Source organism: Eptatretus burgeri, chromosome 14 (genome assembly GCF_056783735.1).
Source record: "Eptatretus burgeri isolate ZD-2024b chromosome 14, Ebu_testis_v1, whole genome shotgun sequence".
NCBI lineage: Eukaryota > Metazoa > Chordata > Myxini > Myxiniformes > Myxinidae > Eptatretus > Eptatretus burgeri.
The window spans coordinates 72,052,470-72,124,558 of NC_140974.1; the positions used below are offsets into that span (position 1 = coordinate 72,052,470).

General features: G+C 45.4%; 2 protein-coding genes and 1 long non-coding RNA gene across 4 annotated transcripts in view; 2 read left to right on the plus strand and 1 right to left on the minus strand.

Annotated features, from left to right (window-relative positions):
* The window catches only part of LOC147013585 (interleukin-8-like), a 50,173-nt gene extending 45,193 nt beyond the window's left edge, over window positions 1-4,980 (minus strand). Inside the window, exon 1 of one of the 2 annotated variants that reach the window (XM_085855519.1) lies at window positions 4,842-4,980. In XM_085855519.1, coding sequence (XP_085711645.1) covers window positions 4,842-4,965 — 124 coding nt within the window. In that variant the 5' untranslated portion in view covers window positions 4,966-4,980. Of the gene's footprint in view, window positions 1-1,963; window positions 2,058-4,841 lie in introns of those variants that run through there. The other variant, XM_085855520.1, reaches the window with a different exon arrangement.
* Window positions 4,981-9,501: 4,521 nt separating this feature from the next.
* Window positions 9,502-34,096, plus strand: LOC147013586 (uncharacterized). The gene is made up of 3 exons (XR_015051379.1): window positions 9,502-9,746; window positions 15,868-16,130; window positions 33,724-34,096. It is a non-coding gene; the product is annotated as an uncharacterized LOC147013586 (long non-coding RNA).
* Window positions 34,097-45,386: 11,290 nt separating this feature from the next.
* LOC147013587 (ubiquitin-conjugating enzyme E2 D2) lies at window positions 45,387-55,701 on the plus strand. The gene is made up of 7 exons (XM_085855518.1): window positions 45,387-45,610; window positions 46,127-46,190; window positions 46,500-46,531; window positions 51,046-51,123; window positions 51,368-51,473; window positions 51,609-51,702; window positions 51,800-55,701. The coding sequence occupies exons 1-7, from the start codon at window positions 45,587-45,589 to the stop codon at window positions 51,843-51,845; spliced, it is 444 nt and encodes a 147-aa protein (XP_085711644.1). The 5' UTR covers window positions 45,387-45,586; the 3' UTR covers window positions 51,846-55,701.
* Window positions 55,702-72,089: the final 16,388 nt, after the last annotated feature.

Below are 72,089 nucleotides of genomic sequence, written 5' to 3' on the forward strand. Positions count from 1 at the left end.
ATTTTTTCAGTGATGGGGCCAAAATTATATATCGCAGGATATCTCAAAAAGTTGTTGATGGATTCGGATAAAACTTGGTGAATTAGTTGGTTCGGTGACAAGAACAAGGTGATTAAATTTTAGTTCAGGTCCGAATCGAGATCCGGCCTATCAATGGGTTACAAAACGTGAACTCATCAGCCTGGCGGAGGTATGCACTCTCCCGAGTTCCCTTCTAGTTTTAAACCAGATTTGGTGGCGTAATGAATGGTTAGACTGTTGGAACGTCCGCTCCGAGTGTGGGATGTCGACGGTTTGAGCCCAATTCGAGTCACACCATAATCTTTTAAAATGGTACGTCCTGCTTACTTGCTTGATGCACAGCGTTTAAAAAGGATAGGGTGCAGAAAAAACAACCATAGGTTGGTAATACTAGCACATGCCCTGATGTGCCGAATGGTCTCCTGCGCTGAAGCTCCTCATTGGGGAACTTGTATTATTATTATTATACTATTATGTTAATACATCTGCAGTGAGATGGGCACACCGAGCTTTCTCTTCATATCATGATTGAGGCACCAACACGTTAATTGAAGGTTATTTGTTGTCTGTGCTCAAGCAAGGCAAATGTTTCCTGAAACAAAAATAATAACCTTTGGTCTTGCTCGAGTCGAGACTTGTCTGGAGGAACACGGCAGGTTCATCCAAACACTGTACACCATAAATAACTGAATTACTATGCACTGTGATTACTCGGAAAGCCTCATTGTACCTGCAGTTTCCTCGAAACCATTCCATGCTGTTCCTTTCTGGAAAGTGCACCATTCAATAATAATAATTTATCCGTTTTGTATTCCTTCAAATGCAGCACCTGCCTGCAGATAGCATCATTGCTGGAGCTGGGGGGGGGGGGTACCCCCAGCAGGTTAAAGCAACAATTTGTAATGCCGGCGATAGCTCTCCTACTATTCACGAGGGACACGTTGGGATCTTCAATGTCCGCCAAGTCATGCCGGGAGATGGGATGTCCGGTTTAACGTCCATCTGAGGGATGGGGACAAACATTGATGAATCACCCCGCCTATGTAACACCAATGTGACATTTTATAGCTGAGTCGAGATTCGAACCCAAGCAAGACAGGTTAAAGGTGAGTGTGCGTACCTCTCCACCATGCAAATGCAAATTACCTATGATATTTTTAAGATGAGTGCAGTAGGAGAATACTGTGGATTGGGGAGGCGTCTACTTAATAAGTGTGCACTTTGAAGGAGTGGGGGGGGGGGTTAAATTTAGTCAAGTATTTAAGGGAAGATGATAGGACAGAGAAACAGAAGAAAAGGGAAATAAGTCTGGGAGGAGGAAAAATAGGAGTTCTACCATACATGGTAATAAATGAACGTGTGGTTGTCTCAGTGATTAGAGGAAAACGCACCATCCTTCTCCACGGGGTGGTTGAGCCGATCAAGCCCTTTTATGTTCACAGGTGTGCGTTTGATTCCCCCCATTGTTGTGCATAACTGGTGTACACACTGGAGTTTTAGACAAGATCACTGAAAATCCAAATATCCTCTGTTATTTCTCCGATACCCACTCCCTGTAACCCCTTTTACTCCCCTGTCACTCCCATTCTCAATTGCCAATCTGTTTGTGCGTTCATTGTCAGCTTGTTCCCATCTGCCCTCTGTTCATTCCGTCAACCTGCCAGCCTCGGAAGCATTGTTACCTCGTCCATGAGCCTCGACTTCTGTACAAAATAGTTATGATTCTTATAGCAACCTAAAGGCAGGAGAAACCAACAAAAGCGTTATAGCACCTCGCTGTGGTCATAATGAAGTGGGAGCTGACAAGTGAAATTATCCCAAAAGTTGAAGAACATCTTCTAAATGTATTGTTATGATGAGCAGGGTGGACAGGAGGTCAAATCTTACACCTGTACAGACACTAATTTAGTGGTGCTTAGTCCACAAGGTAAATTGCAGTCACCAGGAGAGACGAACAAATATTTTCTTCGGCTTCCCACGTCCAGAAATCCAACGAGTCTTGTCACCTGCAGTGCGTCCATCTGACTGTAAGGTTGAGCCGAGCAAGAACCCGGGACGAACCACTGTGTCTTTGATCACTCCTGCCAAGGGACTTTCGTGCCAATTTCCTCATGGCCGCAGCCTTACAAGCACCTTTAATCACCGTTTCAAACCCGAACCACACGCCACACCGAAACTCAGTAGTGGAAGCAGAGGGTTTATACGAATGGAAGGGGAAGGAAAAACAAGAAGCGGATTTATTAGTATCTCGACGACCCGTGAACCCGTCGGGTTCCCGTTGTGACAGGGGTTGATAAAAATTAAATATCATTTCAAAAGAAAAAGATAGCTCCATCGAACCATACCGCTGAGGTTGTTTGCATTGATCAAATTCTCCCGAAGAGTACTTGACTGAATCGGGAATTGATTTTTTAAAATAATTTTTTCGTTGCCCGATTTGAACGAAACTTCATACTGCACACCGCAGGAGAATGGTGAGGAAGGTGGGCCAAAATTTTTTGCGCTATCGTGTACCGTTTTGGCTGTATTTCGGGAACATACATACATACATACATACATACATACATACATACATATATATATATATATATATATATATATATATATATGTATATATATATATATGTATATATATATATATACACAAGATGAGAGTTTTAGTTATACTTAGAAGATAGAGAGATAGATTGTATCCCCTGTATCCCCACCCACCCACCCACGATATTTCATCGGCCTACGACGACACGTAAAGACCTGTTCACACTCACACACCGACACAGGATTATAGGATACAAGACTGAAAGGAACCTTTTCCCACGTGCAATGTTTGCGCTGGGCGGTGATGGAATGGCAACGATGACTTTGGCAGTCGAGAGTGAGATGACTCTCTCCATCACCCGCCTGGAACTCCCCATGGTTCTGCTCCACATTCATTTTGGTTCTCTCTCTCTCTCTCTCTCTGTCTGTCTGTCTGTCTGTCTGTCTCTCTCTCTCTGTCTGTCTGTCTGTCTGTCTCTCTCTCTCTCTCTCTGTCTGTCTGTCTCTCTCCTCTCTCTCTCTCTGTCTGTCTGTCTCTCTCCTCTCTCTCTCTGTCTGTCTGTCTGTCTGTCTGTCTCTCTCCTCTCTCTCTCTCTCTGTCTGTCTGTCTGTCTGTCTGTCTCTCTCCTCTCTCTCTGTCTGTCTGTCTGTCTCTCTCTCTCTCTGTCTGTCTGTCTGTCTCTCTCTCTCTCTGTCTGTCTGTCTGTCTCTCTCCTCTCTCTCTGTCTGTCTGTCTCTCTCCTCTCTCTCTGTCTGTCTGTCTGTCCCTCTCTTCTCTCTCTCTGTCTCTGTGTCTGACTCTCTCTCTTTGTCTGTCTGTCTGTCTCTCTCTCTCTCTCCCTCTCGATCTCTCTCTCTCTCCCTCTCGATCTCTCTCTCTCTCCCTCTCGATCTCTTTCTCTCCCTCTCGATCTCTCTCTCTCTCTCGATCTCTCTCTCGATCTCTCTCTCGATCTCTCTCTCGATCTCTATCTCTCTCTCTCGATCTCTATCTCTCTCTCTCTCGATCTCTATCTCTCGATCTCTATCTCTCTCTCTCGATCTCTATCTCTCTCTCGATCTCTATCTCTCTCTCGATCTCTCTCTCTCTCGATCTCTCTCTCTGTCTTTGTCTTTCTGTCTCTGTCTCCCCCTCCTACTGACCTAGCTGGTACTGCAACTGACCTAGCTCCTGGTTTTATGTAAACTTGTGAACGTGTACGGCCACATACTCATTGGCTTGCAATCGAGCTTCTTACAGCTTATATGGCTTTGAGTCCTTAGAGGAATTGTCATTCTCCAGGCTTGTCTCTTTTATCCACACTTGCTCACAAGGTATTGTGTTCACCTTCCTGGGAGGAGGAGGGGTTTTCTGTTTTGCAAAGCTGCAAACAATTCATGTAAAGAAACATATCGACAGATGACAAAGTGAACCAATTCAAAGGATTAATAAGGGAGCAATGGTGGGAGAGCTTTGGACACGTAACGGAAGGGAGGGAACCACGTTTATTGCTTTCTGAACAAACTTTGACATGTCCTATCATTCCACATAGAAAACACACGCACACTTATGCTAGATGTTTATTCATGAAATAACTAATCTATCTTACTCCCTTTCCCACTATGGTCGTTCCTGGAACAGTATCATTCCATGGAAATGTTCTGATTCAAGGCAAGTGACCCTTCATCAGAATGGCCACCATCTCAGATCATCCCCAATCCAAAACCATGATCTTTTCTACCCCTCATTGACCCCATCCAAATCCCACCGCCTTCCAATTTGCCAGTTTTCCCTCCTTGGAGTTTACTTCTGTGTCCATCTTGTCCACCCCATGCAGGCGTGTGTTGCGTCCTGCTTTTGTCTGTTACATCCTGATCTGTTCAGTGTATTACCTCTTCCATGAGTCTTGGCTGTGTCTACAAAAATAAAATGGCTTTCGGTTTTCAAATGGCACCACAGGAATATCTTCCTCCCCTAAGTTTCTCGACATTTGCCGAATATTTGCTGATTAACATTTTACTTTCTCATCAATCCCCCAAAGTGTTTCCGCAAATGTACTTGTGCCCACACGTCTATTAGCATCTCAGTTTACTAATTCGTGTATGCAGGCTATCAGGCTCTAAATTTGTATCCTTGCCAAACAAGGGAATGAGACACAAGAATAAAGGAATGAACCAATCGGAAAAGAGGAGGGAAGTAAACACAGTCACTGATAAGTAATCAGGTTAGGTTATGTATGGTTAATGGGAATATAAAAGATAGTGGGTAAGGATGGGGATGACATGAGATGGTTGTGCACCACCTGTTTGATGCCCTGGAGTGAAGAGTGTCTCCTCCTCCTCTTGCTCCTCCTCCTCCACCACAGGAACCTCCTCTGGAAGGCAGTTCCACAAATGGTTGAAAAAAGCCAAGTCATTCCACCTCATATCACCAGAGCCCTCCCAGTTGACCCCCTCAGATTTACTTTAAACTTTCATAAAATAGTTCCCAGGTATCAAAATGAAGCTGCGTAAACTTTTAGGTCCATAGATGCGGTCAATTCCGAGATATTGAGGGTTGAAAATGTGGTTGTGGCCCTATTTTTATGGTCATTGCGAGCATCAATCACAAAATGAACGGTTACTTTTAAACTCCCACAACTTTTTAAATATTAATGCTCGAGCCCTTAAATTTTCAGCGATTATTCTTCTATAACTGCTCTGTAAGAAACAATCATAAAACTGAGTATACCTCTCTTAAATTTTATGACCTAATCAGTTGAAATCCAGAAAAAAAATGTTGGTTTTGTATGAAGACCCAACTTTGAGACCCCATATATTTTTGTTGACCCATCCCAGAAGCTTGAAATTTTTTCATGTAATAACTGTATGGTAGTCGTATTCAAATACATGTTTACTTTTCTTAATCAGTCATATATAATACAGTCATGATCCCTCAAAAATTGAAAATTTTCATTTTCCCCCAAAATTCAGGTGAGGATTGCAAATATATGACAAGGTATACCACTTCAAATTGTTCACCATTGGAAAGAGCATATTCAAATTTACAAAAGTGTCAAATATCAAAGTGACATAATGTTTCTATCAATATTTTAAAAATATTTGAATAAATGATGTTCTGCCAGTGCTGTGCACGTTGTGTGTGCTATTTAATGAACAGTCCTTTTACATGTAGTACATATGTGTAGTACATGTATATACAATGTGCATACATATCATCTGCTATTAGGATACCATGAACACAATACTTTGAAATTTGAATTTGTAATTCTTTCTTTCTTATTTGTAAATAGCAAGAGCTTAACTCATCTGGCTGGGGCTAAAAATAGAACTCAGGAATAGTGGCTGATCTGCTGATGTCAGCCGTGTCTATAGTTACATTCAAGGGAGGGCATTTGTTGGGTTCCTTTGGTCCATGTGATGAAAGTTATTGATGCTCCCTTAACGTCAACTGGGAGGCAGTACAAGCTCGCACCTGACTTTGGAAAAGCAGATCAATGACCGATTCAAATCATTTTTGTGAAATGTTTTATTACATTGTTATTGCAGTTTGTGATATATTTTTGTATTATTAATTTGAATCATAGAACTAATCATTCATGATTACCATGGTGCCCACACCATGCACACACTTCATGTATTCATGACTGTGTTCACAACAGTTTAAAAAAAAGAAAATATATATATTTCAAATATACCACTTTGATATTTGACACTTTCGTAAACTTGAATATGCTCTTTCCAATGGTGAACAATTTGAAGTGGTATACCTTGTCATATATTTGCAATCCTCACCTGAATTTCAGGGAAAAATGAAAATTTTCAATTTTTGAGGGATCATGACTGTATTATATATGACTGATTAAGAAAAGTAAACATTTATTTGAGTACTACTACTATACCATACAGTTATTACATGAAAAAATTTCAAGCTTCTGGGATGGGTCAATAAAAATATATGGGGTCTCAAAGTTGGGTCTTCATACAAAACCAACTTTTTTTCTGGATTTCAACTGATCAGGTCATAAAATTTAAGAGAGGTATACTCAGTTTTATGTTTGTTTCTTACAGAGCAGTTATAGAAGAATAATCGCTGAAAATTTAAGGGCTCTAGCATTAATATTTAAAAAGTTGTGGGAGTTTAAAAGTAGCCGTTCATTTTGTGATGCTCGCAACAACCATAAAAATAGGGCTACAACCACATTTTCAACCCTCAATATCTCGGAGTTGACCGCATCTATGGACCTAAAATTTTAGGCAGCTTCATTTTGATACCTGGGAACTATTTTATGAAAGTTGAAAGTAAATCTGAGGGGGTCAACTGGGAACATTTTCTTAAATTTGATGATTTCAGATGGAATGACTCCGTTAGGTTTCAATGTCCCCTTTAGCAAGATGTCAATTTTACTTTATTAGTTACAGGATATATTTTTGGCATTTGAATGGATGGACTACACGACCTGACAACGAAGATGATCCCAGCCATGGTAGGTCAGCGATGAATTTTCAGCTCGCTTGTTCAAAACAGTCAGTCTCTCGCATGTAAACAATCGATCGATATACTCTGGAAGTGCACACTCCTCCATTTAAACACATTGTGGTCCATATGTCTCGTTACCCCCAGTGTATTCCACATCGTGGTCCATATGTCTCGTTACCCCCAGTGTATTATTTTACACCCCATTGAATGTAATGCAGTAACACAGTATTTGCATGTGATTATGTTCACAACACAAAACAACCGACAAGAGACATAAACTGACGAGAGAATGTTATTTTCTCACAGGCGTCATTGAGATGTGTGGACCACCTTGTTTCCAATTATTAAATTATTTTCATCCATTTTGTTGTCTTCATTGTCATTTATGTGTTTGGGCTGTCCTTCCTTACCTTCGGAAGTTCCTGTGCTCAACACTACCGTATTTACCTTGTTTCAATCATGGCGTCAGAGTTTCATCAGTAATCCACAAAAGATATTGTTACTCACTCTGAGAACTTGCTAACAGTTGATGAGTTGATGAGGAGTTTCATCAGTAATCCACAAAATATCTTGTTACTCACTCCAAGAACTTGCTTACAGTTGATGAGTTGATGAGGAGTTTCATCAGTAATCCACAAAATATCTTGTTACTCACTCCAAGAACTTGCTTACAGTTGATGAGTTGATGAGGAGTTTCATCAGTAATCCACAAAAGATCTTGTTACTCACTCCGAGAACTTGCTAACAGTTGATAAGTTGATGAGTTTCATCAGTAATCCACAAAATATCTTGTTACTCACTCCGTGAACTTGCTTACAGTTGATGAGGAGTTTCATCAGTAATCCACAAAAGATCTTGTTACTCACTCCGCAAACTTGCTAACAGTTGATGAGTTGATGAGTTTCATCAGTAATCCACAAAAGATCTTGTTACTCACTCCGAGAACTTGCTTACACAGTTGATGAGTTGATGAGGAATTCCATTTGAAGAATGTAAGTCAGGGTACAGCATTTGTGGTGCTGTTGTTTGTGATTTCTATCAAGGATTTGAATGGTGAGGTCTTCAAGGGTAGACTCCGAATTCACAAATTTTCCAAATGTCCCAAATGGGGGTGATGAGGTTCGGGGAAGCCGAGACTCTCGTTACTTGGGGAAAAGGTGAGCAGATGTGATTGAATGTTTGAGAATGTAGATGTTGAGCATGGGCAGGAATAACATCATGTGTAAGGGGAAGCTTCACGGCGTGTCCACACAGGAGGAAGATCTCAAGGTGATCTGGGGGTCTTCAGCTGTCAGGTGGATTTGAGAAAAGTTAAGAGGTTTCGAGGTTGTATTACAAGGCGGATAGTTTACAGGTCGAAGGAGGTCGTGTTGGCGTTTTAAAGGAAGTTCGTGAGACCTCATCTCGTTTATTACCTCCACCACCGAAGGTGTGGACGGAGGTTGTGTTTTCACCACTGCCTGTCTGTCTGTCTGTATGTCTGTGAGCAGGATATCTCAAAAGGTCGTGGACGGATTTGGACAAAACTTGATCGACGAGTTGGGTAGGTGACAAGAACAAGCCCATTCGATTTTGGTTTGTCCGTGACAAGGACGACTGGTTCTAGTTGTTGTTGTTGTTGTTGTTGTTGTTGTTGTTGTTGTTGTTGTTGTTGTTGTTGTTGTTGTTGTTGCCTTTCGGAGGGACAATGAAGGGCATCACCATGGTTACCAGATTGATTCCAGGTCCAGGCAGACGAAGTTAATATCAGCAGTAGCTAAGTCTCCACTAGTTAATGATAAAATCGCTGAGCACGAGGCGCATCAAATGATTTTCGGGTTGGAGCCAAAAGTCACGGGACACAGCATTTTATTCCTGAATTTGGGAAATTGAAATTAATTACGGGAGAGAACAGTACTGTACTGTACTGTACTGTACTGTATATTATTTTGGGGAACATTATTTATTTATGCATCACACGTATTGTCACGTGATTGTAGTGTCGGTCGGGGGGGGGGGAGTTTTTCACCAACTGTCTGACTTAGCGTCATTGTCGACGAAGTCGCGCGGGCACGCATTTTGTGACGTGTTCAGGGTGCCGGCGATAGCTCGCCTCTTCTTCATGAAGGACCCCGTGGGATCTTTAACGTCCATCCGAGGGGGACGGCGCACTCATTGATGAATCACCGTGCCTGTGAAGCACCTGGGTCGGGATTCGAACCCAGGGTAGATAGCTTGGCAAGCGGGGAATGTTTTCAACAGGTATGAACATCGGATCGACCGATGTATCACGAAACATGGCGGCTGTTACGTTGAAGGCGAGAACATTTGAACCGTGTCGGCTAAAAACTCGATGAATTCCGCTTCGATGCTCAATTTACAGATTCTTCCGATGATGTGCGCGTCAAAAGTTATAAACGTTCAAAGTTGCACAAGGAATTTAAGGACACCTTGCGCGCGGCAACGTTGCAACACGCGGGTTTATTCCGGTGACGGATTCGTGACGTCATTTCCGCTGCGTCATCACGATTCACGCAGCAGTTCCTCTCGGTTTGATATATATATATTCCCCTTGTCCGGGTTGTCGGGTTTTCCCCCGCGGTGAACCACCGATCGAACCGTTCCAGAGGTCTCAGTGACTCGGGGAACGTTCGTCTTCTTCCTCATTCTTGTCTCCTCTTCCATTTCGTGGCGCCATCATTCCCGGCATCACTTCACGCTTTCATTCTGTGTTTACCTCAGTATTAAGGTGGGTAACACTAACAATCGACGATTGGTATTATTATGGTTATTGTTATGATTATTATTATTATTGTTATGATTGTGATTACTATCGCGTTCCTTGGACCGTTTTCACCGTCGTCCGATCTGTTTTCCCTGTGGCGAATGCTCTCCTTGAATTTCCTTCCCCCCCATTTAATTATTTGTTTTATCGTCGTGTCCACAGCTCGACGTAGATTGTTTTTCTTTCTTCCCGGTTTATCGTCGTCATTGTTTCCTATTTCCCGTTTCGTGTCCGTGTTGCTGTGGCTGTGACTGCGCGCACGTTCTTTGGCCACTTGAGGGAAACCAAAGGGGTCACGTGATTGTGGCCGAGTGAAGGGGGCGCGGGCAGCAATATGATGGGCGAGGGGCGGGGGCAGCAATATGATGGGCGGGGGCAGCAATATGATGGGCGAGGGGCACGGGCAGCAATATGATGGGCGAGGGGCACGGGCAGCAATATGATGGGCAGGGGGCGGGGGCAGCAATATGATGGGCGGGGGCAGCAATATGATGGGCGAGGGGCAAGGGCAGCAATATGATGGGCGGGGGCAGCAATATGATGGGCGAGGGGCACGGGCAGCAATATGATGGGCGGGGGCGGGGGCAGCAATATGATGGGTGGGGCGGGGGCAGCAATATGATGGGTGGGGGCGGGGGCAGCAATATGATGGGCGGGGGCAGCAATATGATGGGTGGGGGCGGGGGCAGCAATATGATGGGCGGGGGCGGGGGCAGCAATATTACGGGCGAGGGGCGGGGGCAGCAATATGATGGGCGAGGGGCAAGGGCAGCAATATGATGGGCGGGGGCGAGGGCAGCAATATGATGGGCGGGGGCGGGGCAGCAATATGATGGGCGGGGGGCGGGGGCAGCAATATGATGGGCGGGGGACGGGGCAGCAATATGATGGGCGGGGGTGCGGGGGCAGAAATATGATGGGCGGGGGTGCGGGCAGAAATATGATGGGCGGGGGTGCGGGCAGCAATATGATGGGCGGGGGTGCGGGCAGCAATATGATGGGCGGGGGGTGCGGGCAGCAATATGATGGGCGAGGGGCAAGGGCAGCAAAATGATGGGCGAGGGGCAAGGGCAGCAATATGATGGGTGAGGGGCAAGGGCAGCAATATGATGGGTGGGGGCGGGGGCAGCAATATTATGGGCGAGGGGCAAGGGCAGCAATATGATGGGCGGGGGCGGGGGCAGCAATATGATGGGTGGGGGCGGGGAAGCAATATGATGGGCGGGGGCAGGGGCAGCAATATGATGGGCGGGGGCGGGGTAGCAATATGATGGGCGCGGGGCGGGGGCAGCAATATTATGGGCGAGGGGCAAGGGCAGCAATATGATGGGCGGGGGCAGCAATATGATGGGCGAGGGGCAAGGGCAGCAATATGATGGGCGAGGGGCAAGGGCAGCAATATGATGGGCGAGGGGCAGCAATATGATGGGCGAGGGGCAAGGGCAGCAATATGATGGGCGAGGGGCAAGGGCAGCAATATTATGGACGGGGGCGGGGGCAGCAATATGATGAGCAAGCTGTGTAATTAGTTCAAGTTGGTAAAAACGACCGTTTTGCTTGATTGTTTTGAGTTCGATCGTCATTGCTGCTCGGTGTGTTCGTTGACCTCACTGTGCTCGGTTTCCATGTGTAGCTTGCCAATCTCTCCTTTTATTAGTGGTTTTTTTTTCTGGTTTGTCAACTAAATTATTGGTCCCGTGACCATTATTCATACTAGCAGAAGAGTCGCCTCTCCGGGGCGATCTTGTTCCAGACACAGAGCACGTTCTTCTGATGCATACCTTTTATTTGGGTGGTGTATAGGTAAAACAAAACACCTCACTGCACGAGAAAACAGGGAGACAGGAATACTGCACTGTAAATGGTGGTGACTTGTAATACCCTCTCCTACCTGGAGGCGGCGCTGCACGATACACATTTGCATTCCTGGCCCCCCCCCCCCCAAGGCCATCGGTAAAGATAAAAACACCCCGATACATTAATTGGGGTCATGCTGATCCTATGTAGCAGGTCTGCATGTAATCAGGCCAGAACTGTCGGAGTATCAGCGAAACAAACACGAACACTGATGCATGAATTATCGTAAAGATCTACAAGCCGGGAGGCGACGATGGTTCGCGGGCATTATTGAACAATTCCACGATAGGTACAATTGAGTTAGTGGAAGCTTTTGAGGAAGCCCTACCGTAAAAACCTATCTCTTCGGTCAAAATTGACCAAATCAAATTGGATTTTTATATGTTTTACTTGTGGACATTACGCACAGCTTCCAGGAAATGAAATTGCGAGAAAAAAATAAAAATAAATTAAAAAAGTTCAAGTGGGCGTGGCTCCGCCCACAAGGGGCGTGGGATGCCCCTCATACAAAAAGACACAACTAGACCATGATATCTAACTTGTGTCCAAGTTTCTTCAAGATCGCATCAAACGTCACGGAGCTATGCTCTGGAGAGAGTCACAAACAGACAGACAGACATAACGAAAATAGTGGTCACTGCTGGTGCCCGCGAACCACTTGCATCAATGATTTCGATGGTGGGGTTCAGAGTGTGTTCTCTAAATTTACAGATGACTCAAAAGTTGGGTGCAGGCAAGGTAGATATCAGAGATGGTGGTGATGGGCTGTGATTGATCTCATGGATTGGGAGATGTAGTTTAACATAAAGGAATGTAAGGTGCTGGGATGGGGAAGAATAATGAAGATAGATTTACATGATACAAGGGGCAACGTTGGAGCATGTCAGGCAGGAGAAGGATCTGGGGGTGGTAATAAGGTATAGGAGGTAAGCCGACAGGACAATGCCAGGTAACTCGAGGTAAAACAGGGTTTTAGGTTGTATTTATGGGAGGATAAGTAGTGCATGAAAAGGTAGTTGTTTACACTGTACAGGAATGTGGAGAAATTCCACATCTGCAATATGGTGCACAGTTTTGGTCACCACGTTTGAAGGACAAAGCTGCCATAGGGATGCTTCAGTGTAGGGATACTTAGATCGAGTCCTGGCTTTGATGGACTCAGCTATGTGAAACGATTGTGCGAGACAGGACTTTATACATTAGGAGGCGATGACAAAGGACGTTTGATGGAGATGTTTACCCTCACCGAAGGATTCGGAGAGGGTGTTGCATTTGGGTTCGTCCGTCTGTGTTTGTCCACACAGAATTTTTGTGTTTTTTTTTCTCCGCAACCGCTTGTCCGATTGAGACGAAATTTTCACCTTTGGTGCGACGACTCGTGTCAAATGTTTCAATGATAATTATGACGTCATAAGTCGCGTGGTGTGGCAGTCATATTGGAAAAACTTTGGACCTCTGTATCTCTGAAACCACACCAAGGAAAAAATTGAAACTTGGCATATAGCAAATACTCCTCGTTGAGAAGAAGTGATTTTTAAAAGAAATAAGGTCATAGGTGCCCTCGTTATGACGTCATCATTGCATACGTAGAACGCCACATCCAATCAGTATGAAAAAGTTTAAGGGTCATCTCGGGATGAAATGGTCCACAGAAAAAAAAATCATGCCGTCGTCGGTCACATGATTCGGCAGCCATATTGTTTTTTTTTTTTTTAAACCTTCTCCGAAATGGCTGAACAGATCGAGGCGAAACTTTACACGTATGACAGCCTGCCTGTCCATGAGGAACAAAAGGTTCACACATATGTTGTCATTGGTCACATGGTTTGGCAGCCATATCGGATTTACCCTAAAACCTACAAAAATACACCACTCAAAAGAAGTCCTGGCGAGGGTTTGCAATCTCTGATTGCTCTTTTCATTGTTATTGTTTCTATTGGAATGAAATGGGCACCGAGAGGCATTGGGGATAGACAGGTACATAGATAATCGCAAGACTATTGGTTGTGTCTTACACATGGATGAGTTGTTGTATACGTGTGCAGTCATTATGATATTTGTGAGACGATCATGTCCAAAGGTCCCTGTACCTACCTGCCCCATTGTTCTCCCCCACACTACCCCACCTCTCCCATTTTCCTTTAAGTAGATAATCTGATGGATTGAATTGAGGTTGCCGATATCCTATGTTGATCTCTGTAAAGCGTTCGATTCAGTGAATCGGGATGTCCTCTGGAGGATTCTTGGTCTTCGTGGGGTGCCACCGAAACTGATCGATCTGATGTCTGAACTCTACTCTGGTACTGAGAGTGCTGTGAAGTGTGGTGGTACCGCCTCTGACTTATTTCCAGTTGTTACTGGAGTTCGTCAGGGATGTGTACTTGCCCCCACACTTTTCAGCACTTGTATGGACTGGATTTTTGGGAGGATGTCGGAGAGATCAAGTTGCGGTGCATCGTTTGGCAATGTCAAGATCTCGGACCTTGATTTTGCAGATGATGCAGTCATCTTTGCGGAGACTTTAGACATCCTCTTGGGGGCCCTCGAGGTGCTGAATGAGGAGTCGGAGCCGTTGGGATTACGGATTTCTTGGGTCAAAACAAAGATCCAGGCTTTCGGTGACATCTTGGATGCTGCTGTCCTGTCTGTGTCTGTTTGTGGTGAGGATGTTGAGGTCGTGGATAGATTCACTTACCTTGGCAGTGATATTCATGTCTCCGCAGGTTGTGAGCCGGAGGTCAATAGACGTCTGGGTCGGGCCTGGGGAGTCATGGATTCACTGGATCATGGGGTGTGGCGCTGCCGGTACCTGTGCGGGAGGACGAAAGTCCGAGTCTTCAGGTCCTTGGTACTTCCAGTCTTGCTCTATGGGTGCGAGACTTGGACTTTGACCAAGGATCTGAGACGGAGACTTAATTCCTTTGGTACCAGGTCTCTTCGGAGAATCCTTGGCTATCGCTGGTCGGATTTTGTGTCCAACGAGCGGTTGCTGAGAGAGACTCGGATGAGATTTGTTACCTGCATAGTCCGTGAGCGTCAGCTGCGGCTGTATGGACATGTGGCTCGTTTTCCTGACGCTGATCCTGCTCACCAGATTCTCTCAGCGAGGGAGTCTCATGAGTGGAGGAGGCCAGTGGGCCGACCACGTGCCTCATGGTTGCAGCAGGTTGACCATCATCTCAAGGAGATGGGGATGGGCCTGGCATCTGCCTGGGGGATGGCCAGACGGAGGCCCCTGGAGTACCGGCGGAAAGTGGACGCAGCGACGCGCTGTTCTGGCACATGCTCCCATACCTGACCTGACCTGCCGAATGGCCTCCTCCTATGTCCAAGTCACTTGTATACCTTTGTGATGCTTTATTAAGCTGTTGGACCAGTGGATCCACAATACTCCTGTTGTGAGCCTTCAGTGATTGTGTGGGTAGGAGGTGGGGGGGGGGAGAGTAGGTGGGGGAGGTAGGGGGTTATTATTATTACCTCCACCACCGACGGTGGACGGAGGTTATGTTTTCGCACATGTCTCTGTCTGTCTGTCAACAGGATATCTCAAATTCGTGGATGGATTTGGATGAAACTTGGTGGACTGTTTGGGTGTGTGACAAGGAAGAATAGATTAGAGTTTGGTGAACATCTGGATTTGAGAATTTTTCAATTCTCTACGTGATTCTTCATCATTGAGAGATGGAACCAAAAACGACACGCATCATGATATGACAAAACTCTGTGGACGAGTAATGACAAAACGCTGTGGATGAGTTGGTTAGGCGACAACAACAAGCCGATTCGATTTTCGTTCAGGTTCGGATCCAGATCTGGCCTATCAGTGGGATACAAACCTAAATTGTTCAGCCTGGCGGAGGTATGCCCTCCTCCGAGTGCCAGTATAGTTTTGTATTGATCTCTTCTCTGACGTCAGACTTCATGTCGTATCGATGAATGTTACATTTTTTTTTTCTTCCTTGTACTCATTTCTCATTTCATGGTTGCAGTGGTTATTTGGTTGTTTCAAATTCCTCATCTCTTTGGCATCCTGTGCTGTATCCCAAGCTGCACATGTATGTCCAAGTTCACAGTTTCATCAATAACATAATATTCTTGGCTATTTGCCGTCTGTTCATACATGCTCAATAACATGCTCTTTGTTTTGATATGGAAAGTTGTATCTGATATCAGTTTGAACTATTTTTTTCTTCTTCATCTTCTTCTTGTCTCTTCCCAATTCCAACAGCTTTTGAACTTAAAATATGAACCCCACTGCCCCTCCCCCATATCCTGGCCCACCCTCTGGCCCTTCATATCCTCCTCAAGGACCATACCCTTACCCACCACAACCCCAAGGTTCCTATCCAGCCCCTTCTGGGCCTTATCCTGTTCCTCAAGGTTATCCTCAAGGATACAACCAAGGATATCCCCAAGGTTATCCACCTCAAGGAGGATACCCTCAACCTGGTTACCCCCAAGGCTATGCAATGGAAGCTCCAAAACCTCAGGGTAAGCTATGTCGCCTAATGGGATGTGAAGGGATTGCATGTTCTGCAGGATTGAGAATAGAAATGGGATCATATCCAGAGGATTCTGTCAGGAGGTACATCCCCCCCCCTCCCCACCCCCACCACCAAGAACCTTAACATTGGGACAAACAGGCTTGGGTTGATCTGGTTTGTCTCCCAGGAGAATCTTCACCAAAAGCGAGTCAATTCGTCCTTGTCACACACCCAACCTGTCACCAAGCTTCATCCGAATCCGTCCGTAACTACTTGAGATATCCTGCTCACAGACAGACAGGCGAATAAGGGTGAAAACATAACCTCCGTACACCTTCAGTGGTGGAGGTAACAAAGCATGAGGCTTACCGAATAGCAAATGGGCAACTGAATATGAAACTGCTTTCACTATCGTGACAGGTGATCATAATATTTATGTGAATATGCCCCAAACAGAAAATGTATTTCAGAGACTCGCGTTTGTAAAGACTGTAATCGCTATAAATCCTAACTATATATATATATATATATATATATATATATATATATATATATATATATATATATATATATATATATATATATCTTTCATTTTTTTTTTAAGAAGGCAACCAACCAAACCAAAGGTAAAAGGTAAAGGTAAAACTAGATCTCCAACCAAAGGTAAAACTAGATCTCTTCCGCTAATTTGAGCAATAAGCAAGAGCAGATCCGGTCTCAAGCGACATTTCACCAGCTTCACAGCCGGCTTCCTCAGGCTAATAAGTATCGAGTTGTCTTTGACATTTTACTTTTTTTGTGGGATTGTGATGGAACATCGTCAAAAGATATTGTGATGCTAAACCAGAAGAGGATTGTTGTGTCGTATTGTGGCATCCTCAGGTGTCATTCCGACCTTGTTTGGTTAAGATGTTTTTTTGTTAAATTTAATCTGTTTTTACTTGCTTTGGTTTTTTAATGTTGTTTTTCTTGATTCTGCAATTTTTAAAAGTCAAAATGCTTAATGTTTTATATATTTTGTTGATTTGGAATGGATTAAGTCAAACCATGTTAATAAATTGTTTTAGTACGTGTTTCATTTGATTTGGGGGATGGTTTGGATGTGTATCGCTTTTGGAATGGAACTGTCCATCTTCCCCCCTCCCACAATCCTGGCCTGGTTTGGTTGAGTCCACGTTTACGTTTGATTTATTTCCCAAATAAAAAGATTAATGTTTTATAATTTTTTTTAATTTTGGGTTGCATGCACTAGCCCAGAAACAAAGTAACTTCCTCGCTGTGGAATCACCATCATGGCTTCAGCAGTTATTGAGGTAGGTCGGGCTACAGTTTTACATTGTTTTTAAGAGGAGAAGAAGGAGTACAACTTGGTGTTTTAGCGATCTCCCATTGTGGTACTTTATTGATGTATTCTGGCATCAGTTTACGTTTTGGTAGTTCAGAAAATGCTCGAATAAAACGTATGACTTTACTCTATAGTAGTTTATAAGCCTATCATTGTGTACACATTTGAATGGGCGGCCATTTTGTTTTCTTATCATCCCCTCTGCATGAAGTACTACCGTACTCCATGATAAACCTCAGCATGTGTAAACACATGTAAACATGTGTAATTCTCTTCCTCCTTGGGGAAAATTGATTTGCAAATCCAAAGTACCCATGATATAAATAACTGACTTCATGTGTAGCAGAAGTTGGTAAGAGGGGTTTTCTGTCCCAATTTTTGCCATCTTTCAGTGGTCAGTGTGACCAAGACATGATTTTAACCAAGGTTTTTAAAGTTTTTCTAATAGCAGAAATACACGGCTACAAAAAGTGTTATGGTAATGGCTCCCATGGGTTAATAATGTGCAAAATTGAGCAGATCTTTCCTTAATGAGTGTTTTAGAATAATCGTGAAGTAATTAAATGCGATTTCCGATTTGCCTCATTAATTTGTATAGTTTGTCGTCAAACCTTCCCCATTGTGTGTGCCTAAAAATCCTCATTCCTGCCAGCCTTTATTTAATGTCTTTATCCCTCTTATCTGCCATAAATGTCTTTTTTTTAGCATTGGCAGAGGTATGAGTTTAGGCGGTAAACATCGTCGCCACCCTCTACCCCCTTTCATGCTTTGGAGGTCGTGGCAGAATTGAGTGAAGGGTCAGAGAAGAGGTTCACCCCACCCATTAGCCGGGCCTTGAGCAAATGGGGAGAGGAGGGGCTCGAATCATTGGTGGGTGAGGTGATAAAAAGCAGAGACAATCACAAACTCTGGGGAGAACTTGCCTGATGCTCGGAGACCGCTGGAATTGGGAGCTCGCAAGTGGAAGCCATGTCCTGTCCAGCCGACGCCACGTCCAACTCACCTATTTGTTTCTCCTGTCGTCTTAACACCGGGATGCTTTGCAGGGCTGAACTCAAAGCAGGGTGATCCTGCACAACTTAACGAGGTTTCACCAAGGATCTTTTAATGTCTTGTCATTTCCCCAAGTTTCTCTGTCATGTGTCCGAAGGCCTTTAGGTTTAGGTACTCAAGGATCTGCCGATAATCTGTTGATTCATTGGTGCATATGTTTGATTGGGGTAAAGAGTTTGTTTTTGAATCGTGCTTTATTGTGATTGCTTCATTTTGTATTCCTCTTAATTGGAATCGACTATATTTGGCAACTTGTCACATCCAGTTCAGACATATTGTCACATCTGAGGCTTACCAACGTGATATGCCTCAGTGCCACGATAGTTTGTCCCAGGAAACATCTAATTGGTTTCTATCCTACTACGTTCAGTTGTTCTCCAACTTTAATGATCTCCAAGGTCGCCCAAATGAGCCAAAATTGATGGCACACATACAGGAAGCAGATGGAACGAACACGCTCCTTTCCTTGTTGAAGATTTATTTATAACTAGTACGTGTATGCCCGTACGTGCGTGCCCGTATGTGCAAAAAAAATAAAACTTTCAAACCGCGTGCCAGAAACAACCACACAGGCCGTTCCTTCGCTCTTGCGTGGCCATACGTGCAAACCCCCAAAAAACAAAAAAAAAAAAAACTTTCAAACCTCGAGTCAGAAACGACAACCACACTACACAGGCTGTTCCTTCGCTCTCGCGTGGCCGTATGTGTGCCCGTACGTGCGTGGCCGTACGTGCAAACCAAAAAAAAAACTTTCAAACCGCGAGCCGGAAACGACAACCACACAGGCTGTTCCTTCGCTCTCGCGTGGCCGTACGTGCAAACCCAAAAAAAACAAAACTTTCAAACAAACTCACAGGCCGTTCCTTCACTCTCGTAAACGACGACTGGATTGGGGCATTGTGTTTATCAATAAATGCGCATAAGAAATCGAGAAATTATTACAATACAGTAAGTCATCACTTTCCAGAAGTGGTGCGTGCCCCTTCGGAATGTTCACATGCATTCCACGAATTATCACTTGCATTGAAGTAACAACTGCTGTTATACTTGCACACAGAGTTAATTAAAATCAAGTTTACCACCCTGTCTTTGCTTGCCATGACATTCGCTGCTATTGACCATTGCCACTCCTACGCCACGGGAATTAAGGCGCCCTTCCCCCATCGTAACCGGCATGGCCCGTGACGTCATCGTCGGCCGGCCGCGCACCGGCCTACGCAGCCGCGCCTACGCAGCAACGTGTCTTGTCATTGGTTTGGTAAATAAATGGCCGCAGCAACGTGTCTTGTCATTGGTTTGGTAAATAAATGGCCATAACTTGGGAAACACTTGTCCGATTAATATCAAACCTTGAAAAGGCACATCCTCAGGTCCCCAGCAATATAGCTGGCAAGTTTCAATTGGATCGGACCAGTGGTTGTCGAGAAACAGCAGACACACACAGACACACACAGACACACACAGACACACACAGACACACACAGACACACACATTGCTGGAATTATAGATAGATGAATGTGTGGGAAAAGGTGGATGAGACGGGCATTTCAGAACAAACCATGTGGATCAAAAGACACACAAAGGGAAATGGGGACACTCAAACTTGTATGCAATTAAATAATAAATAAAATCTAACACACTAGGCACCACAGATCACACTTGTACAAAAAATGACTACGAGAGCCAGCTATGCAGGGAGCCAACGACAAAGTAAGTCAGTCATGAGACCAGCTAGTGACGATCAACACCCTGAACCAGCCCTCGTGACCCTCCATCCTTTCTCGAGGCGCTTCTTGCTGCACACCGAGAGCTCTTGTGCCCTTTCTCTCTGCCCCTCCTCGTACTTCTTGGAGGAGTCCCCTGGGACATCCCACCCATGGATGGCCCCAATAAAAATAAATCCATTTCCAATTTCCGGGCCCTACAGAGCATTACGCCACCATGGTTGGCACACACTCGCTTAAAAAATATATTTTTGTATACAATGTCGAGGCTCGTATAAGAGCTAACACACAGAATGTATAACAAAAGGAGCAAGAGACAAGAGGGGTGAGAGAGGGAAGCACAAAACAATAGGGAAGAGAGACATTAGGAGATCTGTGGAAGGGAGAGGGATAGGGTGGGGGTACACCACAAGATGGTACTGCAGGGTCTTCCAGGAAGGAAAGCAGGGAATTTGAAGAAGGTTCGTAAGGGGTGGATTAACGGGGGTCAAAAAGATCGAGGTTTTTGATGGGGGAAGATAAGCGATGGTGGTGAACTGCTTCATTGAAGTCCTGGAGGGAAGAGTGGGATTGAAAAGAGTGTGTGAGCTTGTTCCAGAGGTGGGGGGGAAAAAAAGAGGAATGACAGAGTGAAAGTGAACACTGATTCTTTATTTTGGTAGTTTCACGAGAAGGGGGTTGCTGGTGAACCTTGAGCACCCTGTGGAAATATGGGGAGAACAGATCACAGACAGAGCAGGGGAGTGAGGCAGGAGAGGAGACGGTAGAAGACAAAGACCACCGACCTGCCTGTGGTGAGACCCAAAGACTCGGCTTCATCACTGGAGATACCAATATTCCTAAATGCCTTGGTCTTGTACAGCGTGAAGCCGAGAAAGGTGTGAGGTGGGAGTACCAGCCCAGAGGGGAGAGCAGTACTCAGTCAGGCTGCGGATTAAAGCTTTGTATGTGGTCTGGAGCTCAGGTGGGCTGAGGAAGGACTTTCTACGATGGAGGATGCCGAGATGGCGACTGGCTTTGGAGGCCAGCTTGGAGATGTGGCTTTCCCAGGAAAGATTATGGCAGATAGTGAGACCCAGAAGCTTGAATGAAAGGACTTCTTCAAGAGGATTGTTGAAAAAGTAGATATATTTGGGGGGGGCTGCTTTTTTGAAGACTTTTTTGTGGTGGGAAGTCTTCACCTGGCCTTACCTGCAAACAGGAGGTACTTGTGCATACCGTTTTTTTTTTTTTTTTTTAACCCTGACTACCCTGTCTATAAATTACATATGCTGTCGCCATCGTGCCACATTAAACAAAACGACTTCCTCTGACAGGTCTGTTACATGGCAATCTAACCTACTCAAAACACATAAGCCGTGTTACACTTACTATAGTCTAGCTATGAATCCTCCCCCTACCCCTCCACTTTCCACGTTACAATATTTTCAAACAAAGCTGCAATGGTTATTGATTTGTCGTAGTAGTAAATGTTATGCCCGTTAATACATGCAAGCATGTCGTAGGTGTTTGGGAAATGCTAATTTTAGACTATGTTCTGATCTCTTGTGCTCAATTACATCCAATGATTCCAAGAGAGGACATTTCACGACAAAGTATGCTGTTATGATGTCTAACATTTGGAGGAACCTAAAAAAAAAAAAGAAAAAAAAAAGGGATGTGACACTCAACTAAATGAAGTTCATGTTCCAGGTAGCTGACCTTTTGTTGTTTTATTTATCTATTTATTTTAAATGTCTCCTAGATTAAATGTAGCCCCAGCTTCCCTTTGTTGAGTTGAGGAACTGTTTGACGTCGAGTGAAATAGTAAAGTAATCCAGAGAAACAGACGTTATGTCTACCAAGAACAAAGGTGGTCTCAAAACCCTTCAACGAAGGATAATTTTTTTTTCTTTTTAGCTTTTGAGGCTCGTTGGAGAGAAACCTTTGAGAGCAAAATACTGCCTTTGTGTCTTTGAATAATCCAGTGTAATGAAGTTGCTGACGTCAGCCTAGGAATGTTCTGACATTGTTAAGTAAAAGCTCACGATGCCGAGAGATAATGAGTGAGGAGAGGGGTGGGGATGGATTCAGGGTTTCACATTAGAGACAGCACGGTGGTACACTGCCCGCCCTGCCTTTTCTTGAACCCTCTCCATTGATTTTATGAGCTAGGGGGTAAGAGGACCAGCTTTTTCCAATATAAAAATTTACCTCTGCAACTTCAAGATTGCAAAAAATAATGCTGTAAACATGAAATGCTTAAAAAAAAAAATTGCCATTCTTTCATTAAATATTGCCGGTTTTCATTTTGGTTTACAACAAACTTCAATGCCAACTTAAGCAACCAGTTGTTTCGTGTTTTTGGTGGGTAGGGGTGGGTGGGAGAGAAGTTTGCAATTGGTGTCATTGTTGGCAAAACTTGATGTGAATCATCTTTCCTTCCTGTCCTAAATATCACCTTCATTCATTCTTCAAAATACTATTTTAATACTTCACCCTCCCAAAGGGAGATAGGAGGGAATTGTTCTGACTCTTGCTATTCTGTACTTGTATTATTATACTTACAAAAACAACCCGTCACTATACTGATGGTGATATTAAGGGGGGGAGAGAGAAAGAGGGGGGTGAGAGAGAGAGAGAGAGAGAGGGGGGAGGGGAGAGGGAGGGGAAGCTAGGTGGGGGGCGGTGGGGAGTGCTATGCCTCACCAAACATTGCGATACACTGTGGGAGGGAGGGGGAGGGAGAGAGAATGAAAAAAAAAAAAAAAAAAAAAGAGAAAGGTGGGGTTAGTGATATATTATGCTTAATGACCGAACACGTACACAAAACAAACTCATGTCCAAACAACTGTACACACAATGACACAACAGTGTTTGTAAAGTAATCCGCTGGCACATCTGCAAAAACTTTGATATCCCAGTTCCAGAAAATTAGTGGTACCATGAACCAAAAGTAATCACTGAAATCATGGAAGTACTGTTGTGGGCCGGGCATCGGCTGCGAGCACAAGCGCTAGATGGAGCCAAAGAGTCGACTCCGCCGATCACCCGGAATTTAGATCGTACTTTTTCGGAAAACTCCGAGAAGTACGGGTCCCTTAACAGACCGTGAAGCGTCAATATTTCTACCACGTGGTACAGGGTTATTTGCCAACTTTTCAAAATACATAGAGATCCACGTGGCGATTTACCAAGTCTCCACACCCTCGACGGCACCCGTACGGACGAGCCGCTCGCGTACTCTAACCGTGTGTGACCCGAGCGAACAGTCACTAAAGTCCCGTCGGTCCAGATGTCCCCTTACGGCGGCACAACGGCCTTGCTAATTTTCCAACACGCAGCATGCTAAGCCAATGGAGGAAAGGACACGAACGAGCTGATGCATTTCACGAATGGGGATATTTATTAAACAATAGGGAAATGATGGGAGCACGTAAGGGCAGAGTTATCCGAATATAGGAAGCACATATATACAGCATGGCACTGATACAATTTCCTACTTATTGGACTGGCACCAGGCACAAACACGCACACAAAATAATCGGACCCAAAGCGTTCTTTATTGAGGCCTGTCTCGGACCTGTCCACCTCGTGTGGTCTTCGCGATCTTGGGGGGATGGGACTCGAACCCGCAACCACGACCGTCTGCAGGGCCCTCATCGACGACCACTCACTGGCCCTGGATGCCAGGTTCGAAACTGCCTGGACTGAAACGCCCTCTCCCACCAGGGATGTCTCGTACACGATCCTCCGAACTCGCGAATGCTGCTGCCATGAGCAAACCGTCTCTCCCTCTCCTCGTCCAGACCACCCCTACTTTTGTGCTCAGACGTGAGACCTCATTTTTTCGCCACTCACCTCCTCATTTGACGGTCCGTTCTCGGACGACTCGTCGCGGCCTTCCGATTGGCTGGGGCCGAACACTCTATCTGACTAAGGCGGAGCCAACCTGAGGTGCTGAGCTTCCTGGTTGGACAAGGGGCACGCCCCTGCCCTTCTTGGCGGAGTCTCGGTCTGAGGTGATGAGGTTCCTGGTTGGACAAGGGGCATGCCCCTGCCCTTCTGGGCGGAGTCTCGATCTGAGGTGATGAGGTTCCTGGTTGGACAAGGGGCACGCCCCTGCCCTTCTTGGCGGAGTCTCGATCTGAGGTGATGAGGTTCCTGGTTGGACAAGGTGCACACCCCTGCCCTTCTGGGCGGAGTCTCGATCTGAGGTGATGAGGTTCTTGGTTGGACAAGGGGCACGCCCCTGCCCTTCTGGGCAGAGTCTCGATCTGAGGTGATGGAAATCTCCACCCCCGTACGTGATCGAACACACATAGACAATGGCGTCGAGCAGAGCGAGGGGAAGATGATGCTGGCGTTGATGGTAGTGTAAAAATAAAACAAAACCCTAACTATCAAAATAACGCACAGCGCATGTACATTTATTCACCCATTAGACTAGGGAAAGGGAGCTATCTATCCACATTCACTTATCGAAATAACTGAGCTATAGGAACCTGAATGTCTGTGTGCTCATGGCTTCCAGATTCGCAACAGTACCTCCCGCTCACATACAACCTAATGATCCTATCGAGCGTGAACATCGAAAACAAAGCGTTGCGACCACATATCATACTTAGGTGCAAAAAGAGAAGAAGGCATTGCTGATTGAGATGTTAATAACAGTGATTTTGGACTAAACGATGCAGAAATCAAGAAAATGACCAAACACCAAAATCGCAAGAATGAAATGTGAAGATCCTGGAAGCTGAAGAATGCCAAAATTGTGACAGTGATGGCTGGACCTACAGGAATGATGACAAAGAACCTCACAGAGGATATTAAACATAGGGGCAATACCCCTGGGTGCTCACCAAGTAGTGGCTAGATAAGATAATCAGGCAACCACTGCAAGGCATGGATGACCCACAAATTACACTGAACAACAAAATTTTTTTACTGGAGATGTGTAAAGTGATTTAGACTAATTTGGGTACGTTGATTTCAAAAATCATAACCGTTTTGCTGTATCACGTCAGGATTTTCAGTAACAGAAATATTCCCATTGCCTAGAAGTCAGGATTTCAATGAAATTTACAAAAATTCATTTATTTCATCATGAATGCTTCAAAATTATAGAAATTACAGAAAAACTCCACTAGAATGGAATTAAAAATGCTTTAGGACTTTGGCTTTGCGTTTGTGCTGCTCTGTGTCAGTTTCACGATGCAGGAACCAGGTGAAATCGCCCATCATGTTCGGGTTGTGCCGCCCTTGGTAACACGTCTCCATGAGTGAAATCTCTTGGTGGAATCGCTCGCCGTGCTCGTCCGAGACTGCTCCCAAGTTGTCAGGGAAGAAGTTCAGGTGCTGGTGTAGGAAATGGATTTTCAGGGACATCCTGGAGCCAAGTTTCCTGAAGGACTCCAGCAGCTGCTGCACTATTTCTTCATAGTTGTCCGCGCGCTCGTTCCCCAAGAAGTTGTCCGTCACAGCTTTGAAGCTCCTCCACGCTGCCAGCTCTTTGGGGTTTAGAGTTGTCGGAAAAGTTTCGTCCTTCATAATCTGTCGGATTTGCGGTCCAACAAAGACACCAGCCTTGATCTTGGCCTCCGACAAGGTGTTGCCAAACTTTTCCTTGAGGTATAAAAACCCACGCCCATTCAGATCCATTGCACGTACAAAACTTTTCATCAAGCCGAGCTTTATGTGGAGTGGTGGAAGGAAAACCTTGGCTGGGTCGACAAGGGCGACATGCTTCACGTTGTGTCGACCAGGTACATGCTCTTTTCGCTCTTCCCAATCTTTCTTCGTCCAGTGATTCTTGTCGTCTCTGCTATCCCAGAGACAAAGGAAGCACATGTATTTCGTGTAGCCTGACTGCAGCCCTAACAACAGCGCCACCACTTTCAAGTCTCCGCAGATGTGCCAGTTGAAGTCATTGTACTTGATTGAATCAAGCAGCTGCCGCATAGTCTCATAGGTCTCTGTCATGCCGAACGTGTGAGCCAGTGGGACTGATGGTTTCTCGTTGCCATTGTGGAGCAAAACAGCCTTCAAGCTGTTCTTCCCCGAGTCGATGAAGAGGCGCCAGTCTGCAGGATCGTGATCACACCCAAGTTCTTTCAACAGACCGTTGATGTCACTGCAGAATGTCATCGTGTCTTCCATCTCAAAGAACTCAGCCATGTCTCTGTGACGTGCTCTGAACAAGGATATCTTGGTGTTAGGTTCAAGTAGATTCCACTGCTGCAGCCTTGATCCAAGCAGCTCTGCCTTCGCCTTTGACAGCGAGAGATCTCTTACAAGATCATTTAAGTCTCCCTGGTTCAGAAGGTGTGATTCTTGAGTGTCGGGTTCAAAAGGTTCATCATCACCATCCTCTTCACCACTGCTTACAGCTATGTTCTGATCAGCTGGAGGTGTTGGAACGGGGTTCTCGTCATCATGAGGCACAGGTTTACGAGCAGAGACGCAGTCAGCGTACTTGATGTGACCTTTATTCTTCTTGTTGAAACCGGCGATGCTTGTGCAGCAGAAATAACAATCATGATGATTCTGCGGCTCACGCCATATCATGGGCACCGCAAATGGCATGCTCGCGCGCTTGCCCACCAACCACTGAGTCAAGGTTGTGTGACAGCTTGTGCAGCAGATGTGTGGTGCCCAGCTCTGTTCTTGGTCCCCCACCTTACACCCGAAGTAGTGAAAGTAGGCGGCCTTCATTTTCACTGCTGTAGATATACTTCGCTGTTGATCTTTTTTGGTATACCGACCACAGACATAACAGAAGTTGTCAGGATGATTGGTACAGGAACGCCTACTCATCTTTATCTGAAAGAAAGAAATATAACACAAGTAAACAACAATTGTACGAAATAGACATGTTAAAGACATATGTAAATTTCATTGAAATCCTGACTTCTAGGCAATGGGAATATTTCTGTTCCTGAAAATCCTGACGTGATACAGCAAAACGGTTATGATTTTTGAAATCAGCGTACCCAAATTAGTCTTAATCACTTTACACATCTCCAGTAAAAAAATTTTTTTGAAATTTGTTGTTCAGTGTTATATAATGGAGAAGAAAGTAAATATCAATTGATGTTTTTTCTAATGACATGAACAAACCTTGGTACATCACGGGTGATAAAGGTTGTGGTCAAGTTTCATCGAAATTGTGTGTGTGGTTTCAGAAAAGAAAGCAAATGCACAAGCCGGTAGGCGACGAGGGATTCGCTAGGATCAAAGCGCTGGATACGATGCTTTTCATTCTGACCGATCCACCGACGAAGATTCATTGCCAAGACGTATTGGTTCACATACAATTGTTCCTCTGCCTGGCAAGATTTTTCCTATTGCGTATTTTGCCAACTGGCACTCCTCATAAAAAATGACGGTAAATAGACACCCTATTTTTGAAGGACTACCATTTGAAAAATAATCGGTTTGCTGGTTTATGCTGTGGAGCCTCATGTTACACACACACACACACACACACACACACACACACACACACACACACACACACACACACACACACACACACACACACACACACACACACACACACACACACACACACACACACACACACACACACACACACACACACGGAAAACCCGATAAACTGCTGTCAATGCTCTTGTTTTGACCGACACACTCCTACGCCACCTTGTATACCTTCTGTCACTCACTCTTACGCCATCCTTGCCTCCTTCCTACGCCTACCCCACTTTCCCCACGCCACCCCACTCTCTCCTACGCTCACTCCCACTCTCTCCCCACGCCCACCTACTCTCTCCCCACGCCACCCCCCACTTTCCCCAGTCACCCCACTTTCCTACTACCCCATCTCTTCCTACGCCACTCCCACTTTCCTACGCCATCCACTTCCACGCCACTCCCACTTTCCCACGCCCACCCCACTCTCTCCCCACGCCCACCCCACCACGCCACCCCACCTCTCTCCCCACGCCACCCCACTTTCCTACGTCACCCCACCTTCTCACGCCACCCCACCCCCCACGCCCACCCCACTTTCCCCACGCCCACCCCACTTTCCCTACCGCCACCCCACTTTCTCCCCACGCCCACCCCACCTTCCCCACGCCACCCCACCTCTCTCCCCACGCCACCCCACCCCCTCTCGCTCACCCCACCCCCCCCCACGCCACCCCACCTCTCCCCACGCCACCCCACCTTCCTACCACCCCCACCCCTTTCCCCACGCCATCCCCCCACCCCCTTCCCCACGACGCCACCCCACGCGCACGCCCTCACTCCCTCCCTCTCGCTCACCCCACCCCCCCCACGCCACCCCCACTTTCCCTGCCGCCACCCCACCTCCCTCCCCGACGCCACCCCACCACGCCACCCCACCCCCCCACGCCTACCCCACTTTCCCCACGCCACCCCACCCTTCCCCACGCCACCCCCCACCCCCCCCACGCCACCCCACTTTCCCCACGCCACCCCACTTTCCCGCCTACCCCACTCTCTTCTCACGCCACCTCCACCTTTCCCACGCCACCCCACCCCTCCCCACGCCACCCCACTTTCCCACGCCACCCCACTTTCCCGCCGCCGACTCCACCCCCCCCACGCGCCACCCCACCTTTCCCGACGCTCACTCCCACTCTCTCTGCCTACCCCACCTTCCTGCCTGCACGCGCACCCCACCCCCCACGCCACTCCCACTCTTTCCCCACGCCACCCACCCCCCTTCTCCCCACGCCACCCCCACCCTCTCCCCACGCCACCCCACCTCCCCACGCACACCCCACCCCCCCCCCCCCACCCCACTTTCCCGCCGATCCGTCTCTCGCCGCCACCCCACTTTCCCGCCACCCCACCCCCTTTCTCCGGCTACCATCTCTCTCTCTCGCTCACTCCGTCTCTCCCTGCCTACTCCACCCCCACCACCACCCCCCACCCCCCCACGCCCACCCCCACCTTCTCACGCCGACCCCCCCACGCGCGCACGCCACCCCCCCCCCCACCGCCACCCCACCCCCCCCCCCCCCACCCCACCTCCCCCCACGCCACCCCCCACCTTTCCCCACCACCCCCCCCCCCCCCACCCTACTCCTTCTGCCTACCCCACCCCCTTTCTCACGCCTACCCCACCCCACGCCACCCCCCCCCCCCGCCACCCCACCTTTCCCCACGCCACCCCACCCCCTTCCCCACGCCACCCCACTTTCCCCACGCCATCCCACCTTCTCACGCTCAATTCTACCCTCCTACCGCCCACCCCGAATTTTCCCACGCCACCCCACTCTTCCACGCCCACCCCACCTCTCCTACGCCACTCCCGCACCCTTCCACGCCACCCCACCCCCCACGCCACCCCGTCCTTCTCACGCCACCCCACCCTTCCTACCGCCACCCCACCTCTCACGCCCACCCCACCCTTCCCCACGCTCACTCCCACCTTCCACGCCACCCCACCCCCCCCACGCCCACCCCGACTCCCTCCCCACGCCACCCCACTTTTCCCCACGCCACCCCACTTTCCCCACGCCGACCCCACCCCCCCCACGCCGACTCCGTCTCTCCCCACGCCGACCGACTCTCTTTCCTCCCCACGCCACCCCCACCTCTCTCCGTCTCTCTCTCTCTCTCTCGCCGACTCACTCCTTCTCGCTCGCTCCGTCTTTCCCCCCCCCACCCCGTCTCTCTCCTTCTCACGCCACCCCACCTTTCTCGCGCACGCCCACCCCACCTTTCTCGCTCACCCCACCCCCCCCACGCCGACCCCGTGCGCGCACGCCATCTCACTCCTTCTCCCTGTCGCGCACCCCCACCCTTCCCCACCCCCACCCCACGCGCACGCCGACCCCCACCCCCTTTCCCCACGCCCACCCCACTTTTCCCCACGCCACCCCCACCTTCTCACACGCCACTCCCCACTCCTCCCCACGTCACCCCATCCTTCCCACGCCGATCTTCGACGCCCGCCGCCACCCCACCTTTCCCGCGCCATCCGCACCTTTCCTACCGCCACCTCCCACTTACTATACCCCATTTTCTCCCACGCGCACTCCCCCACTTTTCCTCCTTGGTCGCCGCACCCTGATTTTTCCCGACGCCCACTCCACCTTTCTCACGCCATTCCGCACTTTTCTCCTTTTATCGCTCAATCGACTCTTTCTGGAGGCCATCTCGCACTCTTCTCACGCCACCTCTATTCTTCTCCTTATCGCCTACACCCCACTTTCTCCTACCGGCCGATCCGCACCTTTTTCTCATTTACCCCACCATGCCGTCCCGACTTTTTCCCCACGCTCACTCCCACTCCTTCTCACCGCCACCCCGTTTTCCCCACGCGTCTCACTTTCTCCTTTACCGCCACTCCCACCCTTCTCAGCACGCCTACTCCCACTCTTTCCGCCGCTCACTCCCGCACTCTTTCACGCACCCCACTTTTCCAGCACGCCACTCCCATTTTCACGCCATCTCGACTTTTCCCTACCGCTCACTCCCGTCTCTTTCTCGCTCACTCCGTCTCTCTCCCCACGCCACCCCACTTTCTCGCCGCCTACCTCCCCGACTCTTCTCACGCCACCGCACTTTTCTCACGCCACTCCCACTTTTCCCGCTACCCCCACTTTTCCCACGCCACCCCATTTCTTCTCACGCCACCCCACTTTCCCGACGCCACCTCCCACTTTTCCCCACGCCACCCCACTTTTCCCGCCGCCCACCCTAAGCCTCTCACACGCCACCTCCCACCTTTCTGTCACCCCACTTTCCTACTACTCCCCATTTTCCTACCGCTCACCCCGCCTGGCCGCCGACTCCCGTCTCTCTCGCTCACTCCACCTTCTCGCTCACTCCCACTCTCTTTCCCCACGCCACCCCACTTTTCCTACCGCCACCCCACCCTTCCCCACGCCACCCCACCCCCTCTCGCCCACCCCCACCCTTTCTCGCCGCCACCCCACCTTTCTCACGCCACCCACCTTTCTCACGCCACCCCCACACTTTTCCCCACGCCACCCCACTTTCCCGCCACCCCGCCCTCTCGCTCGCTGTCTCTCTCGCTCACTCCCCCACCTTCTCACGCCGACTCCGCCCTTCTCACGCCACCTCCATCTCTTTCTCCGCCCGCCACCCCACCTTTCCGGCCGGCCACCCGCCTTTCACGACTCTCGGTCTCTTTCCACGCCGACCCCACTTTCCGACGCTGTGTGTGTGTGTGTGTGTGCGCGCACGCCACCCCCACCCCCTTTCCCCACGCCACTCCCACTTTCCTACGCCACTCCCACTTTCCCACGCCCACTCCCACTTTCCTACGCCACTCCCACTCCCTCCTACGCCACTCCCCACTTTCCCACGCCCACTCCCACTTTCCTACGCCACTCCCACTTTCCTACGCCACTCCCACTTTCCTACGCCACTCCCACTTTCCTACGCCACTCCCACCCCTTCTCCCTACGCCACTCCCACTTTCCTACGCCACTCCCACTTTCCTACGCCACTCCCACTTTCCTACGCCACTCCCACTTTCCTACGCCACTCCCACTTTCCTACGCCACTCCCACTTTCCTACGCCACTCCCACTTTCCTACGCCACTCCCACTTTCCTACGCCACTCCCACTTTTCATCAACCATGTCCACTTTTCATCAACCATGTCCACTTTTCATCAACCATGTCCACTTTTCATCAACCATGTCCACTTTTCATCAACCATGTCCACTTTTCATCAACCATGTCCACTTTTCATCAACCATGTCCACTTTTCATCAACCATGTCCACTTCTCATCAACCATGTCCACTTCTCATCAACCATGTCCACTTCTCATCAACCATGTCCACTTCTCATCAACCATGTCCACTTTTCATCAACCATGTCCACTTTTCATCAACCATGTCCACTTTTCATCAACCATGTCCACTTTTCATCAACCATGTCCACTTTTCATCAACCATGTCCACTTTTCATCAACCATGTCCACTTTTCATCAACCATGTCCACTTTTCATCAACCATGTCCACTTTTCATCAACCATGTCCACTTTTCATCAACCATGTCCACTTTTCATCAACCATGTCCACTTTTCATCAACCATGTCCACTTTTCATCAACCATGTCCACTTTTCATCAACCATGTCCACTTTTCATCAACCATGTCCACTTTTCATCAACCATGTCCACTTTTCATCAACCATGTCCACTTTTCATCAACCATGTCCACTTTCCCTAAGCTCCGCCCACTTTCCTAAGCCCCTCATAAAAAATGATGGTAAATAGACACCCGATTTTTGAAGGACTACCATTTGAAAAATAAAACCTCGATCAAAAATCGGCTCAAGTAAAATTTTCGAAATATCTCGAAGTGTTTAATTCCGAAGTCTCGTTTCTCTACATTCAAAACTGAAGGACAAGTATTGAAAATACTGTACGCGGTTTTTCGGCCCCTGCACAGCAACGGGTGGTTGCTCGGCAACGAAATTCAAACGCGCACATTCCCAGACCATATGGCACCTGTTGGCAAAGTTTCATCGAAATTGGTTCGCTGGTTCGTGCTGTGGAGCCTTGCGTTGCAGACACACATATATACACACACACACAGACAGACAGACGGAAACCCGACAAAAAGGGATATCTAGCATATATAGCGAATCTAATATTTTAGAGGGCAACCTCCTCGTCGAACCCCTTCGACCTCAATTTTTTTAAATTAAATGTTATGAATAAATTTTGGTACATTACGGGTAAAGGATGTCGTGAAGTTTCATCGGAATTGTGTGTATCGTTTCTGAGAAGAAAGCAAATACCTTTTGGGGGTGGGGACCCGAGGATACCAAGCCCAGTTGTTGGTCTGTCTTCTGTGTGTATATTATTGTGCAAACGGTTCACTTTGGACTTGCACAACAATACCCATCACCCCATCGGTAAGGGTACAAAAGACCGGTTTACAACCACAAATGAGTTCATCTACTTCCAGTTGCAATAAACAATGTGTACAAGCTAGATCTCTGCAGGTATAGTCCTTCCTCATCTGAAATTGTTTGAATCCCCCCGGAACAATAATAATCTTTCGTTTCGTTCCGGTATCTAAACTGTGGATGAATCTGCTTCTTTCAAATCAATGGATCCGAGTTGCCTCTCGATGTTTCCTGAGCATTAGACTGCCTGTAATCATACGAGTACCCTGTTGTTCACCTGCCTATTGTTTATGCATGTTGAAACATTTTAAAAATTATATAATTATCTGCAAAAATTTCTACAGAATTATTTTAAAAGTGACACTCAGGATTGTATTCCTTTTCCCCTCCCTGACTTCCTCCAAACTCTTCTTGCAATCATATACCTGACAATTCATACCTGCTTTGTTCCATTGGACATTTTTTCCATTGTTCGATTGTTCCATTGAAAGGGGGGTCGGGGGAGGACAATGGGGTACTCAAGAGAAATTTTAATATTGTGTGTGTGTGTGTGTGTGTGTGTGTGTGTGTGTGTGTGTGTGTGTGTGTGTGGGTGTGTCTTTACGTGCAGTGTACATGGTGAGAGACCAGCAGAGAGGAGGTGGATCATCAGGAGATTCCTTTTTAAGTGGCTGTATGGCTGCTCTCTGCTGCTGCTGCCTCTGGGATGCTCTTACCTAACCTTGCATTGAGCTGAACTCCCTCTAACTACTGACTGGCTGTTTAGTAAATATCTATATTGATCGAAATAGCATGTAAGTAAGGTAAAATTTTATCTGCCCCGCAATTGTAGCAATCGTTAGGCATGGAATAGATTTGTTTTATTGATTATTAATATTTAAGCCACCTCACCTAAATGCACTAATGCTGTTTGCGATGCCAACAGTTATGTTGAACCCCCATTTGACTTGTGTGATGTAATCAATAAAGTGTTGTACATTGAACTTACACATCTCTGCTCTTGAAATAAAACAGGTGTTCACAGTCCAACTTTGTTTCACCGAGGAGGAGAATTCAGGTGGGTTTCTTGTTTTTTATGACGTCTGCCTCTTGTTGTACTTTGGTGTATGGATTTAATACTGCTTATCCATGAAGAGGCGGGCCCTCGGGTGGTTTTTGAGGCCCTGATGACTTGTCCTGACAAGCATGTTGTAATGTGCAAACAAAGGGGGGTTGGGAAGGGCAATGGGGTATCGGTGTAGAACCGTCATGGTTGAATCTGTACTGTAGGCCCTTTTTGGCAGAGGGATGGGCTCTATCTTGTTTCATCGATATTGCGACCTCTATTTATAAGCATCAGGCACATCCTGTAAATTATCATAACCCGCCTCCCCCATTCTTGTTCAATGCTCATTTCCCCCCTCTTCCCCCTTCCCCACTCCCCCTCACTACAGATGGTTATATAGAGAATGTGTGGGTATGTTCGATAAAGTGCAGAGCAATTAAATTAGTTGTAGGAAGTGATTCCACCAGCAGGTCCAGTGAGAAGGGGGGGGGGGTGGGCATATGAGCCTACCCCCCCCAATCGAAAGGGGAAAAGAAGAAAAGCCTATGCTTGTTTAGAAGGATTTCCTTGCCTCCTTCCATATAGAGTCCAACCAAAACATGTAGTTTGTCATTTTAAACTTTTATCACACAGCACATGTACAGGGGGGCCTGATAGTCACTTTAGCATCTGCTAAATTAATAAATTTATCATTCCATCCCTTCCACTGGTATGTGGGAGCCCGGAAATTAGCTGGTAAGGAAGACACAAATTGTTTGTGTTTAAGTGAAGTTGGTTGCTTGCATTTGGTGCATGAAAGGACACACATGCCAATCGATTGCTCAAGCATGGACAGCCATCACGGAATGCTTGGAAAAACCTTCAAGGCAGATGACATTAAAGTGGGGAAAAAACAGGCTTTTGAAACAAAGTGTTCAGGACAAGAAGTGCAGTGGAAGAGTGGAAACGATAAGAAACATGTGCACTGCTGTGTTGATTGACTGGTTGCCGAGAAAGTTCAGAAAAGGCCAGTGAACTTAGCATATTATGAACCACCATGCAAACCCCCATGAAACAAAAAAATCTTCACTTGAAACCCTGACGTCCACCATGTGTGAATGAACTGAGTGATGTCGACAAGGATTGATGCTACACAGAGTGATACGATGTCTTGCTTGACACCTGCACGACTGCCCTGTCTTAAGGAAAAGTGTTGTTTTTGGGTTAATGTGCAAGCTATCGAAGCTCACTGACATGAAATGTGGTGTTCTGGTCCAAGGAAAATCCACATTGGAATTGGTGCATCATCCTCCACATGTGATGATATGGGCAGGAATGATATCAACATATTTAGTTGGTCCCTCTTTTTTATGGACCAGTAAAAGGCCTAGCTTACGAGCATATGTTAAGAAACTGGCAGATAGGTTTTCCGTTGCATGTTCGAGACTATCTCAATGAAACGTTCCCTCAACGATAGGTTAGATATGGATCACCAACATCACCGGCTCCCCCACTGTGGCTACCACATAGTCCAGATCTAACGACTCCAAACAACTCTTTGTGAGGCTTTATCAAGGAGAAGGTGTCGAGAAAGCAGTATAGGATGCTTGAATTATAAGCTGCCATCGTGGCCTCTTTCACACAGGTTTTTTTTTTCTGTTGTGGAAGAAGCCAGTACATCTAATGGATCAGGATGTAACAGGCCAAAATAAACGGTAGAGAGATGGGAGGAGGGGAGGAGGAGGAACACCAATAGCACATTTGAAAGCCAAGATAGAGGGATACTTGGACAAACAATGGGTGTGAGGAGGAACAGGGGGCTGGGAAGGGACAAGATTGATATAGAAGGAAACACAGTAGGGGAAAACTGGAAGTTTGGGAGGAGAAGATCATGGTTTTGGATTGGGCACGATCTGAAATGGTGGTGAACAGCTGTCTTGAAGAGCCAGAAGGAAGAGTGACATTGAAGAGGATGTGGAAGTTGGTTCTACAAGTGGGTGGGGGGGGGGGGAAGGAAGGAATGAGTGGAGGTGAGCACTGATCCTGGATTGAGGTAGTTTCACCAGAGGGGGGGTTGATGGTGGACCGTGTGCACCCAGCAGAAACCCAGGGGGAACAAAGCACAAAACGAGCAGATGGTGAAAGATCAGAGAGGATGTGGTAGAAGACAGAGAGACCACCTCCCTGTCTGGATGGGAAACTGACAGGCCCATGGACTCTGCTTCATAGTGGTTGATTCCAATGATATTGAAGTCCTTGGTTTCCATGGCATCAAGCTGAGGTAGGAGAGCCAGCCCAGAGGGGAGAGCGGTACTCCAAGTTGCGGATGAAGGATTTATAGGTGGATAGGAGTTCAGGTGTGCCACGGAAAGGCTTTGTATGAGGGAGGATGCCCAGTCGGCCGCTGGCTTTGGAGGCTAACTTAAATGTGGTTTGCCCAAGAAAGATCATGGCTGATTGTGAGACCCAGGAGTGTGAGTGGCTGAACTTCCTCAAGAGAATTGTTTAAAAAGTCAATAGGAGGGTTTGCCATATGGTCCTTTCGGAGAGAAAGATCGTGAGAATGTGAGATTTCTCAGGATTGAAAGACATATTCCAAGTGTTTGACCACATTGCGATTTTTGTTTCATGGTTTGAAGAGAAGGAATAGGCTGCAGCCTGCCTTGCTGAAGGATGAGGAATGTCACGGCAGAGGATGGAGTCGTCAACAAATTGATAAGGGGATTTTCCCGAGAGTCAGAGAGACATTAATGAAGATCAGTAAGAGGCCTGACCTTGAGGGCCTCCATCCATTGTTGGGTGAGTAGAAACAGCATGTTCATTGTGGATTGACTAGGTCTGAACCCAAATTGGTGATCTGAGATGAGGATGTTGGAGAAAAGGATGGATTTTATATTGACTGCAATGATGGATTCCATGATCTTGCTAATGATTGGAAGTAAGCTCATTGGATCTTTAGTTGAGGGAATCTGTTTTTGAACCTTTTGATGTGATGTAGTGTTTGCTGATTTCCAAGCAGATGAAAGATGACGTGGAGTGACAGAGCAGAGAGGAAGTGCAAGAGCAGCAGACCTGGTTTTTAGGACACGTGAGCTGATGCTGTTCGGTCCAGTGACAGAATCGGTCGAGGGTTGCCAGAAACTCTTCTGGCAACTCCTCTCTGAAAACTCAGAAACTCCTCTCTGAGAACGATAGGACACTGAAAGGGTTCTACAAGGCCAATCTCTCCATGGCTTGGTGGTCAAACAAGAAGGTGTGGATGACTGTAACATTATTTCAAGACTGGGATTCGACATACTTCTCCTACATCGAGATGTATTGTGCACAGGAAAACATGGACAACAAGGCCTTGCTTTTACTGGATAACACCCCAGGCCATTCTGTGGATATTGAAGACATGGTGGACGACATACGGGTCATATTTCTGCTGCCAAACCCAACAGCATTGTTGCAGCCGATGGACCAGGGGGTTATACCAACTCTCAAAGCATATTATTTCCACCGTACTATGAGGGAGCTGCTAAGGGTGACAAATTAAGAGGACAAGCCATCAATCGTGGAGTTTTGGAGGGTTAAATGGATGCTAAGGAACGGTTGGCTCAGCTGTTGCTGCAAACCACAAAGGATCCCTTAAACTTTAAAGCTGGTCTTCACCGCGCACGCGACACTTAGTGAAATAAAAGAAATTAATGAAATAATGTGACTTTATCCACAAAAGAATTGCAGCTTAATGCAGAACAACCCTGGGACATCGCAAAGTTCAATTGCCCATGAAATAAACATTGCAGAAAATCTGCCATGTTGCTTGCTTATCTGTGCACGTGTCACGTGGTGCATCAGTTCAAGGTCCGCATAAATGTTATAACTTTTTTTTTAACGTGCGTTTTTTTTTCTTACCAGATTTGCTTTGATTCCCTGTGGAGCACCTCGTTAAACTTCCGAAAATATAGACACAGATTTGGCAGACACTATGGATAGGCAGTCCCTCTGGGGGACAGGTCACAAGGTCAAGCAGTGAATACATTAAATCATATAGCTCAATGAGGCTCGTTAAATTTGGCACATTACGAAATTTTTTTGTTCACTCAATATAATTAGGCCAAAAAAAAAAAAATGTTGCATTGGCGTAACGGGTCACTGAAAAATAGGGTAGGTCGGTCGGGATCTTTTTTTTTATTATTATTTTTTTCCTAATAACTCCCTCCCAAAATCTCCCCCGGCTCGAGTACCACCCTTTTTGTCGGCGGGTTCTGTCCGAAACACTTCCGGGTTTTTGCGATCGCGATCGCAATCAACAAGATACTTGAAAACGATAGCAAAACAACAAAAATAGCAATAAATTCTTTTTTTTTTTTTTTTCAAATTTTTTCGGCAAAATTTTTCGATAGCAAAAAAACAAAAAAAAAAACGTAGGGTCGGCGGAATTTTTAGGGTCGGGCGGGTTACGCCAATGCAACATTTTTTTTTTTTTTTTTGGCCTTATCCAAACAGTAGAAAAGGATAAGTTTAATTTTTTGGAAATTTCACATTTTCTTGTGTATGTATGGAAGAGGGAACATAGCTTTGCTTGCTTAATGTAAATAACTATATCGGCTTCGTTATAAGACTCGTTATTTCTTTAAATTATCAGATTTCATGAAAGATTTTGACAATTATTTAATCCCGACGATATCCGATCCTCCAAACGGAAATAATATTTTGATGATATACTTTAACGAGTCCGTGAGAGAACATCGTGGAAAGTTGTATCATATAATGGCATGAAATCACTCCAAGCTCCTAATTTGAAAACTCGTCTATACAAAATCGATGTATATAAGGATTCGTAGCCATGACGAACAGGCATTTGATAAGTGAGGAAAATGAAAAAAAACTTCATCGTTAAGAAATCGTTGCGGCCTGTTCCAAGTCAAGGCAAGGTTGAGCAGGCCAAAAAAAACATGGCGGCTTCAGACCCCAGCAAGGTTACCCAGGAAACGCTTTAAGATCCCAGACAGCGAAGTGGCCGAGGATCACCTGATGAAGGATATAATTACATAAGGTCGTTAATTATGTTCAAAAGGGGTGTTTTAATTAACCCAAACACCCAAGTTTCACTCTTGCACTTCCTTGGAGTTTTTTTGTGTGCACGGAAAGTTTCAGTCAGCGAGGTTTTATGGTTTTTGAGTTATGGAGGACACACACACACACACACACACACACACACACACACACACACACACACACACACACACACACACACACACACACACACACACACACACACACACTTTTGCCATGTGATATAAAATCTACTGGACACTTGTGCCGTGTGACATAAAATCCACTGGACACTTGTGTCGTGTGATGTAAAATCCACTGGACACTTGTGTCATGTGACGTAAAATCCACTGGACACTTGTGTCATGTGATGTAAAATCTACTGGACACTTGTGCCATGTGATGTAACATCTACTGGACACTTGTGCCATGTGATGTAAAATCCACTGGACACTTGTGTCATGTGACGTAAAATCTACTAGACACTTGTGCCATGTGATGTAACATCTACTGGACACTTGTGCCATGTGACGTAAAATCCACTGGACACTTGTGCCATGTGACGTAAAATCTACTGGACACTTGTGTCATGTGACGTAAAATCCACTGCACACTTGTGCCATGTGACGTTAAATCCACTGCACACTTGTGCCATGTGACTTAAAATCCACTGGACACTTGTGTCATGTGACGTAAAATCCACTGAACACTGTGTCATGTGATGTAAAATCCAATGAACACTTGTGTCGTGTGATGTAAAATCCACTGAACACTTGTGTCGTGTGACGTAAAATCCACTGGACACTTGTCATGTGATGTAAAATCCAATGAACACTTGTGTCGTGTGATGTAAAATCCACTGAACACTTGTGTCGTGTGACGTAAAATCCACTGGACACTTGTGCCATGTGACGTAAAATCCACTGGACACTTGTGCCATGTGACGTAAAATCCACTGGACACTTGTGCCATGTGACGTAAAATCTACTGGACACTTGTGTCATGTGACGTAAAATCCACTGGACACTTGTGCCATGTGACGTAAAATCCACTGGACACTTGTGTCATGGGACGTAAAATCCACTGAACACTTGTGTCATGTGATGTAAAATCCACTGAACACTTGTGTCGTGTGACGTAAAATCCACTGGACACTTGTCATGTGATGTAAAATCCAATGAACACTTGTCGTGTGACGTAAAATCCACTGGACACTTGTCATGTGATGTAAAATCCAATGAACACTTGTGTCGTGTGACGTAAAATCCACTGGACACTTGTCATGTGACGTAAAATCCAATGAACACTTGTGTCGTGTGACGTAAAATCCACTGGACACTTGTCATGTGATGTAAAATCCAATGAACACTTGTGTCATGTGATGTAAAATCCAATGAACACTTGTGTCATGTGACGTAAAATCTACTGGACACTTGTGCCATGTGACGTAAAATCAACTGGACACTTGTGCCATGTGATGTAAAATTCACTGGACACTTGTGTCATGTGACGTAAAATTCACTGGACACTTGTGTCATGTGACGTAAAATCCACTGGACACTTGTGCCATGTGACGTAAAATCCACTAGACACTTGTGCCATGTGACGTAAAATCCACTGGACACTTGTGCCATGTAATGTAAAATCCACTGGACACTTGTGTCATGTGACGTAAAATCCACTGGACACTTGTGTCATGTGACGTAAAATCCACTGGACACTTGTGCCATGTGACGTAAAATCCACTGGACACTTGTGCCATGTGACGTAAAATCCACTGGACACTTGTGCCATGTGACGTAAAATCTACTGGACACTTGTGTCATGTGACGTAAAATCCACTGGACACTTGTGCCATGTGACGTAAAATCCACTGGACACTTGTGTCATGTGACGTAAAATCCACTGAACACTTGTGTCATGTGATGTAAAATCCACTGAACACTTGTGTCGTGTGACGTAAAATCCACTGGACACTTGTCATGTGATGTAAAATCCAATGAACACTTGTGTCATGTGATGTAAAATCCACTGGACACTTGTGCCATGTAATGTAAAATCCACTGGACACTTGTGTCATGTGACGTAAAATCCACTGGACACTTGTGCCATGTGACGTAAAATCCACTGGACACTTGTGCCATGTGACGTAAAATCCACTGGACACTTGTGTCATGTGACGTAAAATCCACTGGACACTTGTGCCATGTGACGTAAAATCCACTGGACACTTGTGTCATGTGACGTAAAATCCACTGAACACTTGTGTCATGTGATGTAAAATCCACTGAACACTTGTTTCGTGTGACGTAAAATCCACTGGACACTTGTCATGTGATGTAAAATCCAATGAACACTTGTGTCATGTGATGTAAAATCCAATGAACACTTGTGTCGTGTGACGTAAAATCCACTGGACACTTGTCATGTGATGTAAAATCCAATGAACACTTGTGTCGTGTGACGTAAAATCCACTGGACACTTGTCATGTGATGTAAAATCCAATGAACACTTGTGTCATGTGACGTAAAATCTACTGGACACTTGTGCCATGTGACGTAAAATCAACTGGACACTTGTGCCATGTGACGTAAAATCAACTGGACACTTGTGTATTGTGACGTAAAATTCACTGGACACTTGTCATGTGACGTAAAATCCACTAGACACTTGTGCCATGTGACGTAAAATCTACTAGACACTTGTGCCATGTGACGTAAAATCTACTAGACACTTGTGCCATGTGACGTAAAATCCACTGGACACTTGTGCCATGTAATGTAAAATCCACTGGACACTTGTGTCGTGTGACGTAAAATCCACTGGACACTTGTGCCGTGTGACGTAAAATCCACTGGACACTTGTGCCATGTGACGTAAAATCCACTGGACACTTGTGCCATGTGACGTAAAATTCACTGGACACTTGTGTCATGTGACGTAAAATCCACTGAACACTTGTGTCATGTGATGTAAAATCCACTGAACACTTGTGCCATGTGACGTAAAATCCACTGGACACTTGTGGCATGTGACGTAAAATCTACTGGACACTTGTGTCATGTGACATAAAATCCACTGGACACTTGTGCCATGTGACGTAAAATCCACTGGACACTTGTGTCATGTGACGTAAAATCCACTGAACACTTGTGTCATGTGATGTAAAATCCACTGAACACTTGTGTCGTGTGACGTAAAATCCACTGGACACTTGTCATGTGATGTAAAATCCAATGAACACTTGTGTCATGTGATGTAAAATCCACTGGACACTTGTGCCATGTGATGTAAAATCCACTGGACACTTGTGTCATGTGACGTAAAATCCACTGGACACTTGTGCCATGTGACGTAAAATCCACTGGACACTTGTGCCATGTGACGTAAAATCCACTGGACACTTGTGTCATGTGACGTAAAATCCACTGGACACTTGTGCCATGTGACGTAAAATCCACTGGACACTTGTGTCATGTGACGTAAAATCCACTGAACACTTGTGTCATGTGATGTAAAATCCACTGAACACTTGTGTCGTGTGACGTAAAATCCACTGGACACTTGTCATGTGATGTAAAATCCAATGAACACTTGTGTCATGTGATGTAAAATCCAATGAACACTGTGTCGTGTGACGTAAAATCCACTGGACACTTGTCATGTGATGTAAAATCCAATGAACACTTGTGTCGTGTGACGTAAAATCCACTGGACACTTGTCATGTGATGTAAAATCCAATGAACACTTGTGTCATGTGACGTAAAATCTACTGGACACTTGTGCCATGTGACGTAAAATCAACTGGACACTTGTGCCATGTGACGTAAAATCAACTGGACACTTGTGTCATGTGACGTAAAATTCACTGGACACTTGTCATGTGACGTAAAATCCACTAGACACTTGTGCCATGTGACGTAAAATCTACTAGACACTTGTGCCATGTGACGTAAAATCTACTAGACACTTGTGCCATGTGACGTAAAATCCACTGGACACTTGTGCCATGTAATGTAAAATCCACTGGACACTTGTGTCATGTGACGTAAAATCCACTGGACACTTGTGCCGTGTGACGTAAAATCCACTGGACACTTGTGCCATGTGACGTAAAATCCACTGGACACTTGTGCCATGTGACGTAAAATTCACTGGACACTTGTGTCATGTGACGTAAAATCCACTGAACACTTGTGTCATGTGATGTAAAATCCACTGAACACTTGTGTCGTGTGACGTAAAATCCACTGAACACTTGTGTCATGTGATGTAAAATCCACTGAACACTTGTGTCGTGTGACGTAAAATCCACTGGACACTTGTCATGTGATGTAAAACGTGTCTTAAAGTGAGAGTACTGCAGGTGTATCCTTATTATTCATGGACCGGTGATTGTTACTTGACGAAAAATATTTTTTCCTTAAGTATGTTGGCCTGTAGCTTTTGTGTGTGTTTGCCTGTTTGTCACAATTTTTGGCCACAGTTTTCAAGTAATCGTTCTAAAATGTTTGTGTGTTTATGGGACAGGCCAAGAACAGCAACGCTTCATTTTTGTCGAAGATCCCAATCCGGATCCAGATCCGACAGTTATTTAATTTTATAACTGATTCTTCACCATTGATGGATAGAGGGCTAAAAACGTGATTACACGATATCTCCAAAAGTTGTGGAGGAGTTATGATAAAATCTCGGTGGATGAGTTCGTTTGGTGACAAGAACAATCCGATCCGATCCGATTCGATTCTGGTTAAAGTCTGGAATCAGATACAAAATGTAAACTGTTCAGCCTGGTGGAAGTGTGCGGCTCCACTGAGTGTTTTTCTGTTTTGCCAAGTGTCACTCTCAGAGTGATTTTTCATTTGTATTTGTGTGTCACACTACTCCTACAGTTCTGGGCCAATTCCAACCAGACTTGCGACATAGGATCAGCATGACCCCAATTAATGGTCTTTGTGGGTTTGGGGGGTACGTAAATGTGTATCATGTAGCGCCCCCTCCAGGTAGAGGAGGGTCAGTGCAGCATTCTTGTCTCCACGTTCTCCAGTGCAGTGAGCTGTTTTGAATTATAAGCAGTCGGTATGTTTTTGCTTCATGCACGCAACTCGGGTTATTAATTATTTTTTGGGTATACAGAGCTGTCAGTTACCTATACACCACCCAAGTATGCGTCAGAAGATAAAAAAAGCAATGTTACCATTTTTACAAGGGGGGTGACAAGACATCGTCTGATGGGAATCCGTACATTTTTAAAACCCCTTCTCTGATCGATTGGTGCATCCAATGGCACGGCATCTTGTGGTTTAAAATAAAAAAAAATAAAAAAGAGAATGACGAGACGTCGCGAACTCATTCAATGAACGATCGAAGGATACAAAATGGCGCCCATGACCCACGTGACAAGAAACGTTTGCCATGCGTCATGGCGCTCCTCCGAGCACACAGCACAACATGTGCGGAGTCTCCCTGTCCCCCGTTCTCATGTAACTTACACTGATATTTCCTCAGATGCAGTGCCCCCTGTTGGTCAGAGCAGCAGTAAGTACTGCCTGTATTTTCGGACAGGAATTTGTGATTTGTTCAGAGTGCCGGAGATAGCTCGCCTACTCTTCGTGAAGGATCTTTAACGTCCACCAAGAAACGCGGGAAGAGACGGCACGTGGGTTTAACGTCCATTAATTAATGAATCACCAGGATATGAGAGAGAAGAGAAGAGGACGCAGGCGAGGCATGCGGCCCTCTGGACCGTGCTGTGAGGCGCGTTCTTCTAAATGAAGTACGTACAGGGGGGGGGATTCATAAATACGGCAACGAGAATGAAACAAAGCCGGATGAAGGAGAACCGACCAATCAGGGCAAATGTCGCATTCAACGGCGAATTAAAACTATCCACATGTGACGTCCGTCGAGACGTCTGAGTAAATGGAGTACCACTCATACTCACACTCACACTCACTGTTCCACCGGGAAAAAAGCTCCCATACGTCGCGCATCGTCGTTAACAACGAGCGGAATGATTTGATGTGAAAAATGAATCCCCCCCAGTCCAACTGAGTGATCCGCCCGGCGGAGTGATCGGTCCGGCGGAGTGATCGGCCTGGCGGAGTGATCCGTCCGGCGAAGTGATCGGCCCGGCGGAGTGATCCGTCCGGCGGAGTGATCGGTCCGGCGGAGTGATCGGTCCGGCGGAGTGATCCGTCTAGTCGGGAAATATAAAACGCTGAGAGGGGGCGGAGCCTCTTACACCGGGTAACGGGCTCGTTCGACCGTTCCTATTGAATCTGCTTTCAGTCGCTGCTCGTTATTAACGTGTACCGGATAGGAGGAAACTTTGGGCTCGTCGCCGGCGCTTCTGATCGCAGTTTTCCTCGACGAGCCGGGATTTCGGGCAAATACAGTTCCACGTGATGGCGTTGAAACGAATTCACAAGGTGAGGCCGAAGGACGGTCCGCAGTGTAGGGCCACGGGCCTGTGAACCGCCGCTCGGCTCGTTCTCGTCTCCGCCATGACCGAGGCCTCGGGCCTGGCGAGTTATTTAGTTTTTCCTCGGACGCATCTGACGCGACGAACACGTCGCCTCGTCGGTTATTCAGAGGCTCGTGTTCGTGGGAATCCGAGTGTGATGCCTTTTCTGGCTGCCTGTCATTGGGAAGGCGAGAAAGGCGCTGAATGGGGGCGGGAGATGCTATTCTTGGGGCGAGGCTTTGTACCCTTTTTCTCTCCTCACGTCGTTATTTTGTTTTCTTTCTCGTTGCTCTTGACGGACATGGTGGTTTTATTATTATTATTATTATTTTTGTATTGTAGTTTTTTTTTTAATCCTCGTCCTCTTCTCGCTCCTCTTTTCGTGCACATCGGCCGCGTTTGTTGAGCATTTCTTGTGCAAGTATCACGATGTGCTTGGGTAACGTTTGTGTGTGTGTGTGTGTGTTGTGTGTGTGTGTAGGAACTGAATGATTTAGGAAGAGATCCTCCAGCACAATGCTCGGCCGGGCCCGTCGGGGACGACAGTAAGTCCAAGTAATGGAAAGAAGGGCTTGGTTGGGAGGGGGGGGATTGTGGGTCGATTTTTTTTTAATTTATTTATTTTTAAAACAAGAATCTTCATGGAGGATAATTTTATATATATATATATATATATATATATATATATATATATATATATATGTGTATGTATGTATGTATGTATGTATATATATAAATAATTGAGCCAGTAATTTGTTCACCCTTTGTACCCATTGATCCTCGAGCGTGTTCTTTCTCACCCTATTAATGTTTCTTTTTCTCTTTCTCTTCTCTCACCCTCTGCCCGCCTTTAGTGTTTCACTGGCAAGCTACAATTATGGGACCGGTAATATAGCACTACCCTCGATAGATGCACATTTTGACACCATGGTATCCTGATTTCCCCCCCCCCCCCCCTTCCTGGCTTTGAATTCCCTCTTATGTGCTGCGAAAGATTTTGTTTTGCTCTATTGCTGATGTCGATGAAAAAAAAATTGTTTGGTCATTCTTCACAACATATGATTTCGAGGTGGCACCGAGTGCCTTCTCGTGTGGCTAATCCAAATGGCTTTCATCTACAGCGGCCACAAGAAAACCTGGCGTGGCATACCTAGTAAGACGGAGGTTGACTAGGAAAAGCATCGTAGCTATTGCAATTAGGAGCTGCGGATGCATTGGCAACATGTACCGCAAAGAGCGATTTATGTCGGCGCCTGATGGGACGACGAGGGTTGGACGGCCAAGAGAGACCTCACGACGTGCCGTTGACGAAAGGATGAAGGTCAGCTGGAATGAAGTGCGACCGTGGGCCCACGATCACCGAAAGTGACTAGGCATGCCAGGCTTCACCATTGTATGTAATAAGTGATGCAGACGTTCATCTTCTTGCCCTGTTTTTTGGAGACATTGGGGAATAGGTCGATATAGTCCAACTAACGTAGAATTAGAGGTTTTTTTTATTTTAACCTCTACCTGGATGTTGTGTGTTTACGTCTGTCTGTGTGCAGGATATCTCAAAATTGTGGACGGATCTGGATGACATTTTGTGGGCAGGTTGAGTGTGTGACAAGGACGAACTGATTCGATTTTGGTGAAGATCCAGATCTGGAGATAACTGTGAGAATTTTAAATGATTCTTCACCATTGGGTGCCATCGGACTAAAACGATATGTAGCTTGTCTCAAAAAGTTGTGGACGGATTTGGCCAACGTTTGGTGACGAGGACAAGCCGATTTTTAAATTTCAGTTCAGGTCCGAATCCAGATCTGGCATATCGGTGGGATGCAAGAGGTAAACTAATCAGCCTGGCAGAGGTATGCACTCAATCAAGTGGCCGTTCTCGTTGCATCTGCTTTGAGTAGAGTAAGAGATCGAAGATTCCATTGAACGTGCTCGTCGTCCATAATGGGAGGCTGTTGGGCTCGCGTGATGCTAATCTGAGTGTTCACGTCAGGATCTTGATGTGTTCTCGTTTATAAGTGCTTGTGGACATTTACAGACGACCTAAACTGACAGTATTTATTCAGCAGACAATTCATACAGCTCGGGGGAATAATAAAAGTAGAAAATATTTTTTAATAAATATATTTTGGTGTGATGTAACGAGCAGGTAGATTTTATTTTATTTTATTTTATTTTTTTTTCAGGATTTATGAAACGATTATGACTGAGTAGCTTGGTTATACTTTTCCCATTACAAAATATTTGGATTATTTACACTTGCAATGTAAGTTCCCAACCTGGTGGCTGAGAGGAGGAACCCTTGTCATGCAAGTTCCTTAACTGGGAGGGGGAACCCTTGTAATGCAAGTTCCCTTCCTGGTGGCTCAGAGGAGGAACCCTTGTAATGCAAGTTCCCTACCTGGTGGCTCAGAGGAGGAACCCTTGTAATGCAAGTTCCCTTCCTGGTGGCTCAGAGGAGGAACCCTTGTCATGCAAATTCCCTACCTGGTGGCTCAGAGGAGGAACCCTTGTAATGCAAGTTCCCTACCTGGTGGCTCAGAGGAGGAACCCTTGTCATGCAAGTTCCCTACCTGGTGGCTCAGAGGAGGAACCCTTGTCATGCAAGTTCCCTACCTGGTGGCTCAGAGGAGGAACACTTGTCATGCAAGTTCCCTACCTGGTGGCTCAGAGGAGGAACCCTTATAATGCAAGTTCCCTACCTGGTGGCTCAGAGGAGGAACCCTTGTCCTGTAAGTTCTCTACTTGGTGGCTGGGAGGGGGTAACCTTGTCATGTAAGTTCCTGAACTGGGGGCTGGGAGGGGGATCCCTTGTAATGCAAGTTCCCCACCTGGTGGCTCAGAGGAGGAACCCTTGTCATGCAAATTCTCTACCTGGTGGCACAGAGGAGGAACCCTTATAATGCAAGTTCCTTACCTGGTGGCTCAGAGGAGGAACCCTTGTAATGAAAGTTCCCTTCCTGGGGGCTGGGAGGGGGAACCCTTGCCATGAAAAGCCCTGCTTGTGATGGTGCACTCTCTGCATTCATGTGGTCGTATTGAGATGCATTAAAATTTAGATTTGACACCGTATCAGTGTCAGTGCCACTGTGTCTATTTGATATACTCGTGCGTGCCAGTATGTTCAGCTTCGTTCCTTCGCTCTCGTAAATGACGACTCGATTGGGGCATTTTTTCCAATTTGATCGGACCAACCGTATCATAAATGGCCATAACTTGGGAAACACCTGGGAAACACTCAGGTCCCCAGCGTCAATTGTGATGTCATATCAAACTAAGAAGAAGACTTGTGATGTCATTGTGCAAAAAAATAAATAAACATTAATTGTGAGGTCATTGGTAATGTCATAGCACTGTTTCCTGTCATTGGTTGACAGACATTGGTCATTGTATCATGTTATTCTTTTTATTACTGCCAATTATTGTGCTATTATCGACTTATTAATACTGAAGGACCAATTTTGTGCTCCGAACAGTCGCGTCACGTTTTTCTCGGTACTGTGACCTGGACTGAAAAACTTCGTACCTGTAATAGTGCATCGCACATAGTGGCAATAGTCAAACTTCAACTCTGAAGCAGAATAAACACTTTTCGTTTTGCATTCGTTTACATGGCGATGTGTGACGTCACCGCTGAGAGGCGGAAGGACGTCATGACATCGGTCATTCGCTGACATTACGTGTGGTCGATAGACCGTCACTGCTGAGCGGTGTAATTCCACTCCTCGAAAATAGCGTCTGCGATGTAAAACCCTCTTCTGCACAGGCTGACCACCTCAGAATGTGAATTTGACACAAAAAATGTAACACGAAACATTGTATCTCTATATTAATACTGAAGGACCAATTTTGTGCTCCTCACGGTCGTGTCACGTTTTTCTCGGTACTGCGACCTGAGAAGTTTTGACACGGTGTTCGTCAAAGTAGACACGTGCACAAATCAGGGGACTTCTTCACAAGGAGTAGTGTACAAGGACGTTTTGTAGGCCTCCATGAAGTACATCAACTGGGATCCGGCTCTTAAAAGACGCCACTGGTTGTCATATTGGGCTCATGGAATCCGTCTGTGACGGGGTTTCGGCTTGTTATTATTAATAGGCTGTTATCATTTTTCTGAGATCTTTAGGGAAAAAATGGCGTGAGAAGGTGGAACGACACTTCAGCTGCGATATATATATATATATATATATATATATATATATATATATATATATATATATATATATATATATATATATATATATATATATATATATATATATATATATATATATATATATATATATATATATATATATATATATATATATATATATATATATATATATATATATATATATATATATATATATATATATATATATATATATATATATATATATATATATATATATATATATATATATACATACACATACACCTTTCCAACACTGAAAAATGCAATAAAATGGCCGTAACTTGGGAACCGCTTGTCCGATTAATATAAAACCTTGAAAAGGCATATCCTCAGGTCTCCAGCAATAGATCGGACCAGTGGTTGTCAAAACAGCGGTCACATGCACACCGCTGGAAATGTGTGTGTATGTATATGTATATATGTATATGTATATGTATATGTATATGTATATATATATATATATATATATATATATATATATATATATTCTTCCTTCGGCTGCTCCCGTTTGGGGTCGCCACAGCGGATCATCCGTATGATCTGCATAGTGATTTTGGCACATTTTGCGCCGGATGCCCTTCCTGACGCAACCCTGGTCGCCTCTTACGACACAGGGATAGGGTATACACCGGCCCAGTACACTGGTACTCACTTCACCGACCTCGGAACGATGACAGGCTGAGTTAACCCCCTGGTGTATTAATTCAGTGGCCCAACGGGGCTTGAACGCATGACCTTTTGGATCCCAAGCCGCTGCCCAAACCACTGCGCCAACACCAGGCTCACCAATTATAACACCAATTATATAAATAAATATAATTAGTAAAGTATTGGAATTGTTAAGATTTATTTTTCTTCAAGGAAATGTTGATGGACTTGGCTGCCCGGGAACTTTTTGTGGCCCCCGGGGCCTAATACCCTCGAGGGGTCATTGCTGTTTGTTTGGTGGGCCTTTCGCCTTGCCTTTGGAAATATTATGCCATGGGCGAGGGTGAAGTATAGCTTTTGGGTTGGCGTTTTCAAGGCAGAGGGCCTGTGCCCGAGACGTCTGTTCGCCTTTCTCGCAGCGGGGTGGCATGTACCTCGGCATTCGGATGGGAGTTTGATCGTGTTTCTGTGCTGACCAATTGGTTTATAAAGACTTGTTTTCCTTGTTGAAATTGTAAATGTATTTTTCAAACTTTTATTATTTATTTTCTCTCCCCTCCCACCCCCCATTCCAGCCAGACAGTCCTTACCAAGGAGGCGTCTTCTTCCTCACAATTCACTTTCCAACGGACTACCCATTTAAGCCACCAAAGGTTGTCATCCCGTCCTTGCTGTTTCGCTTATGCACTGATGTTGAAGTATTTCTCTCAAAGTAAAATCTCAGTGATGATAAATGGCACAGGAGAGGAGGTTGGGTTTGTACTTTTCCAGTTAAAATGGAAGTTTTTTTTTTAGTTTTTTTTTTTAGTTTTTTTCCATCTGTATATTTATTGTTTAATCTTGGTTTTTTTTTTATTTTTTCTCTTCTGCTCTCATCTTATCCAACTGTTCCATTAGGTGGCATTTACTACAAGGATTTACCACCCAAACATAAACAGTAATGGCAGCATCTGCTTGGACATTCTGCGTTCGCAATGGTCTCCTGCCCTAACTGTCAGCAAAGGTGTGTTGGTGCTGCGCCTGTGACCTGTTTGCTGAGATTTTGATGCTCCTTGTGCTTGAAGTAATGATTTTGAAGTGAGTGGTATGGTGCTTTAAAAAAAAAATCCTTTCACCCCCCCCCCCTTTCCCTCTCTAGTGTTGCTCTCCATCTGTTCTCTACTGTGCGATCCCAACCCTGATGACCCTTTGGTTCCAGAGATTGCAAAATTGTACAAGACAGACAGAGACAGGTGTGAAGGGAGGGGTGTGTTTGTATTGATGCTTGAGTAGAAGGTAAGGTGAGACAAATCTCAACTTGATTGTTCACCTTTTCCTCTTTCCCTCCAGATATAACAAGGTTGCTCGTGATTGGACGCACAAATATGCCATGTGACCCACGGTGCTCTGCCTCCTACCCAACCCTGTCCCCTTCTCTCTCACTTCACTCGCTTTTACCTTCACACCTCTCTTCCCTTCCTCCCCCTCTCCATCCAAACATGTACCCTTCTTGACTACTCTGATTACTTGCATTTACCCTTGTACCACCATTTCTCCTTTGACAATGGTTCCACATGCTATCTAAAAAAAAAAAGGTGTCAAAACAAAACTCTGAAGCTGCTGAAGCCCCACCTCTTCATCCCACCTCCTATATTTTATTGGGTGCAACTTGTATCCAGCCACTAGCTGAACCTTCTCTCTTTAATTTAATCCCTCCTGGCCTTTGTTCTCAATTTGATTGCTCATAAATTGTTTGGCCTTGTATCCCAGGTTATTTTAAAATGTATCCCTACCACCTACCCCCTCGTTCGGACTCTCCCCTGTTTTTTAATTTTTTTTTTTTCGCTGTGCATTGCACTCGTGTCGTCGACTCCTGGCATCTTCTTCACCAACTTTGCATTTGCTCATCTCCCTCTTCATAGACTGTATTCCCCCCCCCCAAACCACCACCTCCCCAACCATACTCCCTGTACATTTATGTAATAAAGTTGGTAGGTATACCGTAAGCTGTCTGTGTGATTTAGCTTTGCAGCTTAGTCCATGTTTTGCCATGCGTTGTTTTTTATCCTCTTCTTTGTTTTTATTTTTTAATAGATCTGAGGCAGTTTGAGAATGCCTTTGATAGGTCTTGAATTATGAAGTGAGTTTTACTTATCTTGTTGGGTTTGGAATTTTTAATTTTATGAAAGGCTGGATTTTCTGCTCCCTGTAGTCTGTCATGTAACAAATCCTCTAATTTATTTGCTACCAAAGATTGCTTTTCAAGGTCTTGATAATTACTAAAGGTTGAGTTGGTTATCATAACCAAACGGATTCGTACACTGATATGAAATTTCTTGTGACGTTATTACTATTATACAAAATGAATTGCCTCTTGGTATTTTTTTTTTCCCCTCCCACGTGCCCTTTTTACACTTCATAACAAGGCTTTTGTCTGTCTGACCATGTCACTGACTGCCTGCTTTGTTACCTTCATCACCTGGAAGCACCTGGTGAATGCACTTGTAATATGCTTGGATATTGTTTGCCTTTTGTTGCCCGTTGTACTTTTCCTCTGAAAGTAGAGAACAAAAGGTGCGTGGCCTGTGAAGATCTCGAATCTGAAATTCCCTTTCAAGGTGGAAATGCCTTGTTTTGCGCAATTCGTCGAATGGACGAATGCTGCGATTCACGTCATGTCGTGTACTTTATTTGGCTGCTCCAGGACTGCGAGATGCACTCTCCCTACCCACTGAGCGAATTTGTTTTCTTTCAAATGGTAGTGCCAGGGAAGTTACACACGCACATGCACTCTGAAATGTACATTCAGACTGGTTAAGGTGCCAATGTTGGGTAAAGCTTATCCACATAGTTTTCCTACCAGTAGACAGGCCCAGCAATTTAATTGCTTTCTGGTTGAGATTCAAATGCATCAAGCAGGTAAACTTGGTTTGTCAACTTTTTTAACATTTACCTGTAATTTATATGATTTTTTTTTTTTCTTTTCTTCGAATGACTACCTAATTTCCTGGAACAATGTTTGAGTGCTTGTATGTTGGGTGGAGGAGGGTCTGTTTGATGTTGGAATTTGGAATTCCAGGAAGACTGTGCCATGTCCTGTATATCTTCCTGTTTTTCAGGTGCCATGTTTGACATTATCTTCCTGATGTTATCTTGTGACACCCTCTTCTGTTTCCATTGTCTGCCTTTTTCAAAAAAAAAGGTCTTCCTTTTTGGTTGTCGTGTGCATCATCTTCTACGAGCCTTGCACAATTTGAAGAAGCCTCTCCTGTCAATTGAGGGCCTTTTGCATTTTGTTCCTTTGGGACAATCTTTACACGTTCCCTTTGTTCGGATCCCAACATCTCGACCCGTTCCCTTTGTTCGGATCCCGACATCTCGACCCGTTTTTTTTTTTTTTTGCTCTTGTAACGCATTTCCTCTCGATCTACATCAGTAATATGTACACGGCTCTCTCATCGCAAAACAAATCCCATGGTTACATTTCTTCGTGCTTTATATTTTAATTTTTCTTCAGCGTTACTTGCTAAAAATTAGTTTTTGAAGACAACAAGCATCTCAATTAATTTTCAGGTAAAGGTCCCATTTTATTACTCGTCTCGCTATAATCGTGCATATGAATTGAAAGTCAAGTCTGGACGATGAAAAATACAAGGTTATTTGTTATTTTTTGTTAATTTCACCCCCCCCCCCCGCCCCACCAATTGACAAAAATTCTGGAAACATCAATTTTTTGCCATTCAAGGTGCAAATGTTAAAAAACAAAAATAAAATCTAAAATATCAGAGCTGCACCACTTTCGAGCTTAGGGACATGTCCCTTTGTCCTTAAACGGTTATTGCGTTACCTTTTAGTCAAACAGTAAAATAATGTTTTATTTATAACTGACAGGCTGTACCTGCCATTTTCTTAGTTATCTTTGCTTGTATAATAAATGGATGCCCCACCTTCCTCTACCTTGGGATAACAGGATATGATCCATGTCACGTATGTATGGTTGAGGTTTCCTTTTGCAGGTTTTTTATTTTATTTTATTTTTAAAAGACACATGGATGAGCAAAAATAAAATTGCGATTGCTCATTGTACAAATCCAAGGGCTGATTGATTGTGAATAGTTCGGTGGGATATTAATTGAGTCTGCATGATGGTTATCGGGTGTCATCATTGTAAGGATTTTCATCTGGAGGGGTGAATACCCGAGTGAGGATCAGGTGTGGTTGCACACTGCAAAATAAGTTGACCACACTCTGGGCAATTGACGTGCCAATAGTCTGACTCTTTACAAGGAATGCTGATGATCCTCAAGATTATGGTGTCTTGCTCAACGGACCTACTGAGAAGTGCCATCAGATGCCAGATGAGTGAATCGTGCAATGATGCTGTTTTATCGGAATGGGTTTATTTGGGACACCGTGATCAAGAGATTTTCATGTCTTCCCACTCATCTGCTCTCAATACCATTCTGTATCTGAGATGGGCACACAACTGCCTTTTGGGCTTGTCAGGAGGCTCATCCCCCTTTCTTTAACCATACCCACAACTTCTTTTTTTTTGAAATTGCTGGATTCATGAAGGATGTTTACTTTTTGCTGAAATTCAAGATGACCTGAAATATGCAATGTCATGGAAGTTTAGAATTGACAGATGAAACTCCCAATCCCTGATTTTGTTTAACGGTGGAAGGAAGCCCTTGGAGGAAGTCCTGTTCTGTTTTCCATCCCTTGAGCCAAGTGTATATTTGTTTACATTGTATTATTTTTGGGCCTCTCTTTATTGTTTTTTTTTTTTTTTTTTTTCCAGCAAAATTGTTGAATTCAACTTTATCTTGTTTTCTGTAGTTCCTGTTCATCAAAATGAACTTTATCTCCATTCAAATGATAATTTAAGTCCAGGGAACAGTTGTAAAAAAAATATTAATACTGTATTCCATATCTCGCTTCAGGGGCGTCGATCCATGTGAGGGTTTTGGGGGAAGGGGTGTGCGAGATTGTTAGCATATCCATGAGGAAGGTGGTGGGGTGTCTCTCAGGGTGTGGAAGTTTTTTGTTTTTATTATTGCTGACTTTTTTTTTCTTTTTTTTTAACCTCAACTATACCCTCCATTGTATTTCCATGGTGAATTTTCTTTTTAGTTTGGCTGGAGTTAAAGAAGCGTTGGTAATGTGGATCCCCATAAAATGAAGATATGATAACTTTACTACAGATTGGAGGATTCACATCTTCAAAATAAACTGAAGTGGCAGAGACTGCACACGGTGGCCTGGATGTTGCTTTACCCCTGATAAATTTCTCGCACCTTTCACCCGCCATGGTGTGTGGTAACACTGACGGGAACTATGGAGGGCATACACGTCCAATGACAGATTCATTCTTGTAATTACTGCACAATCCACCTGAATATTAAGAGTTTAAGAACAAATGCTTGACTAGGGAGGTAAAGTCACTTTCAGGCCAAACCTGAATGAGGGGAAGGGGTGGGGGTGGTCAAAATGAATATTGTTTTACCCATTATGGAGCATGGTACACCTGGATATATGTACATTTGTGAAAGGTAATGAGAACGAATCACATAAATCATAAGATTACCTTCACTGGTGACTTATTCACCCTATCAAATCATGCAACATTGTATGATTGCAATTTTAAGAATAGTTCTCACTATACATGTGACATGGACTGTGATTCATAACAAGTGTTCATATGGAGAGCATTAAAGGAAAAAATCACTCCATGGCTTTGTGTTGTAATCCAGTTTGTAAACAACCGTCTTGGATGTTGACTGTTGTGTCTGTGTGTGTTTGTGTCATGTCTTGGTGAAAAATGTAGTTTTTCTCTTTTTAATTTTTTTTTTTTTATTATGTAAATCAAGTATCCACTGCCTTTGTCGTGTGAAGTATCTTAAACTTTCACCCCATTAGTTATTTGCATTCATTGCATTGAGAATCTGAGATCTCACCTACCCAGCTCTTCATGCCAGACCGGGGAGTGCCAAATGGTTCACCATCTCCCACCCTATTGTGCTTCACAGGTACGTTTTTGAGTCTCAGGTGATTGAAAGACCTCTCGCTTGTTGCAATTGATGGACAGACTGCTGTTGTGGCAACCGCACTATATGTGGGACCATTTTATTTTACTATCATCGAGGTGGTTGCTGATCGCCCTCACAGATGCATGTTTTTTTTTTTTTGGGGGGGGGGGCGGGGGTGCTCACAGACTTTTTGCCTTTCGTGGGTGGGAATCGAGGTCATCACCATTAAAGGCTGATGACAGTTTTCAATCCTCTTTTTTGAAACGAACTTCCCCTTTCCAGCCAGAAATTACAATTTGCTCCATAGCATGTCCATTATGTGCTGCTGTAATCTATCGATGACCTCAATGACTTGTTAGTAACTTTGATAATGGTTTCAACAAGGTGTGTTATCGTTGTGAATGTCAGAGGTATGAAATCATTGGGGTGTTCTTGCTTGTTGGGGAAGTTTTGGTTAGCTTGCCTTGTATTTTTAAACGAATGTTTGTGCAGGTGTTTGTGTGCAAAACATATGGATTTTTTTTTCCTTACCCAGAATCATGGCTACTTCGCATCGCCGCATGCATGGAGGTGATGTCAGCCAAGAACGCGCAACTTCCAGTCGTACTTCACAGAGTAAGAGAAGATGGCGTTTAACAACACTGAACCATCACATGACTCTTAAAATACCTTGCCATCAGGGTTGCTCAATTTATTTTCATTAGTGGGCCTCTTGGTCTCTTGGAGCAAATTTTCATTGGTCTTCATGGCCTTGTAGCATACCTGCTTTGCCGTACTGCTGGAGCATTTTGCTTGTCTTTCACCAAGCCCAGATGTGCTTGGGCCAGTCTTGGGATTATACATTCATTATTGTTGTTAAATGATATTGGTAGTATTAATTAATGTATGCTTTGTTGCAATGTTTTTCGTTATTTATTTTGTAATTGGAATGCCATGACTAGGCTTAGCTGTGCAGCTTAGTGTGCTTTGTTGACTCCCTCAGCTTGGTGCGCTTTGTCCCCTCACCAACCACCGAGGACGACTCCCTTTTGGCGACCCCCTCCCTCACCTGCCCGTTTGATGTGATTTTAGGTATGTGTTCCTCACCTTTATTGCTGATCTTGAAATTTAAAAACATAGGGAAAATTCAGAGGGTAATCACACATGGGGAACTTGTTCTTACTAACTTGGCTAATTAACACCGCACCACCCCTCTTGTGGTGACAGGTAACACTTAAGCTCACAGATTCCTGATTTACTCTTGAGATGCCTCCCACACGTCCACAGACCAAGCAACTCCACACAATGCTATATTCCCTATTGGATTCTTCCATCTACCCCCCCTCACAATCAAAACAATATTATACACACGTAAATGGATGTGGATGCTTTGAGACTTGGTCGGTCTCAATTCCAGCAATTGGAGCCCACCCACATGTGGTGGTCGCAGATGACAGTTCACAAACTGGTATGCCCACTCACTTATGCAGATATATTGTTGTGGGGCCGGGTCTCGGCGGTGAGCACGACCGCTAGGTGAAGCAGTGGAGTCTGCTCCACCGAACACCCTGAATTTAGGTCGTACCTTTCAGATAAATCCGAAAGGTCATGGGTCCATTATCGGACCGAAGATCGCCAATAGGTCGACCACGGTTAGGGTCAATTGCCAATTTCAATATACCTAAATACCCACGTCGTCCAAGCTACCGGGGAAATTCACCCTCGGCAGGATCTGCGCGATCCGAGTCGTACCCCGAGCGGAGAGTACCAGATTCCTGCTGGGCCGATTGCACAATTACGGAAACAATGAAGCCTCCTAATTCCCATTCACAGCGCAGCAAACCAATGATAGAAAGGACAAGGATGAGCTGGGACATTCAACAAAAGGGGAATTTACAATAATTGGGGGATAAGGGGAAGAATAATCGGGAGGGGAACACAGATCAGAGTTATCACGACTAAGCAAGGCAAATAATGTACAACAAAAGCACTTAATTCTACTTCTAGATGGGCCCACGGACACACACACACAGATACCCAGAAATGGACCCCGTCGGGTCTTTATTAAAGGCTTCCAGCTCGAGGAAAGGGTGAGCTGGAGACCAGAGCTATATTGGGCCTGTCCACCTCATGTGGTCTTTGACGTTCTGGATCGGTGGGACTCGAACCCACAACCACGATGCCACTCCAAGTACCAGGGACGGAGGATGAAGGACGGACGCCAACCAGCGCGAGGGCAGAAAAGGCAGCGAGCGCCAGTCGGCGAGGCGATCTCAGACGATCCGGCCAGCAAAAACCAACTGCAACTGTTTCCCGTCAGATAGTGCCGAACAATTATTCACTCTCTGTCCAGGGGGGGAGGGGACTCCCTCTCGTAACCCACCCCACACCCCCCCCTTACTGGACGGTTTTGGCACGCGATCCGCTCGTTGCTCCTGTGATTGGCCAAAAGGGGCGCCAAGTCCGCTGATTGGACCGGGGGGGGCATGGCCGGCGTCATGGCGTCTCGTATCATATCTCCAAACGAATTTCTGGATACATTGTAATGTTTAATGCCCAGAGACTCCAGCGTTCGTGGCTATACTCTACCGGTTAAAAGTTTTAGAACGCCCCCATTTTTCAGTTTTTTCCTGAAATTTGATTAGTTCAAGTCCAGTGAATAACCTCAAATGGTACAAAACAAAGTGGTAAACTGCCAGAGGTTTAAAAAAAAAGTTTAGGTTACCAAAAACTGAAAAATAATGTACATTTCAGAGTTGTTAAAAATTCTTTTTTCAGGGAACAAGTAATGGGTTAGCAACTGCAGCTGTTCTGCAGCAATGGAAGTAAATTAAGCCTTGAATGTTGATGTAACACCTCTCGGAATTGTTTGCAACTTTTGTTTATTAGTTACAAACCCTCTGTCTATAAAAGCAGTGTTGGAACAGACTGTTGCTACACCCTCTGAAGCATTATTTGGATAATATTACACTGCAGGAAGTAGTATGTTATCAGAATGGTGAGAAAAAGATAATTAACAAAGGAAGACAGACAGACCATTATAACCCTTAAATTGTAGGTCTTTCCTAAAGTGAAATTGCAAAGTAAGCCAAGGTGTCCGTGAGAACAGTTTCCTACACCATCAAAAGGCACTTGGAAACTGGAGGAAACTCTGACAGGAAGAGGTCTGGCAGACCCAAAGCCACAACACAATCAGAAGACAAGTTTAAGTAAATTAAGCCTTGTCAGTTGATGCAAACAATTCCTGCAGGTGTCCCAACTTTTGTTGATTAGTTACAAACCCTTAGTTTGTTCCAACACTGCTTTTATACAGACAGCTCTACCCTCAAGCATTATTTGGGCAATATTGCACTGCAGGAAGTAGTATATTGCTGTCATAATGGTATATTGCAAGAAAAAGACAATTAACAAAGGAAGACAGACTATTTTTTATCTCTATTATTAGTAAAACTCATTTTGTACATATGTATGTATATGTTCCTGAAATACAGCCAAAACGGTACACAATAGTGCAGCAAAAATTTTCGGCCCACCTTACTCACCTGCGCACCTGTGGTGTGCAGTATCAAATGTCGTTAAAATCGGGCAACGAAAAAAATTATTAAAATATCAATTACCGATTCAGTCAAGTACTCTTCGGGATTATTTGAGCAATGCAAACAACCTCAGCGGTATCGTTCGCTGTCGCATCTTTTTTTTGAAATGATTTGTTTCATCAACCGCGGTGGTCACAACAGGTTCACAGGTCATCTTGTATATTACTAAAACTCGTATGTATTCCCGAAATGCAGCCAAAACGGTAAACGAGAGCGCAAAAAATTTTGGGCCACCTTACTCACCATTCTCTTGGGCTGTGCACTATCAAGTTTCGTTCAAATCGGGCAACAAAAAAAATTATTCAAAAATCAATTACCAATTCAGTCAAGTACTCTTCGGTAGAATTTGATCAATGCAAACAACTTCAGCGGTATCATTCGCTGGAGATTATATTTATATATATATATATATATATATATATATATATATATATATATATATATATATATATATATACCGGAAGTTCGCATATCGTAGTTTCGATTATTCGTAATTTAGTTTTAATGACCAATTTTTCAATTATCGCAAACATTTTATGCCTATCGTAATGTCATTGCAAGGAAAAACGCAAAAAAAAAAGTTTCAAACTTCCTCCAAAAAACAACAATCACACAGGATGCGCATAAACTGTATGCTGTACTGTACGTATTCTCTTCACGCTCGCCTGCATACCTTCCAGTATGAATCCCAAGCGACCCGCAATTCTTTTGCCGAGCACACCTCGTTTCAAGATTGAATTGAAGGTGAAATTGGATATAATTAAGACATGAATGAGGTGAAGGGACAACGGAAATCGGCCGCGCGCATGCAATCGCTGCATCGACTGTACATTCGATCGTTCAAAGTTCGGCAAAGATAAAGAAAATATCACAGATTGCGACCAGTTTGAGTGCAACGACACGAACGAGAATGAGATGGTGCTATACACAACATGGAGCGTTTATTATGTGTGTGGATAGAAGATCAAACTAAACGTCGCATGCCTTTATCTCTTGCTGTGATACAAGAAAAAGCACGTAGTTTGTTAGGGCATTGACCCACGATTACGTGATCAATTACTTCTCCAATCATGTTGAGAAGTACTCCAAGGAGAACAACATTGACAACAAATCTTTGCTGCTTGTAGACAATGCTCCTGCCCATCCTCAGCAAATGGAAGACTGGTGTGAAAACGTGCAGGTAGTATTTTTACCACCAAATACTACCTCACTTTTACAGCCTATGGATCAGGGAGTTATTGCTGCTTTTAAAGCCTATTATGTTAAGCTTACCATGCTGCAGCTTATCAAATAAACTGATAAGGACAAGCTATCAATCAAGGAGTTTTGGCGAACATACAACATAAAAATGGCTTTGGAAAACATTAAGGATTCATGGGCGGAGGTGAGTGCCTCCACAATGAATGCTGTGTGGAAGAAAGTGTGGCCTGAGTGTGTCCACAATTTCACGGGGTTTGCTGATGTTCCGTTGATTACAAGTCAAATTGTAGACCTGGCGCAGGAGGCTGGTTTTGAAGAGGTTGACGAAGAGGACGTGGATGACTTACTGGAGTCTCATGCAGAACCCTTAAGCAATGAAGATCTTATGGAGTTGGAACAGCAGTGGGCTCTTGAGGAAGAAGAAGATGCTGTGACACCTTCATCCGAGCATCTCACCATGAAAAACCTCAGCCAAATCCTCAACTCGTTTGAAAGTGCCATAGAATTTGTTATCGAGCAAGATCCAAATCTTGAAAGGAGCACTGATTTTAGCCGTGTTGTTAATGATGCCCTTTGCTACAAGGAACTATATGCAGCAAAGAAAAAGAAAGCCATCCAGCCCACTCTCCATGCATTTTTCAAGCCAAAAGATGCAGCACCAACTCCATCCACCATCCAGGATGCTCCTTCAACCAGCTGCCAAGAGACCGTTCCCGCTGGTGAAGAAAGTGACAGCACAGTGTCAAGTGAAGAGGGGGACGATTCTGCCACTCCGCAAGTGTGACTTGTCCACCGCAATCAACTCCGTTCCTCCAGCCTCGGGGTAAGTCGCCACTACTCGAAGAGTGTGTTTTGTTTATTTGTGTTTATGTCCAAAAAATTCCGAGCCAAAAACACATCCCCCCTTTAACACATTGGTTTCTATGGGAAAATATGTTTTGTTTAACACAGTTTCGCTTATCATAAGGTTTTCCAGGAACGCAACCTTTGCGAAAAGCGAGGACTTACTGCATGTGTGTGTATATATGTGTATATATATATATATATATATATATATATATATATATATATATATATGTATATATATATATATGTATGTATATGTATGTGTGTATATGTATGTGTGTATATGTATGTGTGTATATGTATGTGTGTATATATATATACATATACATATACATATACATATACATATACATATACATATACATATACATATACATATACATATACATATACATATACATATACATATACATATACATATACATATACATATACATATACATATACATATACATATACATATACATATACATATACATATACATATACATATACATATACATATACATATACATATACATATACATATACATATACATATACATATACATATACATATACATATACATATACATATACATATACATATACATATACATATACATATACATATACATATACATATACATATACATATACATATACATATACATATACATATACATATACATATACATATACATATACATATACATATACATATACATATACATATACATATACATATACATATACATATACATATACATATACATATACATATACATATACATATACATATATATATATATATATATATATATATATATATATATATATATACAGTAGACCAGGCGTAAGTCGTCATCATCGGGACCGAGAAAAAAGTGACGACTTGCGCATATGCGAACATTCATGATGACTGTGGGGTGAAGGATGAAGTCGCGCGTGGCCTGGACACATATATGTGTGAGCCGGCTATTGTACCAAAAGGAAAACACAATCCTCGGGGCATAGGTGGGGGTTCATTGGTGAGTTGGAAAGTGATCAAGCAAAGATGGAATTCATGAATCAGTTTATCAAGAGTAAAGATAATGAACAACTGTAAGACAACTCGTGTCCCATCGGTGATGGTATGGTGACAAATTACATGACACAGTCATCGTGGTGATGATTACCACTCAATGCCTATATGTAAGTGAGTGCGGTAATGTACAAAACAAGCCAATATAAAACCATGATCGGACTTCAACACGAAGCTCGATTGATCCTTTACTCCTTCGCGAAGTAATCCGTTATGTTTGACTGCCTCAAACTCTTGGGCATCTGGTGCATGAGAAAGGACTCAAACTGGTCATTGTATTCCATGATGTTGTCTGGGCAATCCTCCACCAAAAGACAGTATCGGCGCATCACATCCAGACAGTATCGCCGAATCCACGCTGCCTGATTCGCCGCACCTCTTGACCTTGCCGATTCCCCACCTCAGTTTGAATCTGTCTATCCAGTGCATCGGCAAGGTCTCGGCATCATCATGCCTGAGGTCCGCAGCGAATTTACGTGCCTTCAGCAGCACCATTTCACCGTCCAACCGAATATTTGGCTGAGCCGACATTTTCCGAAACCAGATGATGAGCGCGTCATCGACATCTTCAAAGGACACACATTTCACGCGTTTCACACTTACCACCGGCCTCGTGATCTTCTCCACTTGTCCAAATATCTTGCCCTTATTCTTCAAGATATCGTTCAATGTCTGCCATTTGATGTCCAACTTCTCAGCTTCGGCTGTTTTCTTCATCAGTGGGTTTGCCTCGCAAAACTGGATAATGTCGTATTTTTCTTTGTCGGTTTTAGTTGTAAGCTTCGCTTAGTCGCCATTATCCTGCCTGCAGTGCGATCAACGTGTGTACGCAGTTATAAATAGCCTATCACTGGCGGTGTAAACCAATGAGCGAGCATCACGATTCCATGGAATCGGGATTCTCACGAGGCAGCAGTTCCATGTGACGAGTTAGGAGTGGTAATTTACTTGAGTTTCCATTACGTGGGAATGGACAACATCTGACGACTTAGACAAAGTGACGACTTCGAGATGACGACTTGCAGAGGGATGACCCTTTATTCAAAGGGATTTAACATGAGATAAATTCGGGACTTTTTGACCCTGCCGACTTAGGTGAAGTGACGAGTTACACGCTGCCGACTTACGCCTTGTCTACTGTGTGTATATATGTATATATATATATATATATATATATATATATATATATATATATATATATATATATATATATATATATATATATATATATATATATATATATATATATATTTTTTATCAACCGCTGTCAGAACGGGAACCGAACGGGTTCACGGGTCGTCGAGTAACCCTTAAAAGTGTATGTCTTTCCTTTAGAAAAATTGCAAAGAAGCCAAGGTGTCTGAGTAGAGTTTCCTACACCATCAAACGGCGCTTGGAAACTGGAGGAAACTCTGACAGGAAGAGGTCTGGTTGACCCAAAGCCACAACGCAATCGGAAGACAAGTTTCTGAGGCAACAGCTTGCGTGATGGGCGGCTCACAGGACAGCAGCTTCAAGCACAGCTTAACACTGGTCGAAGTAAGGAAGTCTCAGTTTGAGCTGCAGGTTTGACAGTTTGAATGGCAGTGAGGAAGCCATTGCTGAGATGGAAAAATAAGAAAATGAGGCTTGCCTGGGCCATGAAGCACCGCCAGTGGACAACTGAAAACTGGAAGAAGGTCTTATGGATCGATGAATCACAATTTTAAAGCTTCGGTTCATCACGCAGGGTTTTTGTATGCTGTTGAGCTGGAAAAAGGATGGTTTCTCAGTGTCACACCAACTGTCAAACATGGAGGAGGAAGCGTGATGAGCTGGGGCTCTTTTGCTGGATCCAGAGTCGGCGACTTGCACAGAGTGAATGGCACCCTGAACCAAAAGGGCTACCACAGCATTTTGCAGCGCCATGCAATACCCTCTGGTCTACGCCTCGTTGGTCAGGGGTTCATCCTGCAGCAAGATAACGACCCAAAACATACCTCCAGGCTATGTTAGAACTACCTTCGAAGAAAAGAACAAGACGGTATACTTCAAATCATGGAATGGCCAGCACAGTCTCCAGACTTGAACCCCATCGAGCTGGTTTGGGATGAACTGGACAGAAGAGTGAAAGCAAAGCAACTTAAAAGTGCAACACATTGTGGGAACTTCTGCAACAGTGTTGGGAAGAACTTTCCGAACAATATTTGATTTCCATTGTGGAAAGAATGCCACGAGTATCTTCGGCTGTTATATCTGCAAAAGGTGGCTACTTTGAGTCAAAAATTTAGATTAAATTTTGTTCAACAAAACGATTCTGTGATTTCTCTTTTTATCTGCAATTATTTATTTGTTCTATGCTTTAATTTCAGAGTATTTTGAAACATAAAACTGCTTAAATGTCAGTAAAAACTGGGGGTGTTCAAAAACTTTTGACTGGGAGAGTATTTAATTTTGCATGTGCTGAAAACCTCGAGAATCTTGATCTGAGCTGAATTTCAAAATTTAAACTTCCTTATTGACTTCAACAGTGGTTCTCACTTCTAAAATGGGTTTATTTGGGCATTGTTTGTTGTCAACCGTTTCATTGGAGTACTTGCTTGAGTGCTTAAGTCATTTGGTGAGTGCTATACAAGCTGCTGGGTTGTTCATTTCCCTTTTTGTACGATCTTCGTTCATTATACAACCCGTCACTTCGATATATATATATAATATATATATATATATATATAATATTGTTGTGGTTTCCCGCCCATCGGCGTGCGGGCGACCGCATTTAGCCAATGGCGGCTGCTCTCGCCCACCGAACGGGCAGAGTCGCAGCTTTCGGAAGAACGCCAAAATCCAGCCACGGGTGTGCTTTTAATCGCACCGAAAATCAGCCAGCTATTCTGTCCGCGCGCGACAAGGTCGGATCGCCGAATTGTCGATTTACCTAATTATGCGTGCAGACAAATGCTGGGATTTGCACCTCAACGGGACCTGCTTGGAAATGAGCCGCGAAGCAGCTCGCTCCGTTTGCGATTTGCCGAGCGGTGTATATCGCCAAGCCCCGCCGGATCCGATTCTCTTATCGGTTATTAACAACCAGCTATATTCCGAACTTTATGGCAGCTCAATTGAGGGAAAGGACGCAACGAACGGGTAAACATTCACACAAGGACATTTATTGTACACACGACGCATATGCAGCCATGTATGCAATTAGGCGAGGCAAACAAAAGCAATGCATTTATGCAAGGCAAAGACGAGCAATGGGGGAAGTGGGGGGGGGGGGGGTAGGACGCGAGTAGAAAGAGCCTACAGCCGATGTCTATAGTTATTATGTACAGTCACTTATGCAGTTTTACTTATGGGACTGGCACCACGAACACACACACAAAAACCCAGAAAAGGAAAAAGAGAACGTGACCGTATGGTGAATTCTTGGGCTCCATCCTCCTCGATCCGACTTTCCCTGAGAGAGCTTCCTCTCACATGACCCAGAGGGAACGCCCACAGCCAATGACCCAATCCACACCTCCAGAGAGACTGCGGGAGCGCGCGCGATTTTCTTCAACTGAATTTGTTGGTGCGCTTTTCAAACTTCGATCTCTGCAAGCTTCCATGGTGATGTCTCTGGAGTGAAGAAGGCAAACAAATTAGATTACAATGAGAAAAATAAATGTTTTCAGTTTTGAATTGCCACATCACGGCAGGAGAGTCGAGAGGTATGCATGCTCGCTCTGTATAGTCTGGATTTGAATCCCGACCCAGCGATAAACTGTCATCTTGGTGTTTCACAGGCAGGGTGATTCATCAATGTGTGCCATCTCTTGGATGGATGTTAAACTGCACATCACAAATCACAATTGCTGGAATCTGTCTCCTCACACTTTCTTCTCCCTCTATTCCATCCCTCTTTCCCACCCCTCCCCCTCATCCCCCACTCCTCCCCCTCTTCAGGTTCCTGTTGAGGACTGACTTTAGTTTTTAATTTAAAACTTCTTCCCCAGAGTGTAACATGTATGAATTTGATTCGGAGTGAGCTGACTGGAGGATGGCAAAGGTCGCCACGTGCAAGCGAGCATGCATGGAGGCAGGTCTTTGCCAGGTAGCTCGAGTTTCAAATTCTCCCACCCAGTTTTATGTGGAACCCGGTGGTTAAAAATAAAATGTTGTGGGGCCGGGTCTCGGTGGCGAGCACGACCGCTAGAGGGAGCAGTAGTCGGCTCCTCTGAACACCCGGAATTTAGGTCGTACCTTTCAGATATGTCCAAAAGGTCATGGGACCCGTGACATCGCCAATCGGTCGACCACGTGGGGATAGGGTCAATTGCCAATTTCAATATAGTCAACCCCTGCTTCATCGCGGTTCACCTATCGCACTCCCGGTTCATCGCGGGTTTTCCCTTGGAACGTAACTAATTTTTGCTACGGATTCCCCCGGTACATCGCAGTGATAATATATAAAATATAAATTATTTAAGCAATAAATTGTAATGCGTGGTGCTCGACCAGTCACACAACGCACGAGACAAAGTTTCACTTGTGAACTACGAATATTTTCTATTTTTTTTTTTTCTCCAAGCCCCACGATGCCGCCCAAACGCCCTGCACCTTCTAAGGCTTCTGGCAAGGAACCGAAGCGCCAGAGGAAGGTCCTGGGACGCTCCAGGAGAAGGTTAAGGTAAAGGTGCTCGATATATGCTTCGGGAAGGAAAAGGGTTTGCCACCGTTGGACGAGTACTGCTCATACCCAGCACCTCAAAACCGACCAGACCAGACGAGTCGATATCTGGCACCTCAAACCCAATCACTGCCAAACCGACCAGACCAGACTAGTCTATCTCCGGCACCTCAAACCCAATCACTGCCAAACCGACCAGACCAGACTTAGTCGATCTCGGGCACCGCAAACCCAAACCGACCAGACGAGATGAATCATTTTTTTTTTGGGGGGGGGGGAGGCGTCCATTCATCGCGGATTTTCACTTCGCGGGGGAGGTTTGGAACGTAACCCCCGCGAGAAACGGGGGATTACTGTACCTGAATACCCACGTCGTCCAAACTTCCGGGGAAATTCACCCTCGGCAGCATCTGCACGATCCGGGCCGTTACCGAACCGGATAAGAGTCGTACTCCGAGCGGAGAGTACCAGAATCCTGCCGTGCCGATTGCACGATTACGGCAACAACGAGGCCTCCTAATTCCCGTTCGCAGCGTGACAAACCAATTGTACAAAGGACAAGCAGACCAGACAGAAGCGCGCGATGCAGTCAGCGCAGACCAGACAGAAGCGCGCGATGCAGTCAGCGCAGACCAGACAGAAGCGCGCGATGCAGTCAGCGCAGACCAGACAGAAGCGCGCGATGCAGTCAGCGCAGACCAGACAGAAGCGCGCGATGCAGTCAGCGCAGACCAGACAGAAGCGCGCGATGCAGTCAGCGCAGACCAGACAGAAGCGCGCGATGCAGTCAGCGCAGACCAGACAGAAGCGCGCGATGCAGTCAGCGCAGACCAGACAGAAGCGCGCGATGCAGTCAGCGCAGACCAGACAGAAGCGCGCGATGCAGTCAGCGCAGACCAGACAGAAGCGCGCGATGCAGTCAGCGCAGACCAGACAGAAGCGCGCGATGCAGTCAGCGCAGACCAGACAGAAGCGCGCGATGCAGTCAGCGCAGACCAGACAGAAGCGCGCGATGCAGTCAGCGCAGACCAGACAGAAGCGCGCGATGCAGTCAGCGCAGACCAGACAGAAGCGCGCGATGCAGTCAGCGCAGACCAGACAGAAGCGCGCGATGCAGTCAGCGCAGACCAGACAGAAGCGTGCGATGCAGTCAGCGCAGACCAGACAGAAGCGCGCGATGCAGTCAGCGCAGACCAGACAGAAGCGCGCGATGCAGTCAGCGCAGACCAGACAGAAGCGCGCGATGCAGTCAGCGCAGACCAGACAGGAGCTTCGAGCTGACGGGACGCAATCATTAATTCCTTCAGGGCGTGGTCTGCTTGTCCGTGGCCTGTTCTCATTGGGTGGACCGCGTGTCGCGGCTCCGCCTTCTTGCAAAGGACCGCCCCGGCTTTTGATCCGCTCGTCGCCCATTGGGCGGAAAATGACTCGTACCCTTATTTGTCGCGCAGTCAGAACGAAACGCTTCGTGACCATATTTGGTGCGAAATCCACACCGCCTGAGATATGGAATTCTGCCCATGCACACATGCCGGCGAGCGCACGAAGAATGCCGCGAGCAGAGTATTGTAAAAGCGAAGATGGGCGTTGTTGTTTGTGATGTAAAAATCCTCTCTATAAAATAACCGCACGCACGTACACTTAATTCCCATGATACATTGGGGACAAGACCCAAACTAGAAACGCATACTTATTGATATTGTTGCGAGTCTGGAAGCCATGAGCACACAACATTCAGGTCCTATAGCTCAGTTATTTTGATAAGTGAATGTGGATAGATAGCTCCCTTTCCCTAGTCTAATGGGTGAATCAATGTACTTGCGCTGTGAGTTACTTTGATAGTCAGGTTTTTCTTTCATTCTTTACACCTCTCACAACTACGACAACGCCAGCATCACCTTCACCTCGCTTTGGCCGATGCCATCGCCTACGTGCGTGTCAGCACGTACATGGGCAGAGCCCACGCAGAATACAGTTCCTCTGCCTGTTTGGTGGGCGGAGGCAACGCAGAATCGTATTCCTCTGCCTGTTTGGTGTGCGGAGTTCAAGGAGAAACCTCGTGGCGGCCCTCGACCAACCAGCGTTCTGCGGGTAGGGTGACTGCCGCTCAGCCAATCAGATCCCGCGACAGGAGTAAAGGGGTCTGCGTGACGTCACCACGCCCCTGGGCCAATCCATAGACTTGCCGCTCGTTTTGGCCAATGGCAGGGCGACTAGCAGTTCTGTGCGCCAAAACCGTCCAGTCAGGGAGGGTGGGGCGGAGGCGCCCCCCACCCCCCTCGGAGACTGTGAATAAGGCCTTGGTCACATTTGCTATACGGCGGCCGTACGCCCTCTGAATTGACAAACGTGTGGCGGCCGCAGAGAAACTGAGGTGCCCTTCAGGAGGCCCTACGCCGTTTGGCTATATTTTACAGGCCGTAGGGTTGCCGTGGAATTATAGCACGGAGTTGTAACTTTTTTTTTTCTTTTCTACGTTCGCCGTAGCAATTCGACAAGCCAAGCTATGACGTAAATGTGTTCCACATTGACTGTATGTAGGGCGTACGGTGGGCGTGCGTTATTCGTGCGGCTGCCGTAAGCTCTTCTCAATGAATTTTCCCAACACCCAAAAAAAAAATTACGGCGGCCGCACTATTTCCACGGTGGCCTTGCGGTCTGTGTGACGACCTGCGGGCAACGCAGGGTCGACCCACGGTTCCCCTACGCCCGCCGTGCACCTACATACGGCCTCCGTGGCAGTCTGCGTCGACCGTGCGTCCACCATGCACTACCGCTAGAGATCGGAGTATAGGTGTTTGCCTATACACAGTGGTGCCCCCAGAATCCGAATTTAATTCGTTCCAGGAGGCTGTTCGGATTCCAAAAATATTTGCTTTCCCAATAAGAAATAATGGAAAGTGAATTAATCAGTTCGTGGACCCAAAGAAAACCCACTTTCAAGACACTTTAAACTGAAATTACCCATGTTTAAGGTAAAATAAGATGAGTAAATGACCTTCGGTGGTGTTGTATTGTATGTTAATTGGTTCAATCACCACATCCAAAGGTCCACACAGGCTCGAGCTCCGTCCTGGGTTCCAATCGCTCACGCACTCTGCGAGAGCGCTGCCCCCAGGGCAGCTCATCAAACATGCCCGCAGAACCACAATCACTTTCATCAAATGCATCGGGCTGACGTAATCATGGATATTCCAAATTACAACTGGTTTTGCTGTGAAATTCAATCCTTGCCCGACAGTCCGTCACACCACGTGATCGGATTGCTTTTTTGTTATTAATTAAAACACAAGATGATTAAACAAAACAAACATCACAAATGAAGGTGAAAACGTGAGGTAAGGCCTGTCATTTGGCTCGGCGGCCGGAGGGTCTACAAAATGTGCGGGCACTAGCAATTATAAAGCGGCCGCAGTATTTCCATGGTCACACAATGTTGCAGTCACATGTTTTTATTTTTCGGGAAGCCGCACGGCGTATTTATAAATTATGGAGACCGAAAACATGGGTGTGCCGTACGGTCTTTGATTTGATGTCGCACGGTGACCTGAGGGCGTTCCTGCGGCGGCCATAGAATTTTCAAGGCAGACGCAAGGTGCCCTCAAGGCGACCGCAGGGGGACTCTAAGCCGAACGTGCGGCCAGACGGACGGTAACGAATGGGTTCATTTATTTTTTATTTTTTATTTTTACCAGTTCTTTTGTTTCGGCTTGTCGAATTTCTACGGCGAGCGTAGAAATGAAAAAAGTTATAACTCCGCGTTACAATTCCACGGCGACCTTACGACCTGTAAAATAGAGCCATACGGCGTAGGGCCACCCTGAGGCCATCTCAGTTTCTCTGCGGCCGCCGCACGTTTCTGTCAATTCAGAGGGCGTACGGCCGCCGAATCCTCGCCGTATAGCAAATGTGACTGAGGCCTAAAGTATCGATCGACACGAGAGATGCTTTCACGAGTAATTCCACCGATGAACTGAATGAACAAAGCGCGAAGATGCGGGTCGAATAGGTGGGGGAGACGCATGAACAAACGTGAACGCTACGTTGTGTTCGGTTTTTTAAAATGTATTAGGCTTTTAGGGCAAAATTTTCTCAAATTGTTCGGATTCCAATTTGTTCAAACAATGGGGCGTTCGGATTCTGGGGGCACCACGGTATATTATAGTAATAGTATTGTTACGGTTGTGGAAATTCGCAAACCACCATTCAGGTCCCGTAGGTGAGATATCTCTGTAAGTACATGTGTAGTTAGCCCAAACCTGTTGTGTAGAGGGAATTT

Coding starts and splice junctions, on each gene's coding strand:
- LOC147013587 (XM_085855518.1), top strand. CDS start 45,587: ATGGCGTTGAAACGAATTCACAAG. Junction 45,611..46,126: donor CGTTGAAACGAATTCACAAG/GTGAGGCCGAAG, acceptor GTGTGTGTGTAG/GAACTGAATGATTTAGGAAG. Junction 46,191..46,499: donor CGGGCCCGTCGGGGACGACA/GTAAGTCCAAGT, acceptor GCCCGCCTTTAG/TGTTTCACTGGCAAGCTACA.